Genomic DNA, 72,089 nt, shown 5'->3' with positions numbered 1-72,089 from the left:
AAAGGTAGAAGAATGTTGTACACAGCTCTGAAATGTCTACTTCAGACATCTGTCTAGCATATGTATCTTTGAAAGTAATCTTTTAGACCACTTTGACGTAAAAGGTCGGAGAAATACATAATGCAAATTACAGTGTAGTCGGATCTTATCAACATTTAAAGAATCAGCAAAATTTTTTCTATTGTGTATAAGGCATATTACAGACAAAAAAATCATATTTTCACACAATCCACATCTTTAAAATTAACAATTATGACAGTTTCATTGATTTATAGCTACTTTTCCAAAGTTATCAGCAAACAAACTATTGCACACCTAAAAATAAAGTTAAAAAACATAGGCCTCCTCCATATCCCCTCAAAGCCTCCTTTCCATCGCCAATATAGGTGTGTTTTCTACCATTTTGGTAGAAAAAAAACAGCGATTTGGTTGTAATTTAGGAAAAGTAGAAGAATGTTGTACACAGCTCAGCATGTCTACTTCAGACATCTGTCTAGCATATGTATCTTTGAAAGTAATCTTTTAGACCACTTAGACGTAAAAGGTCAGAGAAAAACATAATGCAAATTACAGTGTAGTCGGATCTTATCCAAATTTACAGAATCGGCAAAATTTCTTCTATTGTGTATAAAGCATATTACAGACAAAAAACATATTTTCACACATTCCACATCTTTAAAATTAACAATTATGATAATTTCATTGATTTGTAACTACTTTTCCAAAATTGCCAGCCAACAGATTATTGCACACCTAAAAATAAAGTTAAAAAACATAGGCCTCCTCCATATCCCCTCAAAGCCTCCTTTCCATCGCCAATATAGGTGTGTTTTCTACCATTTTGGTAGAAAAAAAACAGCGATTTGGTAGTAATTTAGGAAAAGTAGAAGAATGTTGTACACAGCTCTGCAATGTCTACTTCAGACATCTGTCTAGCAAATGTATCTTTGAAAGTAATCTTTTAGACCACTTAGACGTAAAAGGTCGGAGAAAAACATAGTGCAAATTACAGTGTAGTCGGATCTTATCAACATTTACAGAATAGGCAAACTTTTTTCTATTGTGTATAAAGCATATTACAGACAAAAAAACATATTTTCATACATTCCACATCTTTAAAATTAACAATTATGATAGTTTCATTGATTTGTAACTACTTTTCCAAAATTGCCAGCAAACAGATTACTGCACACCTAAAAATAAAGTTAAAAAACATAGGCCTCCTCCATATCCCCCCAAAGCCTCCTTTCCATCGCCAATATAGTTGTGTTTTCTACCATTTTGGTAGAAAAAAAACAGTGATTTGGTAGTAATTTAGGAAAAGTAGAAGAATGTTGTACACAGCTCTGCAATGTCTACTTCAGACATCTGTCTAGCAAATGTATCTTTGAAAGTAATCTTTTAGACCACTTAGACGTAAAAGGTCGGAGAAATACATAATGCAAATTACAGTGTAGTCGGATCTTATCCACATTTACAGAATCGGCAAACTTTTTTCTATTGTGTATAAAGCATATTACAGACAAAAAAACATATTTTCACACATTCCACATCTTTAAAATTAACAATTATGATAATTTCATGGATTTGTAACTACTTTTCCAAAATTGCCAGCAAACAGATTATTGCACGCCTAAAAATAAAGTTAAAAAACATAGGCCTCCTCCATATCCCCTCAAAGCCTCCTTTCCATCGCCAATATAGTTGTGTTTTCTACCATTTTGGTAGAAAAAAAACAGTGATTTGGTAGTAATTTAGGAAAAGTAGAAGAATGTTGTACACAGCTCTGCAATGTCTACTTCAGACATCTGTCTAGCAAATGTATCTTTGAAAGTAATCTTTTAGACCACTTAGACGTAAAAGGTCGGAGAAAAACATAATGCAAATTACAGTTTAGTCGGATCTTATCAACATTTACAGAATCAGCAAAATTTCTTCTATTGTGTATAAGGCATATTGAAGACAAAAAAAACATATTTTCACACATTCCACATCTTTAAAATTAACAATTATGACAGTTTCATTGATTTGTAGCTACTTTTCCAAAGTTATCAGCAAGCAAACTATTGCACACCTAAAAATAAAGTTAAAAAACATAGGCCTCCTCCATATCCCCTCAAATCCTCCTTTCCATCGCCAATATAGGTGTGTTTTCTACCATTTTGGTAGAAAAAAACAGTGATTTGGTAGTAATTTAGGAAAAGTAGAAGAATGTTGCACACAGCTCTGCAATGTCTACTTCAGACATATGTCTAGCATATGTATCTTTGAAAGTAATCTTTTAGACCACTTAGACGTAAAAGGTCGGAGAAAAACAATGCGAATTACAGTGTAGTCGGATCTTATCTAAATTTACAGAATCGGCAAAATTTCTTCTATTGTGTATAAAGCATATTACAGACAAAAAACATATTTTCACACATTCCACGTCTTTAAAATTAACAATTATGATAATTTCATTGATTTGTAACTACTTTTCCAAAATTGCCAGCAAACAGATTATTGCACACCTAAAAATAAAGTTAAAAAACATAGGCCTCCTCCATATCCCCTCAAAGCCTCCTTTCCATCGCCAATATAGGTGTGTGTTCTACCATTTTGGTAGAAAAAAAACAGCGATTTGGTAGTAACTTAGGAAAAGTAGAAGAATGTTGTACACAGCTCGGCAATGTCTACTTCAGACATCTGTCTAACATATGTATCTTTGAAAGTAATCTTTTAGACCACTTTGACGTAAAAGGTCGGAGAAATACATAACGCAAATTACAGTGTAGTCGGATATTATCAACATTTACAGAATCAGCAAAATTTCTTCTATTGTGTATAAGGCATATTACAGACAAAAAAAACATATTTTCACACATTCCACATCTTTAAAATTAACAATTATGACAGTTTCATTGATTTGTAGCTACTTTTCCAAAGTTATCGGCAAACAAACTATTGCACACCTAAAAATAAAGTTAAAAAACATAGGCCTCCTCCATATCCCCTCAAAGCCTCCTTTACATCGCCAATATAGGTGTGTTTTCTACCATTTTGGTAGAAAAAAAACAGCGATTTGGTTGTAATTTAGGAAAAGTAGAAGAATGTTGTACACAGCTCGGCAATGTCTACTTCAGACATCTGTCTAGCATATGTATCTTTGAAAGTAATCTTTTAGACCACTTAGATGTAAAAGGTCGGAGAAAAACATAATGCAAATTACAGTGTAGTCGGATCTTATCCAAATTTACAGAATCGGCAAAATTTCTTGTACTGTGTATAAAGCATATTACAGACAAAAAACATATTTTCACACATTCCACATCTTTAAAATTAACAATTATGATAATTTCATTGATTTGTAACTACTTTCCAAAATTGCCAGCAAACAGATTATTGCACACCTAAAAATAAAGTTAAAAAACATAGGCCTCCTCCATATCCCCTCAAAGCCTCCTTTCCATCGCCAATATAGGTGTGTTTTCTTCCATTTTGGTAGAAAAAAAACAGCGATTTGGTTGTAATTTAGGAAAAGTAGAAGAATGTTGTACACAGCTCGGCAATGTCTACTTCAGACATCTGTCTAGCATATGTATCTTTGAAAGTAATCTTTTAGACCACTTTGACGTAAAAGGTCGGAGAAATACATAATGCAAATTACAGTGTAGTAGGATCTTATCCTCATTTTCAGAATCTGCAAACTTTTTTCTATTGTGTATAAAGCATATTACAGACAAAAAAACATATTTTCACACATTCCACATCTTTAAAATTAAGAATTATGACAGTTTCATTGATTTGTAACTACTTTTCCAAAGTTATCAGCAAACAAACTATTGCACACCTAAAAATAAAGTTAAAAACATAGGCCTCCTCCATATCCCCTCAAAGACTCCTTTCCATCGCCAATATAGGTGTGTTTTCTACCATTTTGGTAGAAAAAAAACAGCGATTTGGTTGTAATTTAGGAAAAGTAGAAGAATGTTGTACACAGCTCGGCAATGTCTACTTCAGACATCTGTCTAGCATATGTATCTTTGAATGTAATCTTTTAGACCACTTTGACGTAAAAGGTCGGAGAAATACATAATGCAAATTACAGTGTAGTCGGATCTTATCAACATTTACAGAATCAGCAAAATTTCTTCTATTGTGTATAAGGCATATTACAGACAAAAAAAAACTTATTTTCACACATTCCACATCTTTAAAATTAACAATTATGACAGTTTCATTGATTTGTAGCTACTTTTCCAAAGTTATCAGCAAAAAAACTATTGCACACCTAAAAATAAAGTTAAAAATCATAGGCCTCCTCCATATCCCCTCAAAGCCTCCTTTCCATCGCCAATATAGGTGTGTTTTCTACCATTTTGGTAGAAAAAAAACAGTGATTTGGCAGTAATTTAGGAAAAGTAGAAGAATGTTGCACACAGCTCTGCAATGTCTACTTCAGACATATGTCTAGCATATGTATCTTTGAAAGTAATCTTTTAGACCACTTAGACGTAAAAGGTCGGAGAAAAACAATGCAAATTACAGTGTAGTCGGATCTTATCTAAATTTACAGAATCGGCAAAATTTCTTCTATTGTGTATAAAGCATATTACAGACAAAAAAAACATATTTTCACACATTCCACATCTTTAAAATTAACAATTATGACAGTTTCATTGACTTCTAGCTACTTTTCCAAAGTTATCAGCAAACAAACTATTGCACACCTAAAAATAAAGTTAAAAAACATAGGCCTCCTCCATATCCCCTCAAAGCCTCCTTTACATCGCCAATATAGGTGTGTTTTCTACCATTTTGGTAGAAAAAAAACAGCGATTTGGTTGTAATTTAGGAAAAGTAGAAGAATGTTGTACACAGCTCGGCAATGTCTACTTCATACATCTGTCTAGCATATGTATCTTTGAAAGTAATCTTTTAGACCACTTAGACGTAAAAGGTCGGAGAAAAACATAATGCAAATTACAGTGTAGTCGGATCTTATCCAAATTTACAGAATCGGCAAAATTTCTTCTACTGTGTATAAAGCATATTACAGACAAAAAACATATTTTCACACATTCCACATCTTTAAAATTAACAATTATGATAATTTCATTGATTTGTAACTACTTTCCAAAATTGCCAGCAAACAGATTATTGCACACCTAAAAATAAAGTTAAAAAACATAGGCCTCCTCCATATCCCCTCAAAGCCTCCTTTCCATCGCCAATATAGGTGTGTTTTCTACCATTTTGGTAGAAAAAAAACTGTGATTTGGTAGTAATTTAGGAAAAGTAGAAGAATTTTGTACACAGCTCTGCAATGTCTACTTCAGACATCTGTCTAGCATATGTATCTTTGAAAGTAATCTTTTAGACCACTTAGACGTAAAAGGTCGGAGAAATACATAATGCAAATTACAGTGTAGTCGGATCTTATCAACATTTACAGAATCAGTAAAATTTCTTCTATTGTGTATAAGGCATATTACAGACAAAAAATACATATTTTCACACATTCCACATTTTTAAAATTAACAATTATGATAGTTTCATTGATTTGTAGCTACTTTTCCAAAATTGCCAGCAAACAGATTATTGCACACCTAAAAATAAAGTTAAAAAACATAGGCCTCCTCCATATCCCCTCAAAGCCTCCTTTCCATCGCCAATATAGGTGTGTTTTCTACCATTTTGGTAGAAAAAAAACAGTGATTTGGTAGTAATTTAGGAAAAGTAGAAGAATGTTGTACACAGCTCTGCAATGTCTACTTCAGACATCTGTCTAGCATATGTATCTTTGAAAGTAATCTTTTAGACCACTTAGACGTAAAAGGTCGGAGAAATACATAATGCAAATTACAGTGTAGTCGGATCTTATCCACATTTACAGAATCGGCAAACTTTTTTCTATTGTGTATAAAGCATATTACAGACAAAAAAACATATTTTCACACATTCCACATCTTTAAAATTAACAATTATGATAATTTCATGGATTTGTAACTACTTTTCCAAAATTGCCAGCAAACAGATTATTGCACACCTAAAAATAAAGTTAAAAAACTTAGGCCTCCTCCATATCCCCTCAAAGCCTCCTTTCCATCGCCAATATAGGTGTGTTTTCTACCATTTTGGTAGAAAAAAAACAGCGATTTGGTAGTAATTTAGGAAAAGTAGAAGAATGTTGTACACAGCTCGGCAATGTCTACTTCAGACATATGTCTAGTATATGTATCTTTGAAAGTAATCTTTTAGACCACTTTGACGTAAAAGGTCGGAGAAATACATAATGCAAATTACAGTGTAGTCGGATCTTATCAACATTTACAGAATCAGCAAAATTTCTTCTATTGTGTATAAGGCATATTACAGACAAAAAAACATATTTTCAAACATTCCACATCTTTAAAATTAACAATTATGACAGTTTCATTGATTTGTAGCTACTTTTCCAAAGTTATCAGCAAACAAACTATTGCACACCTAAAAATAAAGTTAAAAAACATAGGCCTCCTCCATATCCCCTCAAATCCTCCTTTCCATCGCCAATATAGGTGTGTTTTCTTCCATTTTGGTAGAAAAAAAACAGCAATTTGGTTGTAATTTAGGAAAAGTAGAAGAATGTTGTACACAGCTCGGCAATGTCTACTTCAGACATCTGTCTAGCATATGTATCTTTGAAAGTAATCTTTTAGACCACTTTGACGTAAAAGGTCGGAGAAATACATAATGCAAATTACAGTGTAGTAGGATCTTATCCTCATTTTCAGAATCTGCAAACTTTTTTCTATTGTGTATAAAGCATATTACAGACAAAAAAACATATTTTCACACATTCCACATCTTTAAAATTAACAATTATGATAGTTTCATTGATTTGTAACTACTTTTCCAAAATTGCCAGCAAACAGATTATTGCACACCTAAAAATAAAGTTAAAAAACATAGGCCTCCTTTATATCCCCTCAAAGCCTCATTTCCATCGCCAATATCGGTGTGTTTTCTACCATTTTGGTAGAAAAAAAACAGTGATTTGGTAGTAATTTAGGAAAATTAGAAGAATGTTGTACACAGCTCTGCAATGTCTACTTCAGACATCTGTCTAGCATATGTATCTTTGAAAGTAATCTTTTAGACCACTTAGACGTAAAAGGTCGGAGAAAAACATAATGCAAATTACAGTGTAGTCGGATCTTATCAACATTTACAGAATCAGCAAAATTTCTTCTATTGTGTATAAGGCATATTACAGACAAAAAAACATATTTTCACACATTCCACATCTTTAAAATTAAGAATTATGACAGTTTCATTGATTTGTAACTACTTTTCCAAAGTTATCAGCAAACAAACTATTGCACACCTAAAAATAAAGTTAAAAACATAGGCCTCCTCCATATCCCCTCAAAGACTCCTTTCCATCGCCAATATAGGTGTGTTTTCTACCATTTTGGTAGAAAAAAAACAGCGATTTGGTTGTAATTTAGGAAAAGTAGAAGAATGTTGTACACAGCTCGGCAATGTCTACTTCAGACATCTGTCTAGCATATGTATCTTTGAAAGTAATCTTTTAGACACTTTGACGTAAAAGGTCGGAGAAATACATAATGCAAATTACAGTGTAGTCGGATCTTATCAACATTTACAGAATCAGCAAAATTTCTTCTATTGTGTATAAGGCATATTACAGACAAAAAAAAACTTATTTTCACACATTCCACATCTTTAAAATTAACAATTATGACAGTTTCATTGATTTGTAGCTACTTTTCCAAAGTTATCAGCAAAAAAACTATTGCACACCTAAAAATAAAGTTAAAAATCATAGGCCTCCTCCATATCCCCTCAAAGCCTCCTTTCCATCGCCAATATAGGTGTGTTTTCTACCATTTTGGTAGAAAAAAAACAGTGATTTGGTAGTAATTTAGGAAAAGTAGAAGAATGTTGCACACAGCTCTGCAATGTCTACTTCAGACATATGTCTAGCATATGTATTTTTGAAAGTAATCTTTTAGACCACTTAGACGTAAAAGGTCGGAGAAAAACAATGCAAATTACAGTGTAGTCGGATCTTATCTAAATTTACAGAATCGGCAAAATTTCTTCTATTGTGTATAAAGCATATTACAGACAAAAAACATATTTTCACACATTCCACGTCTTTAAGATTAACAATTATGATAATTTCATTGATTTGTAACTACTTTTCCAAAATTGCCAGCAAACAGATTATTGCACACCTAAAAATAAAGTTAAAAAACATAGGCCTCCTCCATATCCCCTCAAAGCCTCCTTTCCATCGCCAATATAGGTGTGTTTTCTTCCATTTTGGTAGAAAAAAAACAGCGATTTGGTAGTAACTTAGGAAAAGTAGAAGAATGTTGTACACAGCTCGGCAATGTCTACTTCAGACATCTGTCTAACATATGTATCTTTGAATGTAATCTTTTAGACCACTTTGACGTAAAAGGTCGGAGAAATACAGAACGCAAATTACAGTGTAGTCGGACCTTATCAACATTTACAGAATCAGCAAAATTTCTTCTATTGTGTATAAGGCATATTACAGACAAAAAAAACATATTTTCACACATTCCACATCTTTAAAATTAACAAATATGACAGTTTCATTGATTTGTAGCTACTTTTCCAAAGTTATCAGCAAACAAACTATTGCACACCTAAAAATAAAGTTAAAAAACATAGGCCTCCTCCATATCCCCTCAAAGCCTCCTTTACATCGCCAATATAGGTGTGTTTTCTACCATTTTGGTAGAAAAAAAACAGCGATTTGGTTGTAATTTAGGAAAAGTAGAAGAATGTTGTACACAGCTCGGCAATGTCTACTTCAGACATCTGTCTAGCATATGTATCTTTGAAAGTAATCTTTTAGACCACTTAGACGTAAAAGGTCGGAGAAAAACATAATGCAAATTACAGTGTAGTCGGATCTTATCCAAATTTACAGAATCGGCAAAATTTCTTCTATTGTGTATAAAGCATATTACAGACAAAAAACATATTTTTACACATTCCACATCTTTAAAATTAACAATTATGATAATTTCATTGATTTGTAACTACTTTCCAAAGTTGCCAGCAAACAGATTATTGCACACCTAAAAATAAAGTTAAAAAACATAGGCCTCCTCCATATCCCCTCAAAGCCTCCTTTCCATCGCCAATATAGGTGTGTTTTCTACCATTTTGGTAGAAAAAAAACTGTGATTTGGTAGTAATTTAGGAAAAGTAGAAGAATTTTGTACACAGCTCTGCAATGTCTACTTCAGACATCTGTCTAGCATATGTATCTTTGAAAGTAATCTTTTAGACCACTTAGACGTAAAAGGTCGGAGAAATACATAATGCAAATTACAGTGTAGTCAGATCTTATCAACATTTACAGAATCAGTAAAATTTCTTCTATTGTGTATAAGGCATATTACAGACAAAAAATACATATTTTCACACATTCCACATTTTTAAAATTAACAATTATGATAGTTTCATTGATTTGTAGCTACTTTTCCAAAATTGCCAGCAAACAGATTATTGCACACCTAAAAATAAAGTTAAAAAACATAGGCCTCCTCCATATCCCCTCAAAGCCTCCTTTCCATCGCCAATATAGGTGTGTTTTCTACCATTTTGGTAGAAAAAAAACAGTGATTTGGTAGTAATTTAGGAAAAGTAGAAGAATGTTGTACACAGCTCTGCAATGTCTACTTCAGACATCTGTCTAGCATATGTATCTTTGAAAGTAATCTTTTAGACCACTTAGACGTAAAAGGTCGGAGAAATACATAATGCAAATTACAGTGTAGTCGGATCTTATCCACATTTACAGAATCGGCAAACTTTTTTCTATATTGTATAAAGCATATTACAGACAAAAAAACATATTTTCACACATTCCACATCTTTAAAATTAACAATTATGATAATTTCATGGATTTGTAACTACTTTTCCAAAATTGCCAGCAAACAGATTATTGCACACCTAAAAATAAAGTTAAAAAACATAGGCCTCCTCCATATCCCCTCAAAGCCTCCTTTCCATCGCCAATATAGGTGTGTTTTCTACCATTTTGGTAGAAAAAAAACAGCGATTTGGTAGTAACTTAGGAAAAGTAGAAGAATGTTGTACACAGCTCGGCAATGTCTACTTCAGACATCTGTCTAACATATGTATCTTTGAAAGTAATCTTTTAGACCACTTTGACGTAAAAGGTCGGAGAAATACATAACGCAAATTACAGTGTAGTCGGATCTTATCAACATTTACAGAATCAGCAAAATTTCTTCTATTGTGTATAAGGCATATTACAGACAAAAAAAACATATTTTCACACATTCCACATCTTTAAAATTAACAATTATGACAGTTTCATTGACTTCTAGCTACTTTTCCAAAGTTATCAGCAAACAAACTATTGCACACCTAAAAATAAAGTTAAAAAACATAGGCCTCCTTCATATCCCCTCAAAGCCTCCTTTACATCGCCAATATAGGTGTGTTTTCTACCATTTTGGTAGAAAAAAAACAGCGATTTGGTTGTAATTTAGGAAAAGTAGAAGAATGTTGTACACAGCTCGGCAATGTCTACTTCATACATCTGTCTAGCATATGTATCTTTGAAAGTAATCTTTTAGACCACTTAGACGTAAAAGGTCGGAGAAAAACATAATGCAAATTACAGTGTAGTCGGATCTTATCCTCATTTTCAGAATCTGCAAACTTTTTTCTATTGTGTATAAAGCATATTACAGACAAAAAAACATATTTTCACACATTCCACATCTTTAAAATTAACAATTATGATAGTTTCTTTGATTTGTAACTACTTTTCCAAAATTGCCAGCAAACAGATTATTGCACACCTAAAAATAAAGTTAAAAAACATAGGCCTCCTTTATATCCCCTCAAAGCCTCCTTTCCATCGCCAATATCGGTGTGTTTTCTACCATTTTGGTAGAAAAAAAACAGTGATTTGGTAGTAATTTAGGAAAATTAGAAGAATGTTGTACACAGCTCTGCAATGTCTACTTCAGACATCTGTCTAGCATATGTATCTTTGAAAGTAATCTTTTAGACCACTTAGACGTAAAAGGTCGGAGAAAAACATAATGCAAATTACAGTGTAGTCGGATCTTATCAACATTTACAGAATCAGCAAAATTTCTTCTATTGTGTATAAGGCATATTACAGACAAAAAAACATATTTTCACACATTCCACATCTTTAAAATTAAGAATTATGACAGTTTCATTGATTTGTAACTACTTTTCCAAAGTTATCAGCAAACAAACTATTGCACACCTAAAAATAAAGTTAAAAACATAGGCCTCCTCCATATCCCCTCAAAGACTCCTTTCCATCGCCAATATAGGTGTGTTTTCTACCATTTTGGTAGAAAAAAAACAGCGATTTGGTTGTAATTTAGGAAAAGTAGAAGAATGTTGTACACAGCTCGGCAATGTCTACTTCAGACATCTGTCTAGCATATGTATCTTTGAAAGTAATCTTTTAGACACTTTGACGTAAAAGGTCGGAGAAATACATAATGCAAATTACAGTGTAGTCGGATCTTATCAACATTTACAGAATCAGCAAAATTTCTTCTATTGTGTATAAGGCATATTACAGACAAAAAAAAACTTATTTTCACACATTCCACATCTTTAAAATTAACAATTATGACAGTTTCATTGATTTGTAGCTACTTTTCCAAAGTTATCAGCAAAAAAACTATTGCACACCTAAAAATAAAGTTAAAAATCATAGGCCTCCTCCATATCCCCTCAAAGCCTCCTTTCCATCGCCAATATAGGTGTGTTTTCTACCATTTTGGTAGAAAAAAAACAGTGATTTGGTAGTAATTTAGGAAAAGTAGAAGAATGTTGCACACAGCTCTGCAATGTCTACTTCAGACATATGTCTAGCATATGTATCTTTGAAAGTAATCTTTTAGACCACTTAGACGTAAAAGGTCGGAGAAAAACAATGCAAATTACAGTGTAGTCGGATCTTATCTAAATTTACAGAATCGGCAAAATTTCTTCTATTGTGTATAAAGCATATTACAGACAAAAAACATATTTTCACACATTCCACGTCTTTAAGATTAACAATTATGATAATTTCATTGATTTGTAACTACTTTTCCAAAATTGCCAGCAAACAGATTATTGCACACCTAAAAATAAAGTTAAAAAACATAGGCCTCCTCCATATCCCCTCAAAGCCTGCTTTCCATCGCCAATATAGGTGTGTTTTCTTCCATTTTGGTAGAAAAAAAACAGCGATTTGGTAGTAACTTAGGAAAAGTAGAAGAATGTTGTACACAGCTCGGCAATGTCTACTTCAGACATCTGTCTAACATATGTATCTTTGAATGTAATCTTTTAGACCACTTTGACGTAAAAGGTCGGAGAAATACAGAACGCAAATTACAGTGTAGTCGGACCTTATCAACATTTACAGAATCAGCAAAATTTCTTCTATTGTGTATAAGGCATATTACAGACAAAAAAAACATATTTTCACACATTCCACATCTTTAAAATTAACAAATATGACAGTTTCATTGATTTGTAGCTACTTTTCCAAAGTTATCAGCAAACAAACTATTGCACACCTAAAAATAAAGTTAAAAAACATAGGCCTCCTCCATATCCCCTCAAAGCCTCCTTTACATCGCCAATATAGGTGTGTTTTCTACCATTTTGGTAGAAAAAAAACAGCGATTTGGTTGTAATTTAGGAAAAGTAGAAGAATGTTGTACACAGCTCGGCAATGTCTACTTCAGACATCTGTCTAGCATATGTATCTTTGAAAGTAATCTTTTAGACCACTTAGACGTAAAAGGTCGAAGAAAAACATAATGCAAATTACAGTGTAGTCGGATCTTATCCAAATTTACAGAATCGGCAAAATTTCTTCTATTGTGTATAAAGCATATTACAGACAAAAAACATATTTTTACACATTCCACATCTTTAAAATTAACAATTATGATAATTTCATTGATTTGTAACTACTTTCCAAAGTTGCCAGCAAACAGATTATTGCACACCTAAAAATAAAGTTAAAAAACATAGGCCTCCTCCATATCCCCTCAAAGCCTCCTTTCCATCGCCAATATAGGTGTGTTTTCTACCATTTTGGTAGAAAAAAAACTGTGATTTGGTAGTAATTTAGGAAAAGTAGAAGAATTTTGTACACAGCTCTGCAATGTCTACTTCAGACATCTGTCTAGCATATGTATCTTTGAAAGTAATCTTTTAGACCACTTAGACGTAAAAGGTCGGAGAAATACATAATGCAAATTACAGTGTAGTCAGATCTTATCAACATTTACAGAATCAGTAAAATTTCTTCTATTGTGTATAAGGCATATTACAGACAAAAAATACATATTTTCACACATTCCACATTTTTAAAATTAACAATTATGATAGTTTCATTGATTTGTAGCTACTTTTCCAAAATTGCCAGCAAACAGATTATTGCACACCTAAAAATAAAGTTAAAAAACATAGGCCTCCTCCATATCCCCTCAAAGCCTCCTTTCCATCGCCAATATAGGTGTGTTTTCTACCATTTTGGTAGAAAAAAAACAGCGATTTGGTAGTAACTTAGGAAAAGTAGAAGAATGTTGTACACAGCTCGGCAATGTCTACTTCAGACATCTGTCTAACATATGTATCTTTGAAAGTAATCTTTTAGACCACTTTGACGTAAAAGGTCGGAGAAATACATAACGCAAATTACAGTGTAGTCGGATCTTATCAACATTTACAGAATCAGCAAAATTTCTTCTATTGTGTATAAGGCATATTACAGACAAAAAAAACATATTTTCACACATTCCACATCTTTAAAATTAACAATTATGACAGTTTCATTGATTTGTAACTACTTTTCCAAAGTTATCAGCAAACAAACTATTGCACACCTAAAAATAAAGTTAAAAAACATAGGCCTCCTCCATATCCCCTCAAAGACTCCTTTCCATCGCCAATATAGGTGTGTTTTCTACCATTTTGGTAGAAAAAAAACAGCGATTTGGTTGTAATTTAGGAAAAGTAGAAGAATGTTGTACACAGCTCGGCAATGTCTACTTCAGACATCTGTCTAGCATATGTATCTTTGAAAGTAATCTTTTAGACCACTTTGACGTAAAAGGTCGGAGAAATACATAATGCAAATTACAGTGTAGTCGGATCTTATCAACATTTACAGAATCAGCAAAATTTCTTCTATTGTTTATAAGGCATATTACAGACAAAAAAAAACTTATTTTCACACATTCCACATCTTTAAAATTAACCATTATGACAGTTTCATTGATTTGTAGCTACTTTTCCAAAGTTATCAGCAAACAAACTATTGCACACCTAAAAATAAAGTTAAAAATCATAGGCCTCCTCCATATCCCCTCAAAGCCTCCTTTCCATCGCCAATATAGGTGTGTTTTCTACCATTTTGGTAGAAAAAAAACAGTGATTTGGTAGTAATTTAGGAAAAGTAGAAGAATGTTGCACACAGCTCTGCAATGTCTACTTCAGACATATGTCTAGCATATGTATCTTTGAAAGTAATCTTTTAGACCACTTAGACGTAAAAGGTCGGAGAAAAACAATGCAAATTACAGTGTAGTCGGATCTTATCTAAATTTACAGAATCGGCAAAATTTCTTCTATTGTGTATAAAGCATATTACAGACAAAAAACATATTTTCACACATTCCACGTCTTTAAAATTAACAATTATGATAATTTCATTGATTTGTAACTACTTTTCCAAAATTGCCAGCAAACAGATTATTGCACACCTAAAAATAAAGTTAAAAAACATAGGCCTCCTCCATATCCCCTCAAAGCCTCCTTTCCATCGGCAATATAGGTGTGTTTTCTACCATTTTGGTAGAAAAAAAACTGCGATTTGGTAGTAACTTAGGAAAAGTAGAAGAATGTTGTACACAGCTCGGCAATGTCTACTTCAGACATCTGTCTAACATATGTATCTTTGAAAGTAATCTTTTAGACCACTTTGACGTAAAAGGTCGGAGAAATACATAACGCAAATTACAGTGTAGTCGGATCTTATCAACATTTACAGAATCAGCAAAATTTCTTCTATTGTGTATAAGGCATATTACAGACAAAAAAAACATATTTTCACACATTCCACATCTTTAAAATTAACAATTATTACAGTTTAATTGATTTGTAGCTACTTTTCCAAAGTTATCAGCAAACAAACTATTGCACACCTAAAAATAAAGTTAAAAAACATAGGCCTCCTCCATATCCCCTCAAAGCCTCCTTTCCATCGCCAATATAGGTGTGTTTTCTACCATTTCGGTAGAAAAAAAACAGTGATTTGGTAGTAATTTAGGAAAAGTAGAAGAATGTTGTACACAGCTCTGCAATGTCTACTTCAGACATCTGTCTAGCATATGTATCTTTGAAAGTAATCTTTTAGACCACTTAGACGTAAAAGGTCGGAGAAATACATAATGCAAATTACAGTGTAGTCGGATCTTATCCACATTTACAGAATCGTCAAACTTTTTTCTATTGTGTATAAAGCATATTACAGACAAAAAAACATATTTTCACACATTCCACATCTTTAAAATTAACAATTATGATAATTTCATGGATTTGTAACTACTTTTCCAAAATTGCCAGCAAACAGATTATTGCACACCTAAAAATTAAGTTAAAAAACATAGGCCTCCTCCATATCCCCTCAAAGCCTCCTTTCCATCGCCAATATAGGTGTGTTTTCTACCATTTTGGTAGAAAAAAACAGCGATTTGGTAGTAATTTAGGAAAAGTAGAAAAATGTTGTTCACAGCTCGGCAATGTCTACTTCAGACATCTGTCTAGTATATGTATCTTTGAAAGTAATCTTATAGACCACTTTGATGTAAAAGGTCGGAGAAATACATAATGCAAATTACAGTGTAGTCGGATCTTATCAACATTTACAGAATCAGCAAAATTTCTTCTATTGTGTATAAGGCATATTACAGACAAAAAAACATATTTTCACACATTCCACATCTTTAAAATTAACAATTATGACAGTTTCATTGATTTGTAGCTACTTTTCCAAAGTTATCAGCAAACAAACTATTGCACACCTAAAAATAAAGTTAAAAAAGATAGGCCTCCTCCATATCCCCTCAAAGCCTCCTTTCCATTGCCAATATAGGTGTGTTTTCTTCCATTTTGGTAGAAAAAAAACAGCGATTTGGTTGTAATTTAGGAAAAGTAGAAGAATGTTGTACACAGCTCGGCAATGTCTACTTCAGACATCTGTCTAGCATATGTATCTTTGAAAGTAATCTTTTAGACCACTTTGACGTAAAAGGTCGGAGAAATACATAATGCAAATTACAGTGTCGTAGGATCTTATCCTCATTTTCAGAATCTGCAAACTTTTTTCTATTGTGTATAAAGCATATTACAGACAAAAAAACATATTTTCACACATTCCACATCTTTAAAATTAACAATTATGATAGTTTCATTGATTTGTAACTACTTTTCCAAAATTGCCAGCAAACAGATTATTGCACACCTAAAAATAAAGTTAAAAAACATAGGCCTCCTCCATATCCCCTCAAAGCCTCCTTTCCATCGCCAATATCGGTGTGCTTTCTACCATTTTGGTAGAAAAAAAACAGTGATTTGGTAGTAATTTAGGAAAAGTAGAAGAATGTTGTACACAGCTCTGCAATGTCTACTTCAGACATCTGTCTAGCATATGTATCTTTGAAAGTAATCTTTTAGACCACTTAGACGTAAAAGGTCGGAGAAAAACATAATGCAAATTACAGTGTAGTCGGATCTTATCAACATTTACAGAATCAGCAAAATTTCTTCTATTGTGTATAAGGCATATTACAGACAAAAAAACATATTTTCACACATTCCACATCTTTAAAATTAACAATTATGACAGTTTCATTGATTTGTAACTACTTTTCCAAAGTTATCAGCAAACAAACTATTGCACACCTAAAAATAAAGTTAAAAAACATAGGCCTCCTCCATATCCCCTCAAAGCCTCCTTTCCATCGCCAATATAGGTGTGTTTTCTACCATTTTGGTAGAAAAAAAACAGCGATTTGGTTGTAATTTAGGAAAAGTAGAAGAATGTTGTACACAGCTCGGCAATGTCTACTTCAGACATCTGTCTAGCATATGTATCTTTGAAAGTAATCTTTTAGACCACTTTGACGTAAAAGGTCGGAGAAATACATAATGCAAATTACAGTGTAGTCGGATCTTATCAACATTTACAGAATCAGCAAAATTTCTTCTATTGCGTATAAGGCATATTACAGACAAAAAAAAACTTATTTTCACACATTCCACATCTTTAAAATTAACAATTAAGAAAGTTTCATTGATTTGTAGCTACTTTTCCAAAGTTATCAGCAAACAAACTATTGCACACCTAAAAATAAAGTTAAAAATCATAGGCCTCCTCCATATCCCCTCAAAGCCTCCTTTCCATCGCCAATATAGGTGTGTTTTCTACCATTTTGGTAGAAAAAAACTGTGATTTGGTAGTAATTTAGGAAAAGTAGAAGAATGTTGCACACAGCTCTGCAATGTCTACTTCAGACATATGTCTAGCATATGTATCTTTGAAAGTAATCTTTTAGACCACTTAGACGTAAAAGGTCGGAGAAAAACAATGCAAATTACAGTGTAGTCGGATCTTATCTAAATTTACAGAATCGGCAAAATTTCTTCTATTGTGTATAAAGCATATTACAGACAAAAAACATATTTTCACACATTCCACGTCTTTAAAATTAACAATTATGATAATTTCATTGATTTGTAACTACTTTTCCAAAATTGCCAGTAAACAGATTATTGCACACCTAAAAATAAAGTTAAAAAACATAGGCCTCCTCCATATCCCCTCAAAGCCTCCTTTCCATCGCCAATATAGTTGTGTTTTCTAAGATTTTGGTAGAAAAAAAACAGCGATTTGGTAGTAACTTAGGAAAAGTAGAAGAATGTTGTACACAGCTCGGCAATGTCTGCTTGAGACATCTGTCTAACATATGTATCTTTGAAAGTAATCTTTTAGACCACTTAGACGTAAAAGGTCGGAGAAAAACAATGCAAATTACAGTGTAGTCGGATCTTATCTAAATTTACAGAATCGGCAAAATTTCTTCTATTGTGTATAAAGCATATTACAGACAAAAAACATATTTTCACACATTCCACGTCTTTAAAATTAACAATTATGATAATTTCATTGATTTGTAACTACTTTTCCAAAATTGCCAGTAAACAGATTATTGCACACCTAAAAATAAAGTTAAAAAACATAGGCCTCCTCCATATCCCCTCAAAGCCTCCTTTCCATCGCCAATATAGTTGTGTTTTCTAAGATTTTGGTAGAAAAAAAACAGCGATTTGGTAGTAACTTAGGAAAAGTAGAAGAATGTTGTACACAGCTCGGCAATGTCTGCTTCAGACATCTGTCTAACATATGTATCTTTGAAAGTAATCTTTTAGACCACTTTGACGTAAAAGGTCGGAGAAATACATAACGCAAATTACAGTGTAGTCGGATCTTATCAACATTTACAGAATCAGCAAAATTTCTTCTATTGTGTATAAGGCATATTACAGACAAAAAAAACCTATTTTCACACATTCCACATCTTTAAAATTAACAATTATGACAGTTTCATTGATTTGTAGCTACTTTTCCAAAGTTATCAGCAAACAAACTATTGCACACCTAAAAATAAAGTTGAAAAACATAGGCCTCCTCCATATCCCCTCAAAGCCTCCTTTCCATCGCCAATATAGGTGTGTTTTCTACCATTTTGGTAGAAAAAAAACAGTGATTTGGTAGTAATTTAGGAAAAGTAGAAGAATGTTGTACACAGCTCTGCAATGTCTACTTCAGACATCTGTCTAGCATATGTATCTTTGAAAGTAATCTTTTAGACCACTTAGACGTAAAAGGTCGGAGAAATACATAATGCAAATTACAGTGTAGTCGGATCTTATCCACATTTACAGAATCGGCAAACTTTTTTCTATTGTGTATAAAGCATATTACAGACAAAAAAACATATTTTCACACATTCCACATCTTTAAAATTAACAATTATGATAATTTCATGGATTTGTAACTACTTTTCCAAAATTGCCAGCAAACAGATTATTGCACACCTAAAAATAACGTTAAAAAACATAGGCCTCCTCCATATCCCCTCAAAGCCTCCTTTCCATCGCCAATATAGGTGTGTTTTCTACCATTTTGGTAGAAAAAAAACAGCGATTTGGTAGTAATTTAGGAAAAGTAGAACAATGTTCTATACAGCTCGGCAATGTCTACTTCAGACATCTGTCTAGCATATGTATCTTTGAAAGTAATCTTTTAGACCACTTAGACGTAAAAGGTCGGAGAAAAACATAATGCAAATTACAGTGTAGTCGGATCTTATCCAAATTTACAGAATCGGCAAAATTTCTTCTATTGTGTATAAAGCATACTACAGACAAAAAACATATTTTCACACATTCCACATCTTTAAAATTAACAATTATGATAATTTCATTGATTTGTAACTACTTTCCAAAATTGCCAGCAAACAGATTATTGCACACCTAAAAATAAAGTTAAAAAACATAGGCCTCCTCCATATCCCCTCAAAGCCTCCTTTCCATCGCCAATATAGGTGTGTTTTCTACCATTTTGGTAGAAAAAAAACTGTGATTTGGTAGTAATTTAGGAAAAGTAGAAGAATGTTGTACACAGCTCTGCAATGTCTACTTCAGACATCTGTCTAGCATATGTATCTTTGAAAGTAATCTTTTAGACCACTTAGACGTAAAAGGTCGGAGAAATACATAATGCAAATTACAGTGTAGTCGGATCTTATCAACATTTACAGAATCAGCAAAATTTCTTCTATTGTGTATAAGGCATATTACAGACAAAAAAACATATTTTCACACATTCCACATCTTTAAAATTAACAATTATGACAGTTTCATTGATTTGTAGCTACTTTTCCAAAGTTATCAGCAAACAAACTATTGCACACCTAAAAATAAAGTTAAAAAACATAGGCCTCCTCCATATCCCCTCAAAGCCTCCTTTCCATCGCCAATATAGGTGTGTTTTCTACCATTTTGGTCGAAAATAAAACAGTGATTTGGTAGTAATTTAGGAAAAGTAGAACAATGTTGTACACAGCTCTGCAATGTCTTCTTCAGACATCTGTCTAGCATATGTATCTTTGAAAGCAATCTTTTAGACCACTTAGACGTAAAAGGTCGGAGAAATACATAATGCAAATTACAGTGTAGTCCGATCTTATCCACATTTACAGAATCGGCAAACTTTTTTCTATTGTGTATAAAGCATATTACAGACAAAAAACATATTTTCACACATTCCACATCTTTAAAATTAACAATTATGATAATTTCATTGATTTGTAACTACTTTTCCAAAATTCCCAGCAAACAGATTATTGCACACCTAAAAATAAAGTTAAAAAACATAGGCCTCCTCCATATCCCCTCAAAGCCTCCTTTCCATCGCCAATATAGGTGTGTTTTCTACCATTTTGGTAGAAAAAAAACAGCGATTTGGTTGTAATTTAGGAAAAGTAGAAGAATGTTGTACACAGCTCGGCAATGTCTTCTTCAGACATCTGTCTAGCATATGTATCTTTGAAAGTAATCTTTTAGACCACTTTGACGTAAAAGGTAGGAGAAATACATAATGCAAATTACAGTGTAGTCGGATCTTATCCAAATTTACAGAATCGGCAAAATTTCTTCTATTGTGTATAAAGCATATTACAGACAAAAAACATATTTTCACACATTCCACATCTTTAAAATTAACAATTATGATAATTTCATTGATTTGTAACTACTTTTCCAAAATTGCCAGCAAACAGATTATTGCACACCTAAAAATAAAGTTAAAAAACATAGGCCTCCTCCATATCCCCTCAAAGCCTCCTTTCCATCGCCAATATAGGTGTGTTTTCTACCATTTTGGTAGAAAAAAAACAGCGATTTGGTAGTAATTTAGTAAAAGTAGAAGAATGTTGTACACAGCTCGGCAATGTCTACTTCAGACATCTGTCTAGCATATGTATCTTTGAAAGTAATCTTTTAGACCACTTAGACGTAAAAGGTCGGAGAAATACATAATGCAAATTACAGTGTAGTCGGATCTTATCAACATTTACAGAATCAGCAAAATTTCTTCTATTGTGTATAAGGCATATTACAGACAAAAAAAACATATTTTCATACATTCCACATCTTTAAAATTAACAATTATGACAGTTTCATTGATTTGTAGCTACTTTTCCAAAGTTATCAGCTAACAAACTATTGCACACCTAAAAATAAAGTTAAAAAACATAGGCCTCCTCCATATCCCCTCAAAGCCTCCTTTCCTTCGCCAATATAGGTGTGTTTTCTACCATTTTGGTAGAAAAAAAACAGTGATTTGGTAGTAATTTAGGAAAAGTAGAAGAATGTTGTACACAGCTCTGTTATGTCTACTTCAGACATCTGTCTAGCATATGTATCTTTGAAAGTAATCTTTTAGACCACTTAGACGTAAAAGGTCGGAGAAAAACATAATGCAAATTACAGTGTAGTCGGATCTTATCCAAATTTACAGAATCTGCAAAATTTCTTCTATTGTGTATAAAGCATATTACAGACAAAAAACATATTTTCACACATTCCACATCTTTAAAATTAACAATTATGATAATTTCATTGATTTGTAACTACTTTTCCAAAATTGCCAGCCAACAGATTATTGCACACCTAAAAATAAAGTTAAAAAACATAGGCCTCCTCCATATCCCCTCAAAGCCTTCTTTCCATCGCCAATATAGGTGTGTTTTCTACCATTTTGGTAGAAAAAAAACTGTGATTTGGTAGTAATTAAGGAAAAGTAGAAGAATGTTGTACACAGCTCGGCAATGTCTTCTTCAGACATGTGTCTAGCATATGTATCTTTGAAAGTAATCTTTTAGACCACTTAAACGTAAAAGGCCGGAGAAATACATAATGCAAATTACAGTGTAGTAGGATCTTATCCACATTTACAGAATCGGCAAACTTTTTTCTATTGTGTATAAAGCATATTACGGACAAAAAAACATATTTTCACACATTCCACATCTTTAAAATTAACAATTATGATAGTTTCATTGATTTGTAACTACTTTTCCAAAATTGCCAGCAAACAGATTATTGCACACCTAAAAATAAAGTTAAAAAACATAGGCCTCCTCCATATCCCCTCAAAGCCTCCTTTCCATCGCCAATATAGGTGTGTTTTCTACCATTTTGGTAGAAAAATAACAGCGATTTGGTAGTAATTTAGAAAAAGTAGAAGAATGTTGTACACAGCTCGGCAATGTCTACTTCAGACATCTGTCTAGCATATGTATCTTTGAAAGTAATCTTTTAGACCACTTTGACGTAAAAGGTCGGAGAAATACATAATGCAAATTACAGTGTAGTCGGATCTTATCAAGATTTACAGAATCAGCAAAATTTCTTCTATTGTGTATAACGCATATTTCAGACAAAAAAAACATATTTTCACACATTCCACATCTTTAAAATTAACAATTATGACAGTTTCATTGATTTGTAGCTACTTTTCCAAAGTTATCAGCAAACAAACTATTGCACACCTAAAAATAAAGTTAAAAAACATAGGCCTCCTCCATATCCACTCAAAGCCTCCTTTCCATCGCCAATATAGGTGTGTTTTCTACCATTTTGGTTGAAAAAAAACAGTGATTTGGTAGTAATATAGGAAAAGTAGAAGAATGTTGTACACAGCTCTGCAATGTCTACTTCAGACATCTGTCTAGCATATGTATCTTTGAAAGTAATCTTTTAGACCACTTAGACGTAAAAGGTCGGAGAAAAACATAATGCAAATTACAGTGTAGTCGGATCTTATCCAAATTTACAGAATCGGCAAAATTTCTTCTATTGTGTATAAAGCATATTACAGACAAAAAACATATTTTCACACATTCCACATCTTTAAAATTAACAATTATGATAATTTCATTGATTTGTAACTACTTTTCCAAAATTGCCAACAAACAGATTATTGCACACCTAAAAATAAAGTTAAAAAACATAGGCCTCCTCCATATCCCCTCAAAGCCTCCTTTCCATCGCCAATATAGGTGTGTTTTCAACCATTTTGGTAGAAAAAAAACAGCGATTTGGTAGTAATTTAGGAAAAGTAGAAGAATGTTGTACACAGCTCGGCAATGTCTACTTCAGACATGTGTCTAGCATATGTATCTTTGAAAGTAATTTTTTAGACCACTTAGACGTAAAAGGTCGGAGAAATACATAATGCAAATATCAGTGTAGTCGGATCTTATCCACATTTACAGAATCGGCAAATTTTTTTCTATTGTGTATAAAGGATATTGCAGACAAAAAACATATTTTCACACATTCCACATCTTTAAAATGAACAATTATGATAGTTTCATTGATTTGTAACTACTTTTCCAAAATTGCGAGCAAACAGAATATTGCACACCTAAAAATAAATTTAAAAAACATAGGCCTCCTTCATATACCCTCAAAGCCTCCTTTCCGTCGCCAATATCGGTGCGTTTTCTACCATTTTGGTAGAAAAAAAACAGTGATTTGGTAGTAATTTAGGAAAAGTAGAAGAATGTTGTACACAGCTCTGAAATGTCTACTTCAGACATCTGTCTAGCATATGTATCATTGAAAGTAATCTTTTAGACCACTTAGACGTAAAAGGTCAGAGAAAAACATAATGCAAATTACAGTGTAGTCGGATCTTATCCAAATTTACAGAATCTGCAAAATTTCTTCAATTGTGTATAAAGCATATTACAGACAAAAAACATATTTTCACACATTCCACATCTTTAAAATTAACAATTATGATAATTTCATAGATTTGTAACTACTTTTCCAAAATTGCCAGCAAACAGATTATTGCACACCTAAAAATAAAGTTAAAAAACATAGGCCTCCTCCATATCCCCTCAAAGCCTCCTTTCCATCGCCAATATAGGTGTGTTTTCTACCATTTTGGTAGAAAAAAAACAGCGATTTGGTAGTAATTTAGTAAAAGTAGAAGAATGTTGTACACAGCTCGGCAATGTCTACTTCAGACATCTGTCTAGCATATGTATCTTTGAAAGTAATCTTTTAGACCACTTAGACGTAAAAGGTCGGAGAAATACATAATGCAAATTACAGTGTAGTCGGATCTTATCAAAATTTACAGAATCAGCAAAATTTCTTCTATTGTGTATAAGGCATATTACAGACAAAAAAAACATATTTTCATACATTCCACATCTTTAAAATTAACAATTATGACAGTTTCATTGATTTGTAGCTACTTTTCCAAAGTTATCAGCAAACAAACTATTGCACACCTAAAAATAAAGTTAAAAAACATAGGCCTCCTCCATATCCCCTCAAAGCCTCCTTTCCTTCGCCAATATAGGTGTGTTTTCTACCATTTTGGTAGAAAAAAAACAGTGATTTGGTAGTAATTTAGGAAAAGTAGAAGAATGTTGTACACAGCTCTGTTATGTCTACTTCAGACATCTGTCTAGCATATGTATCTTTGAAAGTAATCTTTTAGACCACTTAGACGCAAAAGGTCGGAGAAATACATAATGCAAATTACAGTGTAGTCGGATCTTATCCACATTTACAGAATCGGCAAACTTTTTTCTATTGTGTATAAAGCATATTACAGACAAAAAAACATATTTTCACACATTCCACATCTTTAAAATTAACAATTATGATAGTTTCATTGATTTGTAACTACTTTTCCAAAATTGCCAGCAAACAGATTATTGCACACCTAAAAATAAAGTTAAAAAACATAGGCCTCCTCCATATCCCCTCAAAGCCTCCTTTCCATCGCCAATATAGGTGTGTTTTCTACCATTTTGGTAGAAAAATAACAGCGATTTGGTAGTAATTTAGAAAAAGTAGAAGAATGTTGTACACAGCTCGGCAATGTCTACTTCAGACATCTGTCTAGCATATGTATCTTTGAAAGTAATCTTTTAGACCACTTTGACGTAAAAGGTCGGAGAAATACATAATGCAAATTACAGTGTAGTCGGATCTTATCAAGATTTACAGAATCAGCAAAATTTCTTCTATTGTGTATAACGCATATTTCAGACAAAAAAAACATATTTTCACACATTCCACATCTTTAAAATTAACAATTATGACAGTTTCATTGATTTGTAGCTACTTTTCCAAAGTTATCAGCAAACAAACTATTGCACACCTAAAAATAAAGTTAAAAAACATAGGCCTCCTCCATATCCACTCAAAGCCTCCTTTCCATCGCCAATATAGGTGTGTTTTCTACCATTTTGGTTGAAAAAAAACAGTGATTTGGTAGTAATATAGGAAAAGTAGAAGAATGTTGTACACAGCTCTGCAATGTCTACTTCAGACATCTGTCTAGCATATGTATCTTTGAAAGTAATCTTTTAGACCACTTAGACGTAAAAGGTCGGAGAAAAACATAATGCAAATTACAGTGTAGTCGGATCTTATCCAAATTTACAGAATCGGCAAAATTTCTTCTATTGTGTATAAAGCATATTACAGACAAAAAACATATTTTCACACATTCCACATCTTTAAAATTAACAATTATGATAATTTCATTGATTTGTAACTACTTTTCCAAAATTGCCAACAAACAGATTATTGCACACCTAAAAATAAAGTTAAAAAACATAGGCCTCCTCCATATCCCCTCAAAGCCTCCTTTCCATCGCCAATATAGGTGTGTTTTCAACCATTTTGGTAGAAAAAAAACAGCGATTTGGTAGTAATTTAGGAAAAGTAGAAGAATGTTGTACACAGCTCGGCAATGTCTACTTCAGACATGTGTCTAGCATATGTATCTTTGAAAGTAATTTTTTAGACCACTTAGACGTAAAAGGTCGGAGAAATACATAATGCAAATATCAGTGTAGTCGGATCTTATCCACATTTACAGAATCGGCAAATTTTTTTCTATTGTGTATAAAGGATATTGCAGACAAAAAACATATTTTCACACATTCCACATCTTTAAAATGAACAATTATGATAGTTTCATTGATTTGTAACTACTTTTCCAAAATTGCGAGCAAACAGAATATTGCACACCTAAAAATAAATTTAAAAAACATAGGCCTCCTTCATATACCCTCAAAGCCTCCTTTCCGTCGCCAATATCGGTGCGTTTTCTACCATTTTGGTAGAAAAAAAACAGTGATTTGGTAGTAATTTAGGAAAAGTAGAAGAATGTTGTACACAGCTCTGAAATGTCTACTTCAGACATCTGTCTAGCATATGTATCATTGAAAGTAATCTTTTAGACCACTTAGACGTAAAAGGTCAGAGAAAAACATAATGCAAATTACAGTGTAGTCGGATCTTATCCAAATTTACAGAATCTGCAAAATTTCTTCAATTGTGTATAAAGCATATTACAGACAAAAAACATATTTTCACACATTCCACATCTTTAAAATTAACAATTATGATAATTTCATAGATTTGTAACTACTTTTCCAAAATTGCCAGCAAACAGATTATTGCACACCTAAAAATAAAGTTAAAAAACATAGGCCTCCTCCATATCCCCTCAAAGCCTCCTTTCCATCGCCAATATAGGTGTGTTTTCTACCATTTTGGTAGAAAAAAAACAGCGATTTGGTAGTAATTTAGTAAAAGTAGAAGAATGTTGTACACAGCTCGGCAATGTCTACTTCAGACATCTGTCTAGCATATGTATCTTTGAAAGTAATCTTTTAGACCACTTAGACGTAAAAGGTCGGAGAAATACATAATGCAAATTACAGTGTAGTCGGATCTTATCAAAATTTACAGAATCAGCAAAATTTCTTCTATTGTGTATAAGGCATATTACAGACAAAAAAAACATATTTTCATACATTCCACATCTTTAAAATTAACAATTATGACAGTTTCATTGATTTGTAGCTACTTTTCCAAAGTTATCAGCAAACAAACTATTGCACACCTAAAAATAAAGTTAAAAAACATAGGCCTCCTCCATATCCCCTCAAAGCCTCCTTTCCTTCGCCAATATAGGTGTGTTTTCTACCATTTTGGTAGAAAAAAAACAGTGATTTGGTAGTAATTTAGGAAAAGTAGAAGAATGTTGTACACAGCTCTGTTATGTCTACTTCAGACATCTGTCTAGCATATGTATCTTTGAAAGTAATCTTTTAGACCACTTAGACGCAAAAGGTCGGAGAAATACATAATGCAAATTACAGTGTAGTCGGATCTTATCCACATTTACAGAATCGGCAAACTTTTTTCTATTGTGTATAAAGCATATTACAGACAAAAAAACATATTTTCACACATTCCACATCTTTAAAATTAACAATTATGATAGTTTCATTGATTTGTAACTACTTTTCCAAAATTGCCAGCAAACAGATTATTGCACACCTAAAAATAAAGGTAAAAAACATAGGCCTCCTTCATATCCCCTCAAAGCCTCCTTTCCATCGCCAATATCGGTGCGTTTTCTACCATTTTGGTAGAAAAAAAACAGTGATTTGGTAGTAATTTAGGAAAAGTAGAAGAATGTTGTACACAGCTCGGCAATGTCTACTTCAGACATCTGTCTAGCATATGTATCTTTGAAAGTAATCTTTTAGACCACTTTGACGTAAAAGGTCGGAGAAATACATAATGCAAATTACAGTGTAGTCGGATCTTATCAAGATTTACAGAATCAGCACAATTTCTTCTATTGTGTATAAGGCATATTTCAGACAAAAAAAACATATTTTCACACATTCCACATCTTTAAAATTAACAATTATGACAGTTTCATTGATTTGTAGCTACTTTTCCAAAGTTATCAGCAAACAAACTATTGCACACCTAAAAATAAAGTTAAAAAACATAGGCCTCCTCCATATCCCCTCAAAGCCTCCTTTCCATCGCCAATATAGGTGTGTTTTCTACCATTTTGGTTGAAAAAAAACAGTGATTTGGTAGTAATATAGGAAAAGTAGAAGAATGTTGTACACAGCTCTGCAATGTCTACTTCAGACATCTGTCTAGCATATGTATCTTTGAAAGTAATCTTTTAGACCACTTAGGCGTAAAAGGTCGGAGAAAAACATAATGCAAATTACAGTGTAGTCGGATCTTATCCAAATTTACAGAATCGGCAAAATTTTCTTCTATTGTGTATAAAGCATATTACAGACAAAAAACATATTTTCACACATTCCACATCTTTAAAATTAACAATTATGATAATTTCATTGATTTGTAACTACTTTTCCAAAATTGCCAACAAACAGATTATTGCACACCTAAAAATAAAGTTAAAAAACATAGGCCTCCTCCATATCCCCTCAAAGCCTCCTTTCCATCGCCAATATAGGTGTGTTTTCAACCATTTTGGTAGAAAAAAAACAGCGATTTGGTAGTAATTTAGGAAAAGTAGAAGAATGTTGTACACAGCTCGGCAATGTCTACTTCAGACATGTGTCTAGCATATGTATCTTTGAAAGTAATCTTTTAGACCACTTAGACGTAAAAGGTCGGAGAAATACATAATGCAAATTACAGTGTAGTCGAATCTTACCACATTTACAGAATCGGCAAACTTTTTTCTATTGTGTATAAAGCATATTACAGACAAAAAACATATTTTCACACATTCCACATCTTTAAAATTAACAATTATGATAATTTCATTGATTTGTAACTACTTTTCCAAAATTGCCAGCAAACAGATTATTGCACACCTAAAAATAAAGTTAAAAAACATAGGCCTCCTCCATATCCCCTCAAAGCCTCCTTTCCATCGCCAATATAGGTGTGTTTTCTACCATTTTGGTAGAAAAAAAACAGCGATTTGGTAGTAATTTAGGAAAAGTAGAAGAATGTTGTACACAGCTCGGCAATGTCTACTTCAGACATCTGTCTAGCATATGTATCTTTGAAAGTAATCTTTTAGACCACTTTGACGTAAAAGGTCGGAGAAATACATAATGCAAATGACAGTGTAGTCGGATCTTATCAACATTTACAGAATCAGCTAAATTTCTTCTATTGTGTATAAGGCATATTACAGACAAAAAAAACATATTTTCACACATTCCACATCTTTAAAATTAACAATTATGACAGTTTCATTGATTTATAGCTACTTTTCCAAAGTTATCAGCAAACAAACTATTGCACACCTAAAAATAAAGTTAAAAAACATAGGCCTCCTCCATATCCCCTCAAAGCCTCCTTTCCATCACCAATATAGGTGTGTTTTCTACCATTTTGGTTGAAAAAAAACAGTGATTTGTTAGTAATATAGGAAAAGTAGAAGAATGTTGTACACAGCTCTGAAATGTCTACTTCAGACATCTGTCTAGCATATGTATCTTTGAAAGTAATCTTTTAGACCACTTAGACGTAAAAGGTCGGAGAAAAACATAATGCAAATTACAGTGTAGTCGGATCTTATCCAAATTTACAGAATCTGCAAAATTTCTTCTATTGTGTATAAAGCATATTAAAGACAAAAAACATATTTTCACACATTCCACGTCTTTAAAATTAACAATTATGATAATTTCATTGATTTGTAACTACTTTTCCAAAATTGCCAGCAAACAGATTATTGCACACCTAAAAATAAAGTTAAAAAACATAGGCCTCCTCCATATCCCCTCAAAGCCTCCTTTCCATCGCCAATATAGGTGTGTTTTCTACCATTTTGGTAGAAAAAAAACAGCGATTTGGTAGTAATTTAGGAAAAGTAGAAGAATGTTGTACACAGCTCGGCAATGTCTACTTTAGACACCTGTCTAGCATATGTATCTTTGAAAGCAATCTTTTAGACCACTTTGACGTAAAAGGTCGGAGAAATACATAATGCAAATTACAGTGTAGTCGGATCTTATCAACATTTACAGAATCAGCTAAATTTCTTCTATTGTGTATAAGGCATATTACAGACAAAAAAACATATTTTCACACATTCCACATCTTTAAAATTAACAATTATGACAGTTTCATTGATTTATAGCTACTTTTCCAAATTTATCAGCAAACAAACTATTGCACACCTAAAAATAAAGATAAAAAACATAGGCCTCCTCCATATCCCCTCAAAGCCTCCTTTCCATCGCCAATATAGGTGTGTTTTCTACCATTTTGGTAGAAAAAAAACAGCGATTTGGTTGTAATTTAGGAAAAGTAGAAGAATGTTGTACACAGCTCGCCAATGTCTACTTCAGACATCTGTCTAGCATATGTATCTTTGAAAGTAATCTTTTAGACCACTTAGACGTAAAAGGTCGGAGAAATATATAATGCAAATTACAGTGTAGTCGGATCTTATCCACATTTACAGAATCGGCAAACTTTTTTCTATTGTGTATAAAGCATATTACAGACAAAAAACATATTTTCACACATTCCACATCTTTAAAATTAACAATTATGATAGTTTCATTGATTTGTAACTACTTTTCCAAAATTGCCAGCAAACAGATTATTGCACACCTAAAAATAAAGTTAAAAAATATAGGCCTCCTCCATATCCCCTCAAAGCCTTCTTTCCATCACCAATATCGGTGTGTTTTCTACCATTTTGGTAGAAAAAAAACAGTGATTTGGTAGTAATTTAGGAAAAGTAGAAGAATGTTGTACACAGCTCTGCAATGTCTACTTCAGACATCTGTCTAGCATATGTATCTTTGAAAGTAATCTTTTAGACCACTTAGACGTAAAAGGTCGGAGAAAAACATAATGCAAATTACAGTGTAGTCGGATCTTATCCAAATTTACAGAATCTGCAACATTTCTTCTATTGTGTATAAAGCATATTACAGACAAAAAACATATTTTCACACATTCCACATCTTTAAAATTAACAATTATGATAATTTCATTGATTTGTAACCACTTTTCCAAAATTGCCAGCAAACAGATTATTGCACACCTAAAAATAAAGTTAAAAAACATAGGCCTCCTCCATATCCCCTCAAAGCCTCCTTTCCATCGCCAATATAGGTGTGTTTTCTACCATTTTGGTAGAAAAAAAACAGCGATTTGGTAGTAATTTAGGAAAAGTAGAAGAATGTTGTACACAGCTCGGCAATGTATACTTCTGACATCTGTCTAGCATATGTATCTTTGAAAGTAATCTTTTAGACCACTTAGACGTAAAAGGTCGGAGAAATACATAATGCAAATTACAGTGTAGTCGGATCTTATCCACATTAACAGAATCGGCAAACTTTTTTCTATTGTGTATAAAGCATATTACAGACAAAAAAACATATTTTCACACATTCCACATCTTTAAAATTAACAATTATGATAGTTTCATTGATTTGTAACTACTTTTCCAAAATTGCCAGCAAACAGATTATTGCACACCTAAAAATAAAGTTAAAAAACATAGGCCTCCTCCATATCCCCTCAAAGCCTCCTTTCCATCGCCAATATCGGTGTGTTTTCTACCATTTTGGTAGAAAAAAAACAGTGATTTGGTAGTAATTTAGGAAAAGTAGAAGATTGTTGTACACAGCTCTGCAATGTCTACTTCAGACATCTGTCTAGCATATGTATTTTTGAAAGTAATCTTTTAGACCACTTAGACGTAAAAGGTCGGAGAAAAACATAATGCAAATTACAGTGTAGTCGGATCTTATCCAAATTTACAGAATCTGAAAAATTTCTTCTACTGTGTATGAAGCATATTACAGACAAAAAACATATTTTCACACATTCCACATCTTTAAAATTAACAATTATGATAATTTCATTGATTTGTAACTACTTTTCCAAAATTGCCAGCAAACAGATTATTGAACACCTAAAAATAAAGTTAAAAAACATAGGCCTCCTCCATATCCCCTCAAAGCCTCCTTTCCATCGCCAATATAGGTGTGTTTTCTACCATTTTGGTAGAAAAATAACAGCGATTTGGTAGTAATTTAGGAAAAGTAGAACAATGTTGTACACAGCTCGGCAATGTCTACTCAGACATCTGTCTAGCATATGTATCTTTGAAAGTAATCTTTTAGACCACTTTGACATAAAAGGTCGGAGAAATACATAATGCAAATTACAGTGTAGTCGGATCTTATCAACATTTACAGAATCAGCTAAATTTCTTCTATTGTGTATAAGGCATATTACAGACAAAAAAACATATTTTCACACATTCCACATCTTTAAAATTAACAATTATGATAGTTTCATTGATTTGTAACTACTTTTCCAAAATTGCCAGCAAACAGATTATTGCACACCTAAAAATAAAGTTAAAAAACATAGGCATCCTCCATATCCCCTCAAAGCCTCCTTTCCATCGCCAATATCGGTGTGTTTTCTACCATTTTAGTAGAAAAAAAACAGTGATTTGGTAGTAATTTAGGAAAAGTAGAAGAATGTTGTACACAGCTCGGCAATGTCTACTTCAGACATCTGTCTAGCATATGTATCTTTGAAAGCAATCTTTTAGACCACTTTGTTGTAAAAGGTCGGAGAAATACATAATGCAAATTACAGTGTAGTCGGATCTTATCAACATTTACAGAATCAGCTAAATTTCTTCTATTGTGTATAAGGCATATTACAGACAAAAAAACATATTTTCACACATTCCACATCTTTAAAATTAACAATTATGACAGTTTCATTGATTTATAGCTACTTTTCCAAAGTTATCAGCAAACAAACTATTGCACACCTAAAAATAAAGTTAAAAAACATAGGCCTCCTCCAAATCCCCTCAAAGCCTCCTTTCCATCGCCAATATAGGTGTGTTTTCTACCATTTTGGTAGAAAAAAAACAGCGATTTGGTTGTAATTTAGGAAAAGTAGAAGAAAGTTGTACACAGCTCGGCAATGTCTACTTCAGACATCTGTCTAGCATATGTATCTTTGAAAGTAATCTTTTAGACCACTTAGACGTAAAAGGTCGGAGAAATACATAATGCAAATTACAGTGTAGTCGGATCTTATCCACATTAACAGAATCGGCAAACTTTTTTCTATTGTGTATAAAGCATATTACAGACAAAAAAACATATTTTCACACATTCCACATCTTTAAAATTAACAATTATGATAGTTTCATTGATTTGTAACTACTTTTCCAAAATTGCCAGCAAACAGATTATTGCACACCTAAAAATAAAGTTAAAAAACATAGGCCTCCTCCATATCCCCTCAAAGCCTCCTTTCCATCGCCAATATCGGTGTGTTTTCTACCATTTTGGTAGAAAAAAAACAGTGATTTGGTAGTAATTTAGGAAAAGTAGAAGATTGTTGTACACAGCTCTGCAATGTCTACTTCAGACATCTGTCTAGCATATGTATTTTTGAAAGTAATCTTTTAGACCACTTAGACGTAAAAGGTCGGAGAAAAACATAATGCAAATTACAGTGTAGTCGGATCTTATCCAAATTTACAGAATCTGAAAAATTTCTTCTACTGTGTATGAAGCATATTACAGACAAAAAACATATTTTCACACATTCCACATCTTTAAAATTAACAATTATGATAATTTCATTGATTTGTAACTACTTTTCCAAAATTGCCAGCAAACAGATTATTGCACACCTAAAAATAAAGTTAAAAAACATAGGCCTCCTCCATATCCCCTCAAAGCCTCCTTTCCATCGCCAATATAGGTGTGTTTTCTACCATTTTGGTAGAAAAATAACAGCGATTTGGTAGTAATTTAGGAAAAGTAGAACAATGTTGTACACAGCTCGGCAATGTCTACTCAGACATCTGTCTAGCATATGTATCTTTGAAAGTAATCTTTTAGACCACTTTGACATAAAAGGTCGGAGAAATACATAATGCAAATTACAGTGTAGTCGGATCTTATCAACATTTACAGAATCAGCTAAATTTCTTCTATTGTGTATAAGGCATATTACAGACAAAAAAACATATTTTCACACATTCCACATCTTTAAATTTAACAATTATGACAGTTTCATTGATTTGTAGCTACTTTTCCAAAGTTAACAGCAAACAAACTATTGCACACCTAAAAATAAAGTTAAAAAACATAGGCCTCCTCCATATCCCCTCAAAGCCTCCTTTCCATCGCCAATATAGGTGTGTTTTCTACCATTTTGGTAGAAAAAAAACAGCGATTTGGTTGTAATTTAGGAAAAGTAGAAGAATGTTGTACACAGCTCGGCAATGTCTACTTCAGACATCTGTCTAGCACATGTATCTTTGAAAGTAATCTTTTAGACCACTTTGACGTAAAAGGTTGGAGAAATACATAATGCAAATTACAGTGTAGTCGGATCTTATCAACATTTACAGAATCAGCAAAATTTCTTCTATTGTGTATAAGGCATATTACAGACAAAAAAAACATATTTTCACACATTCCACATCTTTAAAATTAACAATTATGACAGTTTCATTGATTTGTAGCTACTTTTCCAAAGTTATCAGCAAACAAACTATTGCACACCTAAAAATAAAGTTAAAAAACATAGGCCTCCTCCATATCCCCTCAAAGCCTCCTTTCCATCGCCAATATAGGTGTGTTTTCTACCATTTTGGTAGAAAAAAAACAGTGATTTGGTAGTAATTTAGGAAAACTAGAAGAATGTTGTACACAGCTCTGCAATGTCTACTTCAGACATCTGTCTAGCATATGTATCTTTGAAAGTAATCTTTTAGACAACTTAGACGTAAAAGGTCGGAGAAATACATAATGCAAATAACAGTGTAGTCGGATCTTATCCACATTTAAAGAATCGGCAAAATTTCTTCTATTGTGTATAAAGCATATTACAGACAAAAAAACATATTTTCACACATTCCATATCTTTAAAATTAACAATTATGATAGTTTCATTGATTTGTAACTACTATTCCAAAATTGCCAGCAAACAGATTATTGCACACCTAAAAATAAAGTTAAAAAACATAGGCCTCCTCCATATCCCCTCAAAGCCTCCTTTCCATCGCCAATATAGGTGTGTTTTCTACCATTTTGGTAGAAAAAAACAGTGATTTGGTAGTAATATAGGAAAAGTAGAAGAATGTTGTACACAGCTCTGCAATGTCTACTTCAGACATCTGTCTAGCATATGTATCTTTGAAAGTAATCTTTTAGACCACTTAGACGTAAAAGGTCGGAGAAATACATAATGCCAACTACAGTGTAGTCGGATCTTATCCACATTTACAGAATCGGCAAACTTTTTTCTATTGTGTATAAAGCATATTACAGACAAAAAAACATATTTTCACACATTCCACATCTTTAAAATTAACAATTATGATAGTTTCATTGATTTGTAACTACTTTTCCAAAATTGCCAGCAAACAGATTATTGCACACCTAAAAATAAAGTTAAAAAACATAGGCCTCCTCCATATCCCCTCAATGCCTCCTTTCCATCGCCAATATCGGTGTGTTTTCCACCATTTTGGTAGAAAAAAAACAGTGATTTGGTAGTAATTTAGGAAAAGTAGAAGAATGTTGTACACAGCTCTGCAATGTCTACTTCAGACATCTGTCTAGCATATGTATCTTTGAAAGTAATCTTTTAGACCACTTAGACGTAAAAGGTCGGAGAAAAACATAATGCAAATTACAGTGTAGTCGGATCTTATCCAAATTTACAGAATCAGCAAAATTTCTTCTATTGTGTATAAGGCATATTACAGACAAAAAAAAACATATTTTAACACATTCCACATCTTTAAAATTAACAATTAGGACAGTTTCATTGATTTGTAGCTACTTTTCCAAAGTTATCAGCAAACAAACTATTGCACACCTAAAAATAAAGTTAAAAAACATAGGCCTCCTCCATATCCCCTCAAAGCCTCCTTTCCATCGCCAATATACGTGTGTTTTCTACCATTTTGGTAGAAAAAAAACAGTGATTTGGTAGTAATATAGGAAAAGTAGAAGAATGTTGTACACAGCTCTGCAATGTCTACTTCAGACATCAGTCTAGCATATGTATCTTTGAAAGTAATCTTTTAGACCACTTAGACGTAAAAGGTCGGAGAAATACATAATGCAAGTTACAGTGTAGTCAGATCTTATCCACATCTACAGAATCGGCAAACTTTTTTCTATTGTGTATAAAGCATATTACCGACAAAAAAAGATATTTTCACACATTTCACATCTTTAAAATTAACAATTATGATAGTTTAATTGATTTGTAACTAGTTTTCCAAAATTGCCAGCAAACAGATTATTGCACACCTAAAAATAAAGTTAAAAAACATAGGCATCCTCCATATCCCCTCAAAGCCTCCTTTCCATCGCCAATATAGGTGTGTTTTCTACCATTTTGGTAGAAAAAAAACAGCGATTTGGTAGTAATTTAGGAAAAGTAGAAGAATGTTGTACACAGCTCGGCAATGTCTACTTCAGACATCTGTCTAGTATATGTATCTTTGAAAGTAATCTTTTAGACCACTTAGACGTAAAAGGTCGGAGAAATACATAATGCAAATTACAGTGTAGTCGGATCTTATCCACATTTACAGAATCGGCAAACTTTTTTCTATTGTGTATAAAGCATATTACAGACAAAAAAACATATTTTCACACATTCCACATCTTTAAAATTAACAATTATGATAGTTTCATTGATTTGTAACTACTTTTCCAAAATTGCCAGCAAACAGATTATTGCACACCTAAAAATAAAGTTAAAAAACATAAGCATCCTCCATATCCCCTCAAAGCCTCCTTTCCATCGCCAATATCGGTGTGTTTTCTACCATTTTGGTAGAAAAAAAACAGTGATTTGGTAGTAATTTAGGAAAGTAGAAGAATGTTGTACACAGCTCGGCAATGTCTACTTCAGACATCTGTCTAGCATATGTATCTTTGAAAGCAATCTTTTAGACCACTTTGACGTAAAAGGTCGGAGAAATACATAATGCAAATTACAGTGTAGTCGGATCTTATCAACATTTACAGAATCAGCTAAATTTCTTCTATTGTGTATAAGGCATATTACAGACAAAAAACCATATTTTCACACATTCCACATCTTTAAAATTAACAATTATGACAGTTTCATTGATTTGTAGCTACTTTTCCAAAGTTATCAGCAAACAAACTATTGCACACCTAAAAATAAAGTTAAAAAACATAGGCCTCCTCCATATCCCCTCAAAGCCTCCTTTCCATCGCCAATATAGGTGTGTTTTCTACCATTTTGGTAGAAAAAAACAGTGATTTGGTAGTAATTTAGGAAAAGTAGAAGAATGTTGTACACAGCTCTGCAATGTCTACTTCAGACATCTGTCTAGCATATGTATCTTTGAAAGTAATCTTTTAGACAACTTAGACGTAAAAGGTCGGAGAAATACATAATGCAAATAACAGTGTAGTCGGATCTTATCCACATTTAAAGAATCGGCAAAATTTCTTCTATTGTGTATAAAGCATATTACAGACAAAAAAACATATTTTCACACATTCCACATCTTTAAAATTAACAATTATGATAGTTTCATTGATTTGTAACTACTTTTCCAAAATTGCCAGCAAACAGATTATTGCACACCTAAAAATAAAGTTAAAAAACATAGGCCTCCTCCATATCCCCTCAAAGCCTCCTTTCCATCGCCAATATAAGTGTGTTTTCTACCATTTTGGTAGAAAAAAAACAGTGATTTGGTAGTAATATAGGAAAAGTAGAAGAATGTTGTACACAGCTCTGCAATGTCTACTTCAGACATCAGTCTAGCATATGTATCTTTGAAAGTAATCTTTTAGACCACTTAGACGTAAAAGGTCGGAGAAATACATAATGCAAATTACAGTGTAGTCGGATCTTACCACATTTACAGAATCGGCAAACTTTTTTCTATTGTGTATAAAGCATATTACAGACAAAAAACATATTTTCACACATTCCACATCTTTAAAATTAACAATTATGATAATTTCATTGATTTGTAACTAATTTTCCAAAATTGCCAGCAAACAGAATATTGCACACCTAAAAATAAAGTTAAAAAACATAGGCCTCCTCCATATCCCCTCAAAGCCTCCTTTCCATCGCCAATATAGGTGTGTTTTCTACCATTTTGGTAGAAAAAAAACAGCGATTTGGTAGTAATTTGGGAAAAGTAGAAGAATGTTGTACACAGCTCCGCAATGTCTACTTCAGACATCTGTCTAGCATATGTATCTTTGAAAGTAATCTTTTAGACCACTTTGACGTAAAAGGTCGGAGAAATACATAATGCAAATTACAGTGTAGTCGGATCTTATCAACATTTACAGAATCAGCAAAATTTCTTCTATTGTGTATAAGGCATATTACAGACAAAAGAAAACATATTTTCACACATTCCACATCTTTAAAACTAACAATTATGACAGTTTCATTGATTTGTAGCTACCTTTCCAAAGTTATCAGCAAACAAACTATTGCACACCTAAAAATAAAGTTTAAAAACATAGGCCTCCTCCATATCCCCTCAAAGCCTCCTTTCCATCGCCAATATAGGTGTGTTTTCTACCATTTTGGTAGAAAAAAAACAGTGATTTGGTAGTAATATAGGAAAAGTAGAAGAATGTTGTACACAGCTCTGCAATGTCTACTTCAGACATCAGTCTAGCATATGTATCTTTGAAAGTAATCTTTTAGACCACTTAGACGTAAAAGGTCGGAGAAATACATAATGCAAATTACAGTGTAGTCGGATCTTACCACATTTACAGAATCGGCAAACTTTTTTCTATAGTGTATAAAGCATATTACAGACAAAAAAGATATTTTCACACATTCCACATCTTTAAAATTAACAATTATGATAATTTCATTGATTTGTAACTACTTTTCCAAAATTGCCAGCAAACAGATTATTGCACACCTAAAAATAAAGTTAAAAAACATAGGCCTCCTCCATATCCCCTCAAAGCCTCCTTTCCATCGCCAATATAGGTGTGTTTTCTACCATTTTGGTAGAAAAAAAACAGCGATTTGGTAGTAATTTAGGAAAAGTAGAAGAATGTTGTACACAGCTCGGCAATGTCTACTTTAGACATCTGTCTAGCATATGTATCTTTGAAAGCAATCTTTTAGACCACTTTGACGTAAAAGTTCGGAGAAATACATAATGCAAATTACAGTGTAGTCGGATCTTATCAACATTTACAGAATCAGCTAAATTTCTTCCATTGTGTATAAGGCATATTACAGACAAAAAAACATATTTTCACACATTCCACATCTTTAAAATTAACAATTATGACAGTTTCATTGATTTTTAGCTACTTTTCCAAAGTTATCAGCAAACAAACTATTGCACACCTAAAAATAAAGTTAAAAAACATAGGCCTCCTCCATATCCCCTCAAAGCCTCCTTTCCATCGCCAATATAGGTGTGTTTTCTACCATTTTGGTAGAAAAAAAACAGCGATTTGGTTGTAATTTAGGAAAAGTAGAAGAATGTTGTACACAGCTCGGCAATGTCTACTTCAGACATCTGTCTAGCATATGTATCTTTGAAAGTAATCTTTTAGACCACTTAGACGTAAAAGGTCGGAGAAATACATAATGCAAATTACAGTGTAGTCGGATCTTATCCACATTTACAGAATCGGCAAACTTTTTTCTATTGTGTATAAAGCATATTACAGACAAAAAAACATATTTTCACACATTCCACATCTTTAAAATTAACAATTATGATAGTTTCATTGATTTGTAACTACTTTTCCAAAATTGCCAGCAAACAGATTATTGCACACCTAAAAATAAAGTTAAAAAACATAGGCCTCCTCCATATCCCCTCAAAGCCTCCTTTCTATCGCCAATATCGGTGTGTTTTCTACCATTTTGGTAGAAAAAAAACAGTGATTTGGTAGTAATTTAGGAAAAGTAGAAGAATGTTGTACACAGCTCTGCAATGTCTATTTCAGACATCTGTCTAGCATATGTATCTTTGAAAGTAATCTTTTAGACCACTTAGACGTAAAAGGTCGGAGAAAAACATAATGCAAATTACAGTGTTGTCGGATCTTATCCAAATTTACAGAATCTGCAACATTTCTTCTATTTTGTATAAAGCATAATAAAGACAAAAAACATATTTTCACACATTCCACATCTTTAAAATTAACAATTATGATAATTTCATTGATTTGTAACCACTTTTCCAAAATTGCCAGCAAACAGATTATTGCACACCTAAAAATAAAGTTAAAAAACATAGGCCTCCTCCATATCCCCTCAAAGCCTCCTTTCCATCGCCAATATAGGTGTGTTTTCTACCATTTTGGTAGAAAAAAAAACAGCGATTTGGTAGTAATTTAGGAAAAGTAGAAGAATATTGTACACAGTTCGGCAATGTCTACTGCAGACATCTGTCTAGCATATGTATCTTTGAAAGTAATCTTTTAGACCACTTAGACGTAAAAGGTCGGAGAAATACATAATGCAAATTACAGTGTAGTCGGATCTTATCCAAATTTACAGAATCTGCAAAATTTCTTCTATTGTGTATAAAGCATATTACAGACAAAAAACATATTTTCACACATTCCACATCTTTAAAATTAACAATTATGATAATTTCATTGATTTGTAACTACTTTTCCAAAATTGCCAGCAAACAGATTATTGCACACCTAAAAATAAAGTTAAAAAACATAGGCGTCCTCCATATCCCCTCAAAGCCTCCTTTCCATCGCCAATATCGGTGTGTTTTCTACCATTTTGGTAGAAAAAAAACAGCGATTTGGTAGTAATTTTGGAAAAGTAGAAGAATGTTGTACACAGCTCGGCAATGTCTACTTTAGACATCTGTCTAGCATATGTATCTTTGAAAGCAATCTTTTAGACCACTTTGACGTAAAAGGTCGGAGAAATACATAATGCAAATTACAGTGTAGTCGGATCTTATCAACATTTACAGAATCAGCTAAATTTCTTCTATTGTGTATAAGGCATATTACAGACAAAAAAACATATTTTCACACATTCCACATCTTTAAAATTAACAATTATGACAGTTTCATTGATTTATAGCTACTTTTCCAAAGTTATCATCAAACAAACTATTGCACACCTAAAAATAAAGCTAAAAAACATAGGCCTCCTCCATATCCCCTCAAAGCCTCCTTTCCATCGCCAATATAGGTGTATTTTCAACCATTTTGGTAGAAAAAAAACAGCGATTTGGTTGTAATTTAGGAAAAGTAGAAGAATGTTGTACACAGCTTGGCAATGTCTACTTCAGACATCTGTCAAGCATATGTATCTTTGAAAGTAATCTTTTAGACCACTTAGACGTAAAAGGTCGGAGAAATACATAATGCAAATTACAGTGTAGTCGGATCTTATCCACATTTACAGAATCGGCAAACTTTTTTCTATTGTGTATAAAGCATATTACAGACAAAAAAACATATTTTCACACATTCCACATCTTTAAAATTAACAATTATGATAGTTTCATTGATTTGTAACTACTTTTCCAAAATTGCCAGCAAACAGATTATTGCACACCTAAAAATAAAGTTAAAAAACATAGGCCTCCTCCATATCCCCTCAAAGCCTCCTTTCCATCGCCAATATAGGTGTGTTTTCTACCATTTTGGTAGAAAAAAAACAGCGATTTGGTAGTAATTTAGTAAAAGTAGAAGAATGTTGTACACAGCTCGGCAATGTTTACTCAGACATCTGTCTAGCATATGTATCTTTGAAAGTAATCTTTTAGACCACTTTGACATAAATGGTCGGAGAAATACATAATGCAAATTACAGTGTAGTCGGATCTTATCAACATTTACAGAATCAGCTAAATTTCTTCTATTGTGTATAAGGCATATTACAGACAAAAAAACATATTTTCACACATTCCACATCTTTAAAATTAACAATTATGACAGTTTCATTGATTTGTAGCTACTTTTCCAAAGTTATCAGCAAACAAACTATTGCACACCTAAAAATAAAGTTAAAAAACATAGGCCTCCTCCATATCCCCTCAAAGCCTCCTTTCCATCGCCAATATAGGTGAGTTTTCTACCATTTTGGTAGAAAAAAAACAGCGATTTGGTTGTAATTTAGGAAAAGTAGAAGAATGTTGTACACAGCTCGGCAATGTCTACTTCAGACATCTGTCTAGCATATGTATCTTTGAAAGTAATCTTTTAGACCACTTTGACGTAAAAGGTCGGAGAAATACATAATGCAAATTACAGTGTAGTCGGATCTTATCAACATTTACAGAATCAGCAAAATTTCTTCTATTGTGTATAAGGCATATTACAGACAAAAAAAAACATATTTTCACACATTCCACATCTTTAAAATTAACAATTATGACAGTTTCATTGATTTGTAGCTACTTTTCCAAAGTTATCAGCAAACAAACTATTGCACACCTAAAAATAAAGTTAAAAAACATAGGCCTCCTCCATATCCCCTCAAAGCCTTCTTTCCATCGCCAATATAGGTGTGTTTTCTACCATTTTGGTAGAAAAAAAACAGTGATTTGGTAGTAATTTAGGAAAAGTAGAAGAATGTTGTACACAGCTCTGCAATGTCTACTTCAGACATCTGTCTAGCATATGTATCTTTGAAAGTAATCTTTTAGACAACTTAGACGTAAAAGGTCGGAGAAATACATAATGCAAATAACAGTGTAGTCGGATCTTATCCACATTTAAAGAATCGGCAAAATTTCTTCTATTGTGTATAAAGCATATTACAGACAAAAAAACATATTTTCACACATTCCACATCTTTAAAATTAACAATTATGATAGTTTCATTGATTTGTAACTACTTTTCCAAAATTGCCAGCAAACAGATTATTGCACACCTAAAAATAAAGTTAAAAAACATAGGCCTCCTCCATATCCCCTCAAAGCCTCCTTTCCATCGACAATATAGGTGTGTTTTCTACCATTTTTTTAGAAAAAAACAGTGATTTGGTAGTAATATGGGAAAAGTAGAAGAATGTTGTACACAGCTCTGCAATGTCTACTTCAGACATCTCTCTAGCATATGTATCTTTGAAAGTAATCTTTTAGACCACTTAGACGTAAAAGGTCGGAGAAATACATAATGCCAATTACAGTGTAGTCGGATCTTATCCACATTTACAGAATCGGCAAACTTTTTTCTATTGTGTATAAAGCATATTACAGACAAAAAAACATATTTTCACACATTCCACATCTTTAAAATTAACAATTATGATAGTTTCATTGATTTGTAACTACTTTTCCAAAATTGCCAGCAAACAGATTATTGCACACCTAAAAATAAAGTTAAAAAACATAGGCCTCCTCCATATCCACTCAAAGCCTCCTTTCCATCGCCAATATAGGAGTGTTTTCTACCATTTTGGTAGAAAAAAACAGCGATTTGGTAGTAATTTGGGAAAAGTAGAAGAATGTTGTACACAGCTCCGCAATGTCCACTTCAGACATCTGTCTAGCATATGTATCTTTGAAAGTAATCTTTTAGACCACTTTGACGTAAAAGGTCGGAGAAATACATAATGCAAATTACAGTGTAGTCGGATCATATCAACACTTACAGAATCAGCAAAATTTCTTCTATTGTGTATAAGGCATATTACAGACAAAAAAAAACATATTTTCACACATTCCACATCTTTAAAATTAACAATTAGGACAGTTTCATTGATTTGTAGCTACTTTTCCAAAGTTATCAGCAAACAAACTATTGCACACCTAAAAATAAAGTTAAAAAACATAGGCCTCCTCCATATCCCCTCAAAGCCTCCTTTCCATCGCCAATATACGTGTGTTTTCTACCATTTTGGTAGAAAAAAAACAGTGATTTGGTAGTAATATAGGAAAAGTAGAAGAATGTTGTACACAGCTCTGCAATGTCTACTTCAGACATCAGTCTAGCATATGTATCTTTGAAAGTAATCTTTTAGACCACTTAGACGTAAAAGGTCGGAGAAATACATAATGCAAGTTACAGTGTAGTCAGATCTTATCCACATTTACAGAATCGGCAAACTTTTTTCTATTGTGTATAAAGCATATTACCGACAAAAAAAGATATTTTCACACATTTCACATCTTTAAAATTAACAATTATGATAGTTTAATTGATTTGTAACTAGTTTTCCAAAATTGCCAGCAAACAGATTATTGCACACCTAAAAATAAAGTTAAAAAACATAGGCATCCTCCATATCCACTCAAAGCCTCCTTTCCATCACCAATATAGGTGTGTTTTCTACCATTTTGGTAGAAAAAAAACAGCGATTTGGTAGTAATTTAGGAAAAGTAGAAGAATGTTGTACACAGCTCGGCAATGTCTACTTCAGACATCTGTCTAGTATATGTATCTTTGAAAGTAATCTTTTAGACCACTTAGACGTAAAAGGTCGGAGAAATACATAATGCAAATTACAGTGTAGTCGGATCTTATCCACATTTACAGAATCGGCAAACTTTTTTCTATTGTGTATAAAGCATATTACAGACAAAAAAACATATTTTCACACATTCCACATCTTTAAAATTAACAATTATGATAGTTTCATTGATTTGTAACTACTTTTCCAAAATTGCCAGCAGATTATTGCACACCTAAAAATAAAGTTAAAAAACATAGGCATACTCCATATCCCCTCAAAGCCTCCTTTCCATCGCCAATATCGGTGTGTTTTCTACCATTTTGGTAGAAAAAAAACAGTGATTTGGTAGTAATTTAGGAAAGTAGAAGAATGTTGTACACAGCTCGGCAATGTCTACTTCAGACATCTGTCTAGCATATGTATCTTTGAAAGCAATCTTTTAGACCACTTTGACGTAAAAGGTCGGAGAAATACATAATGCAAATTACAGTGTAGTCGGATCTTATCAACATTTACAGAATCAGCTAAGTTTCTTCTATTGTGTATAAGGCATATTACAGACAAAAAACCATATTTTCACACATTCCACATCTTTAAAATTAACAATTATGACAGTTTCATTGATTTGTAGCTACTTTTCCAAAGTTATCAGCAAACAAACTATTGCACACCTAAAAATAAAGTTAAAAAACATAGGCCTCCTCCATATCCCCTCAAAGCCTCCTTTCCATCGCCAATATACGTGTGTTTTCTACCATTTTGGTAGAAAAAAAACAGTGATTTGGTAGTAATATAGGAAAAGTAGAAGAATGTTGTACACAGCTCTGCAATGTCTACTTCAGACATCAGTCTAGCATATGTATCTTTGAAAGTAATCTTTTAGACCACTTAGACGTAAAAGGTCGGAGAAATACATAATGCAAGTTACAGTGTAGTCAGATCTTATCCACATTTACAGAATCGGCAAACTTTTTTCTATTGTGTATAAAGCATATTACCGACAAAAAAAGATATTTTCACACATTTCACATCTTTAAAATTAACAATTATGATAGTTTAATTGATTTGTAACTAGTTTTCCAAAATTGCCAGCAAACAGATTATTGCACACCTAAAAATAAAGTTAAAAAACATAGGCATCCTCCATATCCACTCAAAGCCTCCTTTCCATCGCCAATATAGGTGTGTTTTCTACCATTTTGGTAGAAAAAAAACAGCGATTTGGTAGTAATTTAGGAAAAGTAGAAGAATGTTGTACACAGCTCGGCAATGTCTACTTCAGACATCTGTCTAGTATATGTATCTTTGAAAGTAATCTTTTAGACCACTTAGACGTAAAAGGTCGGAGAAATACATAATGCAAATTACAGTGTAGTCGGATCTTATCCACATTTACAGAATCGGCAAACTTTTTTCTATTGTGTATAAAGCATATTACAGACAAAAAAACATATTTTCACACATTCCACATCTTTAAAATTAACAATTATGACAGTTTCATTGATTTGTAACTACTTTTCCAAAATTGCCAGCAAACAGATTATTGCACACCTAAAAATAAAGTTAAAAAACATAGGCATACTCCATATCCCCTCAAAGCCTCCTTTCCATCGCCAATATCCGTGTGTTTTCTACCATTTTGGTAGAAAAAAAACAGTGATTTGGTAGTAATTTAGGAAAGTAGAAGAATGTTGTACACAGCTCGGCAATGTCTACTTCAGACATCTGTCTAGCATATGTATCTTTGAAAGCAATCTTTTAGACCACTTTGACGTAAAAGGTCGGAGAAATACATAATGCAAATTACAGTGTAGTCGGATCTTATCAACATTTACAGAATCAGCTAAGTTTCTTCTATTGTGTGTAAGGCATATTACAGACAAAAAACCATATTTTCACACATTCCACATCTTTAAAATTAACAATTATGACAGTTTCATTGATTTGTAGCTACTTTTCCAAAGTTATCAGCAAACAAACTATTGCACACCTAAAAATAAAGTTAAAAAACATAGGCCTCCTCCATATCCCCTCAAAGCCTCCTTTCCATCGCCAATATAGGTGTGTTTTCTACCATTTTGGTAGAAAAAAACAGTGATTTGGTAGTAATTTAGGAAAAGTAGAAGAATGTTGTACACAGCTCTGCAATGTCTACTTCAGACATCTGTCTAGCATATGTATCTTTGAAAGTAATCTTTTAGACAACTTAGACGTAAAAGGTCGGAGAAATACATAATGCAAATAACAGTGTAGTCGGATCTTATCCACATTTAAAGAATCGGCAAAATTTCTTCTATTGTGTATAAAGCATATTACAGACAAAAAAACATATTTTCACACATTCCACATCTTTAAAATTAACAATTATGATAGTTTCATTGATTTGTAACTACTTTTCCAAAATTGCCAGCAAACAGATTATTGCACACCTAAAAATAAAGTTAAAAAACATAGGCCTCCTCCATATCCCCTCAAAGCCTCCTTTCCATCGCCAATATAAGTGTGTTTTCTACCATTTTGGTAGAAAAAAAACAGTGATTTGGTAGTAATATAGGAAAAGTAGAAGAATGTTGTACACAGCTCTGCAATGTCTACTTCAGACATCAGTCTAGCATATGTATCTTTGAAAGTAATCTTTTAGACCACTTAGACGTAAAAGGTCGGAGAAATACATAATGCAAATTACAGTGTAGTCGGATCTTACCACATTTACAGAATCGGCAAACTTTTTTCTATTGTGTATAAAGCATATTACAGACAAAAAACATATTTTCACACATTCCACATCTTTAAAATTAACAATTATGATAATTTCATTGATTTGTAACTAATTTTCCAAAATTGCCAGCAAACAGAATATTGCACACCTAAAAATAAAGTTAAAAAACATAGGCCTCCTTCATATCCCCTCAAAGCCTCCTTTCCATCGCCAATATAGGTGTGTTTTCTACCATTTTGGTAGAAAAAAAACAGCGATTTGGTAGTAATTTAGGAAAAGTAGAAGAATGTTGTACACAGCTCGGCAATGTCTACTTCAGACATCTGTCTAGCATATGTATCTTTGAAAGTAATCTTTTAGACCACTTTGACGTAAAAGGTCGTAGAAATACATAATGCAAATTACAGTGTAGTCGGATCTTATCAACATTTACAGAATCAGCTAAATTTCTTCTATGTGTATAAGGCATATTACAGACAAAAAAACATATTTTCACACATTCCACATCTTTAAAATTAACAATTATGACAGTTTCATTGATTTGTAGCTACTTTTCCAAAGTTATCAGCAAACAAACTATTGCACACCTAAAAATAAAGTTAAAAAACATAGACCTCCTCCATATCCCCTCAAAGCCTCCTTTCCATCGCCAATATAGGTGTGTTTTCTACCATTTTGGTAGAAAAAAAACAGTGATTTGGTAGTAATTTAGGAAAAGTAGAAGAATGTTGTACACAGCTTTGCAATGTCTACTTCAGACATCTGTCTAGCATATGTATCTTTGAAAGTAATCTTTTAGACCACTTAGACGTAAAAGGTCAGAGAAAAACATAATGCAAATTACAGTTTAGTCGAATCTTATCCAAATTTACAGAATCGGCAAAATTTCTTCTATTGTGTATAAAGCATATTACAGACAAAAAACATATTTTCACACATTCCACATCTTTAAAATTAACAATTATGATAATTTCATTGATTTGTAACTACTTTTCCAAAATTGCCAGCAAACAGATTATTGCACACCTAAAAATAAAGTTAAAAAATATAGGCATCCTCCATATCCCCTCAAAGCCTCCTTTCCATCGCCAATATCGGTGTGTTTTCTACCATTTTGGTAGAAAAAAAACAGTGATTTGGTAGTAATTTAGGAAAGTAGAAGAATGTTGTACACAGCTCGGCAATGTCTACTTCAGACATCTGTCTAGCATATGTATCTTTGAAAGCAATCTTTTAGACCACTTTGACGTAAAAGGTCGGAGAAATCCATAATGCAAATTACAGTGTAGTCGGATCTTATCAACATTTACAGAATCAGCTAAATTTCTTCTATTGTGTATAAGGCATATTACAGACAAAAAAACATATTTTCACACATTCCACATCTTTAAAATTAACAATTATGACAGTTTCATTGATTTGTAGCTACTTTTCCAAAGTTATCAGCAAACAAACTATTGCACACCTAAAAATAAAGTTAAAAAACATAGGCCTCCTCCATATCCCCTCAAAGCCTCCTTTCCATCGCCAATATAGGTGTGTTTTCTACCATTTTGGTAGAAAAAAAACAGTGATTTGGTAGTAATTTAGGAAAAGTAGAAGAATGTTGTACACAGCTCTGCAATGTCTACTTCAGACATCTGTCTAGCATATGTATCTTTGAAAGTAATCTTTTAGACAACTTAGACGTAAAAGGTCGGAGAAATACATAATGCAAATAACAGTGTAGTCGGATCTTATCCACATTTAAAGAATCGGCAAAATTTCTTCTATTGTGTATAAAGCATATTACAGACAAAAAAACATATTTTCACACATTCCACATCTTTAAAATTAACAATTATGATAGTTTAATTGATTTGTAACTACTTTTCCAAAATTGCCAGCAAACAGATTATTGCACACCTAAAAATAAAGATAAAAAACATAGGCCTCCTCCATATCCCCTCAAAGCCTCCTTTCCATCGCCAATATAGGTGTGTTTTCTACCATTTTGGTAGAAAAAAAACAGTGATTTGGTAGTAATTTAGGAAAAGTAGAAGAATGTTGTACACAGCTTTGCAATGTCTACTTCAGACATCTGTCTAGCATATGTATCTTTGAAAGTAATCTTTTAGACCACTTAGACGTAAAAGGTCGGAGAAAAACATAATGCAAATTACAGTTTAGTCAAATCTTATCCAAATTTACAGAATCGGCAAAATTTCTTCTATTGTGTATAAAGCATATTACAGACAAAAAACATATTTTCACACATTCCACATCTTTAAAATTAACAATTATGATAATTTCATTGATTTGTAACTACTTTTCCAAAATTGCCAGCAAACAGATTATTGCACACCTAAAAATAAAGTTAAAAAACATAGGCCTCCTCCATATCCCCTCAAAGCCTCCTTTCCATCGCCAATATAGGTGTGTTTTCTACCGTTTTGGTAGAAAAAAAACAGCGATTTGGTAGTAATTTAGGAAAAGTAGAAGAATGTTGTACACAGCTCGGCAATGTCTACTTTAGACATCTGTCTAGCATATGTATCTTTGAAAGCAATCTTTTAGACCACTTTGACGTAAAAGGTCGGAGAAATACATAATGCAAATTACAGTGTAGTCGGATCTTATCAACATTTACAGAATCAGCTAAATTTCTTCTATTGTGTATAAGGCATATTACAGACAAAAAAACATATTTTCACACATTCCACATCTTTAAAATTAACAATTATGACAGTTTCATTGATTTATAGCTACTTTTCCAAAGTTATCAGCAAACAAACTATTGCACACCTAAAAATAAAGTTAAAAAACATAGGCCTCCTCCATATCCCCTCAAAGCCTCCTTTCCATCGCCAATATAGGTGTGTTTTCTACCATTTTGGTAGAAAAAAAACAGCGATTTGGTTGTAATTTAGGAAAAGTAGAAGAATGTTGTACACAGCTCGGCAATGTCTACTTTAGACATCTGTCTAGCATATGTATCTTTGAAAGTAATCTTTTAGACCACCTAGACGTAAAAGGTCGGAGAAATACATAATGCAAATTACAGTGTAGTCGGATCTTATCCACATTTACAGAATCGGCAAACTTTTTTCTATTGTGTATAAAGCATATTACAGACAAAAAAACATATTTTCACACATTCCACATCTTTAAAATTAACAATTATGATAGTTTCATTGATTTGTAACTACTTTTCCAAAATTGCCAGCAAACAGATTATTGCACACCTAAAAATAAAGTTAAAAAACATAGGCCTCCTCCATATCCCCTCAAAGCCTCCTTTCCATCACCAATATCGGTGTGTTTTCTACGATTTTGGTAGAAAAAAAACAGTGATTTGGTAGTAATTTAGGAAAAGTAGAAGAATGTTGTACACAGCTCGGCAATGTCTACTTCAGACATCTGTCTAGCATATGTATCTTTGAAAGTAATCTTTTAGACCACTTAGACGTAAAAGGTCGGAGAAATACATAATGCAAATTACAGTGTAGTCGGATCTTATCCACATTTACAGAATCGGCAAACTTTTTTCTATTGTGTATAAAGCATATTACAGACAAAAAAACATATTTTCACACATTCCACATCTTTAAAATTAACATTTATGATAATTTCATTGATTTGTAACTAATTTTCCAAAATTGCCAGCAAACAGAATATTGCACACCTAAAAATAAAGTTAAAAAACATAGGCCTCCTCCATATCCCCTCAAAGCCTCCTTTCCATCGCCAATATAGGTGTGTTTTCTACCATTTTGGTAGAAAAAAAACAGCGATTTGGTAGTAATTTAGGAAAAGTAGAAGAATGTTGTACACAGCTCGGCAATGTCTACTTCAGACATCTGTCTAGCATATGTATCTTTGAAAGTAATCTTTTAGACCACTTTGACGTAAAAGGTCGTAGAAATACATAATGCAAATGACAGTGTAGTCGGATCTTATCAACATTTACAGAATCAGCTAAATTTCTTCTATGTGTATAAGGCATATTACAGACAAAAAAACATATTTTCACACATTCCACATCTTTAAAATTAACAATTATGACAGTTTCATTGATTTGTAGCTACTTTTCCAAAGTTATCAGCAAACAAACTATTGCACACCTAAAAATAAAGTTAAAAAACATAGACCTCCTCCATATCCCCTCAAAGCCTCCTTTCCATCGCCAATATAGGTGTGTTTTCTACCATTTTGGTAGAAAAAAAACAGTGATTTGGTAGTAATTTAGGAAAAGTAGAAGAATGTTGTACACAGCTTTGCAATGTATACTTCAGACATCTGTCTAGCATATGTATCTTTGAAAGTAATCTTTTAGACCACTTAGACGTAAAAGGTCGGAGAAAAACATAATGCAAATTACAGTTTAGTCGAATCTTATCCAACTTTACAGAATCGGCAAAATTTCTTCTATTGTGTATAAAGCATATTACAGACAAAAACCATATTTTCACACATTCCACATCTTTAAAATTAACAATTATGATAATTTCATTGATTTGTAACTACTTTTCCAAAATTGCCAGCAAACAGATTATTGCACACCTAAAAATAAAGTTAAAAAACATAGGCCTCCTCCATATCCCCTCAAAGCCTCCTTTCCATCTCCAATATAGGTGTGTTTTCTACCATTTTGGTAGAAAAAAAACAGCGATTTGGTAGTAATTTAGGAAAAGTAGAAGAATGTTGTACACAGCTCGGCAATGTCTACTTTAGACATCTGTCTAGCATATGTATCTTTGAAAGCAATCTTTTAGACCACTTTGACGTAAAAGGTCGGAGAAATACATAATGCAAATTACAGTGTAGTCGGATCTTATCAACATTTACAGAATCAGCTAAATTTCTTCTATTGTGTATAAGGCATATTACAGACAAAAAAACATATTTTCACACATTCCACATCTTTAAAATTCACAATTATGACAGTTTCATTGATTTATAGCTACTTTTCCAAAGTTATCAGCAAACAAACTATTGCACACCTAAAAATAAAGTTAAAAAACATAGGCATCCTCCATATCCCCTCAAAGCCTCCTTTCCATCGCCAATATCGGTGTGTTTTGTACAATTTTGGTAGAAAAAAAACAGTGATTTGGAAGTAATATAGGAAAAGTAGAAGAATGTTGTACACAGCTCGGCAATGTCTACTTCAGACATCTGTCTAGCATATGTATCTTTGAAAGTAATCTTTTAGACCACTTAGACGTAAAAGGTCGGAGAAAAACATAATGCAAATTACAGTGTAGTCGGATCTTATCCAAATTTACAGAATCTGCAAAATTTCTTCTATTGTGTATAAAGCATATTACAGACAAAAAACATATTTTCACACATTCCACATCTTTAAAATTAACAATTATGATAATTTCATTGATTTGTAACTACTTTTCCAAAATTGCCAGCAAACAGATTATTGCACACCTAAAAATAAAGTTAAAAAACATAGGACTCCTCCATATCCCCTCAAAGCCTCCTTTCCATCGCCAATATAGGTGTCTTTTCTACCATTTTGGTAGAAAAAAAACAGCGATTTGGTAGTAATTTAGGAAAAGTAGAAGAATGTTGTGCACAGCTCGGCAATGTCTACTTCAGACATCTGTCTAGCATATGTATCTTTGAAAGTAATCTTTTAGACCACTTTGACGTAAAAGGTCGGAGAAATAAATAATGCAAATTACAGTGTAGTCGGATCTTATCAACATTTACAGAATCAGCAAAATTTCTTCTATTGTGTACAAAGCATATTACAGACAAAAAAACATATTTTCACACATTCCACATCTTTAAAATTAACAATTATGACAGTTTCATTGATTTGTAGCTACTTTTCCAAAGTTATCAGCAAACAAACTATTGCACACCTAAAAATAAAGTTAAAAAACATAGGCCTCCTCCATATCCCCTCAAAGCCTCCTTTCCATCGCCAATATAGGTGTGTTTTCTACGATTTTGGTAGAAAAAAAACAGCGATTTGGTAGTAATTTAGGAAAAGTAGAAGAATGTTGTACACAGCTCGGCAATGTCTACTTCAGACATCTGTCTAGCATATGTATCTTTGAAAGTAATCTTTTAGACCACTTAGACGTAAACGGTCGGAGAAAAACATAATGCAAATTACAGTGTATTCGGATCTTATCCAAATTTACAGAATCAGCAAAATTTCTTCTTTTGTGTATGAAGCATATTACAGACAAAAAACATATTTTCCCACATTCCACATCTTTAAAATTAACAATTATGATAATTTCATTGATTTGTAACTACTTTTCCAAAATTGCCAGCAAACAGATTATTGCACACCTAAAAATAAAGTTAAAAAACATAGGCCTCCTCCATATCCCCTCAAAGCCTCCTTTCCATCGCCAATATAGGTGTGCTTTCTACCATTTTGGTAGAAAAAAAACAGCGATTTGGTAGTAATTTAGGAAAAGTAGAAGAATGTTGTACACAGCTCTGCAATGTCTACTTCAGACATCTGTCTAGCATATGTATCTTTGAAAGTAATCTTTTAGACCACTTAGACGTAAAAGGTCGGAGAAATACATAATGCAAATTACAGTGTAGTCGGATCTTATCCACATTTACAGAATCGGCAAACTTTTTTCTATTGTGTATAAAGCATATTACAGACAAAAAAAACATATTTTCACACATTCCACATCTTTAAAATTAACAATTATGATAGTTTCATTGATTTGTAACTACTTTTCCAAAATTGCCAGCAAACAGATTATTGCACACCTAAAAATAAAGTTAAAAAACATAGGCATCCTCCATATCACCTCAAAGCCTCCTTTCCATCGCCAATATCGGTGTGTTTTCTACCATTTTGGTAGAAAAAAAACAATGATTTGGTAGTAATTTAGGAAATGTAGAAGAATGTTGTACACAGCTCTGCAATGTCTACTTCAGACATCTGTCTAGCATATGTATCTTTGAAAGAAATCTTTTATACCACTTAGACGTAAAAGGTCGGAGAAAAACATAATGCAAATTAAAGTGTAGTTGGATCTTATCCAAATTTACAGAATCTGCAAAATTTCTTCTATTGTGTATAAAGCATATTACAGACAAAAAACATATTTTCACACATTCCACATCTTTATAATTAACAATTATGATAATTTCATTGATTTGTAACTACTTTTCCAAAATTGCCAGCAAACAGATTATTGCACACCTAAAAATAAAGTTAAAAAACATAGGACTCCTCCATATCCCCTCAAAGCCTCCTTTCCATCGCCAATATAGGTGTGTTTTCTACCATTTTGGTAGAAAAAAAACAGCGATTTGGTAGTAATTTAGGAAAAGTAGAAGAATGTTGTGCACAGCTCGGCAATGTCTACTTCAGACATCTGTCTAGCATATGTATCTTTGAAAGTAATCTTTTAGACCACTTTGACGGAAAAGGTCGGAGAAATAAATAATGCAAATTACAGTGTAGTCGGATCTTATCAACATTTACAGAATCAGCAAAATTTCTTCTATTGTGTACAAAGCATATTACAGACAAAAAAACATATTTTCACACATTCCACATCTTTAAAATTAACAATTATGACAGTTTCATTGATTTGTAGCTACTTTTCCAAAGTTATCAGCAAACAAACTATTGCACACCTAAAAATAAAGTTAAAAAACATAGGCCTCCTCCATATCCCCTCAAAGCCTCCTTTCCATCGCCAATATAGGTGTGTTTTCTACGATTTTGGTAGAAAAAAAACAGCGATTTGGTAGTAATTTAGGAAAAGTAGAAGAATGTTGTACACAGCTCGGCAATGTCTACTTCAGACATCTGTCTAGCATATGTATCTTTGAAAGTAATCTTTTAGACCACTTAGACGTAAACGGTCGGAGAAAAACATAATGCAAATTACAGTGTATTCGGATCTTATCCAAATTTACAGAATCAGCAAAATTTCTTCTTTTGTGTATGAAGCATATTACAGACAAAAAACATATTTTCCCATATTCCACATCTTTAAAATTAACAATTATGATAATTTCATTGATTTGTAACTACTTTTCCAAAATTGCCAGCAAACAGATTATTGCACACCTAAAAATAAAGTTAAAAAACATAGGCCTCCTCCATATCCCCTCAAAGCCTCCTTTCCATCGCCAATATAGGTGTGCTTTCTACCATTTTGGTAGAAAAAAAACAGCGATTTGGTAGTAATTTAGGAAAAGTAGAAGAATGTTGTACACAGCTCTGCAATGTCTACTTCAGACATCTGTCTAGCATATGTATCTTTGAAAGTAATCTTTTAGACCACTTAGACGTAAAAGGTCGGAGAAATACATAATGCAAATTACAGTGTAGTCGGATCTTATCCACATTTACAGAATCGGCAAACTTTTTTCTATTGTGTATAAAGCATATTACAGACAAAAAAAACATATTTTCACACATTCCACATCTTTAAAATTAACAATTATGATAGTTTCATTGATTTGTAACTACTTTTCCAAAATTGCCAGCAAACAGATTATTGCACACCTAAAAATAAAGTTAAAAAACATAGGCATCCTCCATATCCCCTCAAAGCCTCCTTTCCATCGCCAATATCGGTGTGTTTTCTACCATTTTGGTAGAAAAAAAACAATGATTTGGTAGTAATTTAGGAAATGTAGAAGAATGTTGTACACAGCTCTGCAATGTCTACTTCACACATCTGTCTAGCATATGTATCTTTGAAAGAAATCTTTTATACCACTTAGACGTAAAAGGTCGGAGAAAAACATAATGCAAATTAAAGTGTAGTTGGATCTTATCCAAATTTACAGAATCTGCAAAATTTCTTCTATTGTGTATAAAGCATATTACAGACAAAAAACATATTTTCACACATTCCACATCTTTATAATTAACAATTATGATAATTTCATTGATTTGTAACTACTTTTCCAAAATTGCCAGCAAACAGATTATTGCACACCTAAAAATAAAGTTAAAAAACATAGGCCTCCTCCATATCCCCTCAAAGCCTCCTTTCCATCGCCAATATAGGTGTGTTTTCTACCATTTTGGTAGAAAAAAAACAGCGATTTGGTAGTAATTTAGGAAAAGTAGAAGAATGTTGTACACAGCTCGGCAATGTCTACTTCAGACATCTGTCTAGCATATGTATCTTTGAAAGTAATCTTTTAGACCACTTAGACGTAAAAGGTCGGAGAAATACATAATGCAAATTACAGTGTAGTCGGATCTTATCCACATTTACAGAATCGGCAAACTTTTTTCTATTGTGTATAAAGCATATTACAGACAAAAAAAACATATTTTCACACATTCCACATCTTTAAAATTAACAATTATGATAGTTTCATTGATTTGTAACTACTTTTCCAAAATTGCCAGCAAACAGATTATTGCACACCTAAAAATAAAGTTAAAAAACATAGGCATCCTCCATATCCCCTCAAAGCCTCCTTTCCATCGCCAATATAGGTGTGTTTTCTACGATTTTGGTAGAAAAAAAACAGCGATTTGGTAGTAATTTAGGAAAAGTAGAAGAATGTTGTACACAGCTCGGCAATGTCTACTTCAGACATGTGTCTAGCATGTGTATCTTTGAAAGTAATCTTTTAGACCACTTAGACGTAAACGGTCGGAGAAAAACATAATGCAAATTACAGTGTATTCGGATCTTATCCAAATTTACAGAATCAGCAAAATTTCTTCTTTTGTGTATGAAGCATATTACAGACAAAAAACATATTTTCCCACATTCCACATCTTTAAAATTAACAATTATGATAATTTCATTGATTTGTAACTACTTTTCCAAAATTGCCAGCAAACAGATTATTGCACACCTAAACATAAAGTTAAAAAACATAGGCCTCCTCCATATCCCCTCAAAGCCTCCTTTCCATCGCCAATATAGGTGTGTTTTCTACCATTTTGGTAGAAAAAAAACAGCGATTTGGTAGTAATTTAGGAAAAGTAGAAGAATGTTGTACACAGCTCGGCAATGTCTACTTCAGACATCTGTCTAGCATATGTATCTTTGAAAGTAATCTTTTAGACCACTTAGACGTAAAAGGTCGGAGAAATACATAATGCAAATTACAGTGTAGTCGGATCTTTTCCACATTTACAGAATCGGCAAACTTTTTTCTATTGTGTATAAAGCATATTACAGACAAAAAAACATATTTTCACACATTCCACATCTTTAAAATTAACAATTATGATAGTTTCATTGATTTGTAACTACTTTTCCAAAATTGCCAGCAAACAGATTATTGCACACCTAAAAATAAAGTTAAAAAACAGAGGCATCCTCCATACCCCTCAAAGCCTCCTTTCAATCGCCAATATCGGTGTGTTTTCTACCATTTTGGTAGAAAAAAACAGTGATTTGGTAGTAATTTAGGAAAAGTAGAAGAATGTTGTACACAGCTCGGCAATGTCTACTTCAGACATCTGTCTAGCATATGTATCTTTGAAAGCAATCTTTTAGACCACTTTGACGTAAAAGGTCGGAGAAATACATAATGCAAATTACAGTGTAGTCGGATCTTATCAACATTTACAGAATCAGCTAAATTTCTTCTATTGTGTATAAGGCATATTACAGACAAAAAAACATATTTTCACACATTCCACATCTTTAAAATTAACAATTATGACAGTTTCATTGATTTGTAGCTACTTTTCCAAAGTTATCAGCAAACAAACTATTGCACACCTAAAAATAAAGTTAAAAAACATAGGCCTCCTCCATATCCCCTCAAAGCCTCCTTTCCATCGCCAATATAGGTGTGTTTTCTACCATTTTGGTAGAAAAAAAACAGTGATTTGGTAGTAATTTAGGAAAACTAGAAGAATGTTGTACACAGCTCTGCAATGTCTACTTCAGACATCTGTCTAGCATATGTATCTTTGAAAGTAATCCTTTAGACAACTTAGACGTAAAAGGTCGGAGAAATACATAATGCAAATAACAGTGTAGTCGGATCTTATCCACATTTAAAGAATCGGCAAAAATTTCTTCTATTGTGTATAAAGCATATTACAGACAAAAAAACATATTTTCACAGATTCCACATCTTTAAAATTAACAATTATGATAGTTTCATTGATTTGTAACTACTTTTCCAAAATTGCCAGCAAACAGATTATTGCACACCTAAAAATAAAGTTAAAAAACATAGGCCTCCTCCATATCCCCTCAAAGCCTCCTTTCCATCGCCAATATAGGCGTGTTTTCTAACGTTTTGGTAGAAAAATATCAGCGATTTGGTAGTAATTTAGGAAAAGTAGAAGAATGTTGTACACAGCTCTGTTATGTCTACTTCAGACATCTGTCTAGCATATGTATCTTTGAAAGTAATCTTTTAGACCACTTAGACGTAAAAGGTCGGAGAAATACATAATGCAAATTACAGTGTAGTGGCATAATATCCAAGTTTACAGAGTTGGCAAAATTTCTTCTATTGTGTATAAAGCATATTACAGACAAAAAAAACATATTTTCACACATTCCACATCTTTAAAATTAACAATTATGACAGTTTCATTGATTTGTAGCTACTTTTCCAAAGTTATCAGCAAACAAACTATTGCACACCTAAAAATAAAGTTAAAAACATAGGCCTCCTCCATATCCCCTCAAAGCCTCCTTTCCATCGCCAATATAGGTGTGTTTTCTACCATTTGGTAGAAAAAAAACAGTGATTTGGTAGTAATTTAGGAAAAGTAGAAGAATGTTGTACACAGCTCGGCAATGTCTACTTCAGACATCTGTCTAGCATATGTATCTTTGAAAGTAATCTTTTAGACCACTTTGACATAAAAGGTTGGAGAAATACATAATGCAAATTACAGTGTAGTCGGATCTTATCAACATTTACAGAATCAGCAAAATTTCTTCTATTGTGTATAAGGCATATTACAGACAAAAAAAAACATATTTTCACACATTCCACATCTTTAAAATTAACAATTATGACAGTTTCATTGATTTGTATCTACTTTTCCAAAGTTATCAGCAAACAAACTATTGCACACCTAAAAATAAAGTTAAAAAACATAGGCCTCCTCCATATCCCCTCAAAGCCTCCTTTCCATCGCCAATATAGGTGTGTTTTCTACCATTTTGGTAGAAAAAAAACAGCGATTTGGTTGTAATTTAGGAAAAGTAGAAGAATGTTGTACACAGCTTTGCAATGTCTACTTCAGACATCAGTCTAGGATATGTATCTTTGAAAGTAATCTTTTAGACCACTTAGAAGTAAAAGGTCGAAGAAAAACATAATGCAAATTACAGTGTAGTCGGATCTTATCCAAATTTATAGAATTGGCAAAATTTCTTCTATTGTGTATAAAGCATATTACAGACAAAAAACATATTTTCACACATTCCACATCTTTAAAATTAACAATTAGGATAGTTTCATTGATTTGTAACTACTTTTCCAAAATTGCCAGCAAACAGATTATTGCACACCTAAAAATAAAGTTAAAAAACATAGGCCTCCTCCATATCCCCTCAAAGCCTCCTTTCCATCGCCAATATAGGTGTGTTTTCTACCATTTTGGTGGAAAAAAAACAGCGATTTGGTAGTAATTTAGATAAAGTAGAAGAATGTTGTACACAGCTCGGCAATGTCTACTTCAGACATCTGTCTAGCATATGTTTCTTTGAAAGTAATCTTTTAGACGACTTAGACGTAAAAGGTCGGAGAAAAACATAATGCAAATTACAGTGTAGTCGGATCTTATCCAAATTTACAGAATCCGCAAAATTTCTTCTATTGTGTATAAGGCATATTACAGACAAAAAAACATATTTTCACACATTCCACATCTTTAAAATTAACAATTATGACAGTTTCATTGATTTATAGCTACTTTTCCAAAGTTATCAGCAAACAAACTATTGCACACCTAAAAATAAAGTTAAAAAACATAAGACTCCTCCATATCCCCTCAAAGCCTCCTTTCCATCGCCAATATAGGTGTGTTTTCTACCATTTTGGTAGAAAAAAAACAGCGATTTGGTAGTAATTTAGGAAAAGTAGAAGAATGTTGTACACAGCTCGGCAATGTCTACTTCAGACATCTGTCTAGCATATGTATCTTTGAAAGTAATCTTTTAGACCACTTTGACGTAAAAGGTCGGAGAAATACATAATGCAAATTACAGTGTAGTCGGATCTTATCAACATTTACAGAATCAGCAAAATTTCTTCTATTGTGTATAAGGCATATTACAGACAAAAAAACATATTTTCACACATTCCACATCTTTAAAATTAACAATTATGACAGTTTCATTGATTTGTAGCTACTTTTCCAAAGTTATCAGCAAACAAACTATTGCACACCTAAAAATAAAGTTAAAAAACATAGGCCTCCTCCATATCCCCTCAAAGCCTCCTTTCCATCGCCAATATAGGTGTGTTTTCTACGATTTTGGTAGAAAAAAAACAGCGATTTGGTTGTAATTTAGGAAAAGTAGAAGAATGTTGTACACAGCTCGGCAATGTCTACTTCAGACATCTGTCTAGCATATGTATCTTTGAAAGTAATCTTTTAGACCACTTAGACGTGAAAGGTCGGAGAAAAACATAATGCAAATTACAGTGTAGTCGGATATTATCAACATTTACAGAATCAGCAAAATTTCTTCTATTATGTATAAGGCATATTACAGACAAAAAAAAACATATTTTCACACATTCCACATCTTTAAAATTAACAATTATGACAGTTTCATTGATTTGTAGCTACTTTTCCAAAATTGCCAGGAAACAGATTATTGCACACCTAAAAATAAAGTTAAAAAACATAGGCCTCCTCCATATCCCCTCAAAGCTTCCTTTCCATCGCCAATTTAGGTGTGTTTTCTACCATTTTGGTAGAAAAAAAACAGCGATTTGGTAGTAATTTAGGAAAAGTAGAATAATGTTGTACACAGCTCGGCAATGTCTACTTCAGACATCTGTCTAGCATATGTATCTTTGAAAGTAATCTTTTAGACCACTTAGATGTAAAAGGTCGGAGAAATACATAATGCAAATTACAGTGTAGTCGGATCTTATCAACATTTACAGAATCAGCAAAATTTCTTCTATTGTGTATAAGGCATATTACAGACAAAAAAAAACATATTTTCACACATTCCACATCTTTAAAATTAACAATTATGACAGTTTCATTGATTTGTAGCTACTTTTCCAAAGTTATCAGCAAACAAACTATTGCACACCTAAAAATAAAGTTAAAAAACATAGGCCTCCTCCATATCCCCTCAAAGCCTCCTTTCCATCGCCAATATAGGTGTGTTTTCTACCATTTTGGTAGAAAAAAAACAGCGATTTGGTTGTAATTTAGGAAAAGTAGAAGAATGTTGTACACAGCTCGGCAATGTCTACTTCAGACATCAGTCTAGGATATGTATCTTTGAAAGTAATCTTTTAGACCACTTAGAAGTAAAAGGTGGAGAAAAAAATAATGCAAATTACAGTGTAGTCGGATCTTATCCAAATTTACAGAATCGGCAAAATTTCTTCTATTGTGTATAAAGCATATTACAGACAAAAAACATATTTTCACACATTCCACATCTTTAAAATTAACAATTATGATAATTTCATTGATTTGTAACTACTTTTCCAAAATTGCCAGCAAACAGATTATTGCACACCTAAAAATAAAGTTAAAAAACAAAGGCCTCCTCCATATCCCCTCAAAGCCTCCTTTCCATCGCCAATATAGGTGTGTTTTCTACCATTTTGGTAGAAAAAAAACAGCGATTTGGTAGTAATTTAGGAAAAGTAGAAGAATGTTGTACACAGCTCGGCAATGTCTACTTCAGACATCTGTCTAGCATATGTATCTTTGAAAGTAATCTTTTAGACCACTTTGACGTAAAAGGTCGGAGAAATACATAATGCAAATTACAGTGTAGTCGGATCTTATCAACATTTACAGAATCAGCAAAATTTCTTCTATTGTGTATAAGGCATATTACAGACAAAAAAACATATTTTCACACATTCCACATCTTTAAAATTAACAATTATGACAATTTCATTGATTTGTAGCGACTTTTCCAAAGTTATCAGCAAACAAACTATTGCACACCTAAAAATAAAGTTAAAAAACATAGGCCTCCTCCATATCCCCTCAAAGCCTACTTTCCATCGCCAATATAGGTGTGTTTTCTACGATTTTGGTAGAAAAAAAACAGCGATTTGGTTGTAATTTAGGAAAAGTAGAAGAATGTTGTACACAGCTCGGCAATGTCTACTTCAGACATCTGTCTAGCATATGTATCTTTGAAAGTAATCTTTTAGACGACTAAGACGTAAAAGTTCGGAGAAAAACATAATGCAAATTACAGTGTAGTCGGACCTTATCCAAATTTACATAATCAGCAAAATTTCTTCTATTGTGTATAAGGCATATTACAGACAAAAAAACATATTTTCACACATTCCGCATCTTTAAAATTAACATTTATGACAGTTTCATTGATTTGTAGCTACTTTTCCAAAGTTATCAGCAAACAAACTATTGCACACCTAAAAATAAAGTTAAAAAACATAAGCCTCCTCCATATCCCCTCAAAGCCTCCTTTCCATCGCCAATATAGTTGTGTTTTCTACCATTTCGGTAGAAAAAAAACTGTGATTTGGTAGTAATATAGGAAAAGTAGAAGAATGTTGTACACAGCTCTTCAATGTCTACTTCAGACATCTGTCTAGCATATGTATCTTTGAAAGTAATCTTTTAGACCACTTAGACGTAAAAGGTCGGAGAAATACATAATGCAAATAACAGTGTAGTCGGATCTTATCCACATTTACAGAATCGGCAAAATTTCTTCTATTGTGTATAAAGCATATTACAGACAAAAAAACATATTTTCACACATTCCACATCTTTAAAATTAACAATTATGATAGTTTCATTGATTTGTAACTACTTTTCCAAAATTGCCAGCAAACAGATTATTGCACACCTAAAAATAAAGTTAAAAAACATAGGCCTCCTCCATATCCCCTCAAAGCCTCCTTTCCATCGCCAATATAGGTGTGTTTTCTACCATTTTGGTGGAAAAAAAACAGCGATTTGGTAGTAATTTAGGAAAAGTAGAAGAATGTTGTACACAGCTCGGCAATGTCTACTTCAGACATCTGTCTAGCATATGTTTCTTTGAAAGTAATCTTTTAGACGACTTAGACGTAAAAGGTCGGAGAAAAACATAATGCAAATTACAGTGTAGTCGGATCTTATCCAAATTTACAGAATCCGCAAAATTTCTTCTATTGTGTATAAGGCATATTACAGACAAAAAAACATATTTTCACACATTCCACATCTTTAAAATTAACAATTATGACAGTTTCATTGATTTGTAGCTACTTTTCCAAAGTTATCAGCAAACAAACTATTGCACACCTAAAAATAAAGTTAAAAAACATAAGACTCCTCCATATCCCCTCAAAGCCTCCTTTCCATCACCAATATAGTTGTGTTTTCTACCATTTTGGTAGAAAAAAAACAGCGATTTGGTTGTAATTTAGGAAAAGTAGAAGAATGTTGTACACAGCTTGGCAATGTCTACTTCAGACATCTGTCTAGCATATGTATCTTTGAAAGTAATCTTTTAGACCACTTTGACGTAAAAGGTCGGAGAAATACATAATGCAAATTAAAGTGTAGTCGGATCTTATCAACATTTACAGAATCAGCAAAATTTCTTCTATTGTGTATAAGGCATATTACAGACAAAAAAAACATATTTTCACACATTCCACATCTTTAAAATTAACAATTATGACAGTTTCATTGATTTGTAGCTACTTTTCCAAAGTTATCAGCAAACAAACTACTGCACACCTAAAAATAAAGTTAAAAAACATAGGCCTCCTCCATATCCCCTCAAAACCTCCTTTCCATCGCCAATATAGGTGTGTTTTCTACCATTTTGGTAGAAAAAAAACTGTGATTTGGTAGTAATATAGGAAAAGTAGAAGAATGTTGTACACAGCTCTTCAATGTCTACTTCAGACATCTGTCTAGCATATGTTTCTTTGAAAGTAATCTTTTAGACCACTTTGACGTAAAAGGTCGGAGAAATACATAATGCAAATTACAGTGTAGTCGGATCTTATCCACATTTACAGAATCGGTAAACTTTTTTCTATTGTGTATAAAGCATATTACAGACAAAAAAACATATTTTCACACATTCCACATCTTTAAAATTAACAATTATGATAATTTCATTGATTTGTAACTACTTTTCCAAAATTGCCAGCAAACAGATTATTGCACACCTAAAAATAAAGTTAAAAAACATAGACCCCCTCCATATCCCCTCATAGCCTCCTTTCCATCGCCAATATAGGTGTGTTTTCTACCATTTTGGTAGAAAAAAAACAGCGATTTGGTAGTAATTTAGGAAAAGTAGAAGTATGTTGTACACAGCTTGGCAATGTCTACTTCAGACATCTGTCTAGCATATGTATCTTTGAAAGTAATCTTTTAGACCACTTAGACGTAAAAGGTCAGAGAAATACATAATGCAAATTACACTGTAGTCGGATCTTATCAACATTTACAGAATCAGCTAAATTTCTTCTATTGTGTATAAGGCATATTACAGACAAAAAAACATATTTTCACACATTCCACATCTTTAAAATTAACAATTATGACAGTTTCATTGATTTGTAGCTACTTTTCCAAAATTGCCAGCAAACAGATTATTGCACACCTAAAAATAAAGTTAAAAAACATAGGCCTCCTCCATATCCCCTCGAAGCCTCCTTTCCATCGCCAATATAGGTGTGTTTTCCACCATTTTGGTAGGAAAAAAACAGCGATTTGGTAGTAATTTAGGAAAAGTAGAACAATGCTGTACACAGCTCGGCAATGTCTACTTCAGACATCTGACTAGCATATGTATCTTTGAAAGTAATCTTTTAGACCACTTAGACGTAAAAGGTCGGAGAAATACATAATGCAAATTACAGTGTAGTCGGATCTTATCAACATTAACAGAATCAGCAAAATTTCTTCTATTGTGTATAAAGCATATTACAGACAAAAAAAACATATTTTCACACATTCCACATCTTTAAAATTAACAATTATGACAGTTTCATTGATTTGTAGCTACTTTTCCAAAGTTATCAGCAAACAAACTATTGCACACCTAAAAATAAAGTTAAAAAACATAGGCCTCCTCCATATCCCCTCAAAGCCTCCTTTCCATTGCCAATATAGGTGTGTTTTCCACCATTTTGGTAGAAAAAAAACAGTGATTTGGTAGTAATTTAGGAAAAGTAGAAGAATGTTGTACACAGCTCTTCAATGTCTACTTCAGACATCTGTCTAGCATATGTATCTTTGAAAGTAATCTTTTAGACCACTTAGACGTAAAAGGTCGGAGAAATACATAATGCAAATTACAGTGTAGTCGGATCTTATCCACATTTACAGAATCGGCAAAATTTCTTCTATTGTGTATAAAGCATATTACAGACAAAAAAACATATTTTCACACATTCCACATCTTTAAAATTAACAATTATGATAGTTTCATTGATTTGTAACTACTTTTCCAAAATTGCCAGCAAACAGATTATTGCACACCTAAAAATAAAGTTAAAAAACATAGGCCTCCTCCATATCCCCTCAAAGCCTCCTTTCCATCGCCAATATAGGTGTGTTTTCTACCATTTTGGTAGAAAAAAAACTGTGATTTGGTAGTAATTTAGGAAAAGTAGAAGAATGTTGTACGCAGCTTTGCAATGTCTACTTCAGACATCTGTCTAGCATATGTATCTTTAAAAGTAATCTTTTAAACCACTTAGACGTAAAAGGTCGGAGAAATACATACTGCAAATTACAGTGTAGTCGGATCTTATCCACATTTACAGAATCGGTAAAATTTCTTCTATTGTGTATAAAGCATATTACAGACAAAAAAACATATTTTCACACATTCAACATCTTTAAAATTAACAATTATGATAGTTTCATTGATTTGTAGCTACTTTTCCAAAGTTATCAGCAAACAAACTATTGCACACCTAAAAATAAAGTTAAAAAACATAGGCCTCCTTTATATCCCCTCAAAGTCACCTTTCCATCGCCAATATAGGTGTGTTTTCTACCATTTTGGTAGAAAAAAAACAGTGATTTGGTAGTAATTTAGGAAAAGTAGAAGAATGTTGTACACAGCTCTGCAATCTCTTCTTCAGACATCTGTCTAGCAAATGTATGTTTGAAAGCATTCTTTTAAATGACTTAGACGTAAAAGGTCGGGAAATACATAATGCAAATTACAGTGTAGTCGGATCTTATCCACATTTACAGAGTCGGCAAAATTTCTTCTATTGTGTATAAAGCATATTACAGACAAAAATAAAATATTTTCACACATTCCACATCTTTAAAATTAACAATTATGATAGTTTCATTGATTTGTAACTACTTTTCCAAAATTGCCAGCAAACAGATTATTGCACACCTAAAAATAAAGTTAAAAAACATAGGCCTCCTCCATATCCCCTCAAAGCCTCCTTTCCATCGCCAATATAGGTGTGTTTTCTACCATTTTGGTAGAAAAAAAACTGTGATTTGGTAGTAATTTAGGAAAAGTAGAAGAATGTTGTACGCAGCTTTGCAATGTCTACTTCAGACATCTGTCTAGCATATGTATCTTTAAAAGTAATCTTTTAAACCACTTAGACGTAAAAGGTCGGAGAAATACATACTGCAAATTACAGTCTAGTCGGAACTTATCCACATTTACAGAATCGGTAAAATTTCTTCTATTGTGTATAAAGCATATTACAGACAAAAAAAAAAATATTTTCACACATTCAACATCTTTAAAATTAACAATTATGATAGTTTCATTGATTTGTAGCTACTTTTCCAAAGTTATCAGCAAACAAACTATTGCACACCTAAAAATAAAGTTAAAAAACATAGGCCTCCTTTATATCCCCTCAAAGCCACCTTTCCATCGCCAATATAGGTGTGTTTTCTGCCATTTTGGTAGAAAAAAAACAGTGATTTGGTAGTAATTTAGGAAAAGTAGAAGAATGTTGTACACAGCTCTGCAATCTCTTCTTCAGACATCTGTCTAGCAAATGTATCTTTGAAAGTATTCTTTTAAATGACTTAGACGTAAAAGGTCGGGAAATACATAATGCAAATTACATTGTAGTCGGATCTTATCCACATTTACAGAGTCGGCAAAATTTCTTCTATTGTGTATAAAGCATATTACAGACAAAAATAAAATATTTTCACACATTCCACATCTTTAAAATTAACAATTATGATAGTTTCATTGATTTGTAACTACTTTTCCAAAATTGCCATCAAACAGACTATTGCACACCTAAAAATAAAGTTAAAAAATATAGGCCTCCTCCATATTCCCTCAAAGCCTCGTTTCCATCACCAATATAGGTGTGTTTTCTACCATTTTGGTAGAAAAAAAAAACAGTGATTTGGTAGTAATTTAGGAAAAGTAGAAGAATGTTGTACACAGCTCGGCAATGTCTACTTCAGACATCTGTCTAGCATATGTATCTTTCAAAGTAATCTTTTAGACCACTTAGACGTAAAAGGTCGGAGAAATACATAATGCAAATTACAGTGTAGTCGGATCTTATCAACATTTACAGAATCAGTAAAATTTCTTCTATTGTGTATAAGGCATATTACAGACAAAAAAAACATATTTTCACACATTCCACATCTTTAAAATTAACAATTATGACAGTTTCATTGATTTGTAGCTACTTTTCCAAAGTTATCAGCAAACAAACTATTGCACACCTAAAAATAAAGTTAAAAAACATAGGCCTCCTCCATATCCCCTCAAAGCCTCCTTTCCTTCGCCAATATAGGTGTGTTTTCTACCATTTTGGTAGAAAAAAAACAGTGATTTGGTAGTAATTTAGGAAAAGTAGAAGAATGTTGTACACAGCTCGGCAATGTCTACTTCAGACATCTGTCTAGCATATGTATCTTTGAAAGTAATCTTTTAGACCACTTAGATGTAAAAGGTCGGAGAAATACATAATGCAAATAACAGTGTAGTCGGATCTTATCCACATTTACAGAATCGGCAAAATTTCTTCTATTGTGTGTAAAGCATATTACAGACAAAAAAACATATTTTCACACATTCCACATCTTTAAAATTAACAATTATGATAGTTTCATTGATTTGTAACTACTTTTCCAAAATTGCCAGCAAACAGATTATTGCACGCCTAAAAATAAAGTAAAAAAACATAGGCCTCCTCCATATCCCCTCAAAGCCTCCTTTCCATCGCCAATATAGGTGTGTTTTCTACCATTTTGGTAGAAAAAAAACAGCGATTTGATAGTAATTTAGAAAAAGTAGAAGAATGTTGTACACAGCTCTGCAATGTCTACTTCAGACATCTGTCTAGCATATGTATCTTTGAAAGTAATCTTTTAGACCACTTAGACGTAAAAGGTCGGAGAAATACATTATGCAAATTACAGTGTAGTGGCATCATATACAAATTTACAGAGTCGGCAAAATTTCTTCTATTGTGTATAAAGCATATTACAGACTAAAAAAACATATTTTCACACATTCCACATATTTAAAATAAACAATTATGATAATTTCATTGATTTGTAACTACTTTTCCAAAATTGCCACAAACAGATTATTGCACACCTAAAAATAAAGTTAAAAAACATAGGCCTCCTCCATATCCCCTCAAAGCCTCCTTTCCATCGCCAATATAGGTGTGTTTTCTACCATTTTGGTAGAAAAAAAACAGTGATTTGGTTGTAATTTAGGAAAAGTAGAAGAATGTTGTACACAGCTTGGCAATGTCTACTTCAGACATCTGTCTAGCATATGTATCTTTGAAAGTAATCTTTTAGACCACTTTGACGTAAAAGGTCGGAGAAATACATAATGCAAATTACAGTGTAGTCGGATCTTATCAACATTTACAGAATCAGCAAAATTTCTTCTATTGTGTATAAGGCATATTACAGACAAAAAAAAACATATTTTCACACATTCCACATCTTAAAAATTAACAATTATGACAGTTTCATTGATTTGTAGCTACTTTTCCAAAGTTATCAGGAAAGAAACTACTGCACACCTAAAAATAAAGTTAAAAAACATAGACCTCCTCCATATCCCCGCAAAGCCTTCTTTCCATCGCCAATATAGGTGTGTTTTCTACCATTTTGGTAGAAAAAAAACTGTGATTTGGTAGTAATATAGGAAAAGTAGAAGAATGTTGTACACAGCTCTTCAATGTCTACTTCAGACATCTGTATAGCATATGTTTCTTTGAAAGTAATCTTTTAGACCACTTAGACGTAAAAGGTCGGAGAAATACATAATGCAAATTACAGTGTAGTCGGATCTTATCCACATCTACAGAATCGGCAAACTTTTTTCTATTGTGTATAAAGCATATTACAGACAAAAAACATATTTTCACACATTCCACATCTTTAAAATTAACAATTATGATAATTTCATTGATTTGTAACTACTTTTCCAAAATTGCCAGCAAACAGATTATTGCACACCTAAAAATAAAGTTAAAAAACATAGACCCCCTCCATATCCCCTCATAGCCTCCTTTCCATCACCAATATAGGTGTGTTTTCTACCATTTTGGTAGAAAAAAAACAGCGATTTGGTAGTAATTTAGGAAAAGTAGAAGAATGTTGTACACAGCTTGGCAATGTCTACTTCAGACATATGTCTAGCATATGTATCTTTGAAAGTAATCTTTTAGACCACTTAGACGTAAAAGGTCGGAGAAATACATAATGCAAATTACAGTGTAGTCGGATCTTATCAACATTTACAGAATCAGCAAAATTTCTTCTATTGTGCATAAAGCATATTACAAACAAAAAAGACATATTTTCACACATTCCACATCTTTAAAATTAACAATTATGACAGTTTCATTGATTTGTAGCTACTTTTCCAAAGTTATCAGCAAACAAACTATTGCACACCTAAAAATAAAGTTAAAAAACATAGGCCTCCTCCATATCCCCTCAAAGCCTCCTTTCCATTGCCAATATAGGTGTGTTTTCCACCATTTTGGTAGAAAAAAAACAGTGATTTGGTAGTAATTTAGGAAAAGTAGAAGAATGTTGTACACAGCTCTTCAATGTCTACTTCAGACATCTGTCTAGCATATGTATCTTTGAAAGTAATCTTTTAGACCACTTAGACGTAAAAGGTCGGAGAAATACATAATGCAAATTACAGTGTAGTCGGATCTTATCCACATTTACAGAATCGGCAAAATTTCTTCTATTGTGTATAAAGCATATTAGACAAAAAACATATTTTCACACATTCCACATCTTTAAAATTAACAATTATGATAGTTTCATTGATTTGTAACTACTTTTCCAAAATTGCCAGCAAACAGATTATTGCACACCTAAAAATAAAGTTAAAAAACATAGGCCTCCTCCATATCCCCTCAAAGCCTCCTTTCCATCGCCAATATAGGTGTGTTTTCTACCATTTTGGTAGAAAAAAAACTGTGATTTGGTAGTAATTTAGGAAAAGTAGAAGAATGTTGTACGCAGCTTTGCAATGTCTACTTCAGACATCTGTCTAGCATATGTATCTTTAAAAGTAATCTTTTATACCACTTAGACGTAAAAGGTCGGAGAAATACATACTGCAAATTACAGTGTAGTTGGATCTTATCCACATTTACAGAATCGGTAAAATTTCTTCTATTGTGTATAAAGCATATTACAGACAAAAAAACATATTTTCACACATTCAACATCTTTAAAATTAACAATTATGATAGTTTCATTGATTTGTAGCTACTTTTCCAAAGTTATCAGCAAACAAACTATTGCACACCTAAAAATAAAGTTAAAAAACATAGGCCTCCTTTATATCCCCTCAAAGTCACCTTTCCATCGCCAATATAGGTGTGTTTTCTACCATTTTGGTAGAAAAAAAACAGTGATTTGGTAGTAATTTAGGAAAAGTAGAAGAATGTTGTACACAGCTCTGCAATCTCTTCTTCAGACATCTGTCTAGCAAATGTATGTTTGAAAGTATTCTTTTAAATGACTTAGACGTAAAAGGTCGGGAAATACATAATGCAAATTACAGTGTAGTCGGATCTTATCCACATTTACAGAGTTGGCAAAATTTCTTCTATTGTGTATAAAGCATATTACAGACAAAAATAAAATATTTTCACACATTCCACATCTTTAAAATTAACAATTATGATAGTTTCATTGATTTGTAACTACTTTTCCAAAATTGCCAGCAAACAGATTATTGCACACCTAAAAATAAAGTTAAAAAACATAGGCCTCCTCCATATCCCCTCAAAGCCTCCTTTCCATTGCCAATATAGGTGTGTTTTCTACCATTTTGGTAGAAAAAAAAACAGTGATTTGGTAGTAATTTAGGAAAAGTAGAAGAATGTTGTACACAGCTCGGCAATGTCTACTTCAGACATCTGTCTAGCATATGTATCTTTGAAAGTAATCTTTTAGACCACTTAGACGTAAAAGGTCAGAGAAATACATAATGCAAATTACACTGTAGTCGGATCTTATCAACATTTACAGAATCAGCTAAATTTCTTCTATTGTGTATAAGGCATATTACAGACAAAAAAACATATTTTCACACATTCCACATCTTTAAAATTAACAATTATGACAGTTTCATTGATTTGTAGCTACTTTTCCAAAATTGCCAGCAAACAGATTATTGCACACCTAAAAATAAAGTTAAAAAACATAGGCCTCCTCCATATCCCCTCAAAGCCTCCTTTCCATCGCAAATATAGGTGTGTTTTCTACCATTTTGGTA

Source organism: Phyllobates terribilis, unplaced genomic scaffold (genome assembly GCF_046119375.1).
Source record: "Phyllobates terribilis strain yellow unplaced genomic scaffold, ASM4611937v1 Scaffold_2__4_contigs__length_985480577, whole genome shotgun sequence".
Lineage (NCBI taxonomy): Eukaryota > Metazoa > Chordata > Amphibia > Anura > Dendrobatidae > Phyllobates > Phyllobates terribilis.
The sequence above is the reverse complement of the archived record's forward strand: the minus strand, read 5'-3'. Positions refer to the sequence as shown.